Source organism: Bufo gargarizans, unplaced genomic scaffold (genome assembly GCF_014858855.1).
Source record: "Bufo gargarizans isolate SCDJY-AF-19 unplaced genomic scaffold, ASM1485885v1 original_scaffold_1290_pilon, whole genome shotgun sequence".
In the NCBI taxonomy this organism is placed as follows: domain Eukaryota; kingdom Metazoa; phylum Chordata; class Amphibia; order Anura; family Bufonidae; genus Bufo; species Bufo gargarizans.
In genome coordinates, this window is record NW_025334295.1 from 196,506 (window position 1) to 268,594 (window position 72,089).

Below are 72,089 nucleotides of genomic sequence, written 5' to 3' on the forward strand. Positions count from 1 at the left end.
CGATTACGATTTGAGCCTATGGGGGTTTATTAGGGGTGCGCCGCTCGGTCTTTGCCGGGGCTGTACGTCCTGAGCTGTACAGAAATACAGACACTGTCAATGCCAGAAATCATCACAATCCAAATACTATAAAATATTGGTGTCCAATGGGTAAATATTGCCTGGAAGGAAAATGATGTCACACAAATGGGTCTTTGAATTTTTAATGGAAGCCGGGGCTGAAAATAAAATATTTCTGAAAAAGCCGCAAGCTGGAAAATTCTGCTGCAAATATTAAAACACCTCCCAGGAAAGAGCGCAGGTAAACTGTGGAAAATGCGGGCGTCGGGCTGGAGCTCAGAAAGCTGCACTGATTGAGTTGTAGCCTATGTTCTTACTAGTCCACAGCTACACCTAGTGGCAGAAAGTGGTTATTACACTCCCAGTTGGAAAAGTTTTAATACTGCACATTTAAAAGCAGTGTTCCCTAAACTTCAACTCTCTAGTCTTCGCAAGACTAAAACTTGGAGCATGCCCTTCCAGACAGGGGCTCTCAGAGCATGCTGGGAGTTGTAGTTTTACAACAGCTGAGGAGCTAAAGTTTGAGGAACAATACATTTACACTATTGGTTCAATGTGTGATTCTTTATATGGGCCTGGTAAGCTTGTGCCTCAGGGGCGTAGCTATAGGGTAAGCAGGGGAGGCTGCTGCTTTGGGTGGTGGTTGCGAAGAAGTTGCTGGGAGGGGGAGAAGGGGGCTGTTAAAACATTTGCTGTGGGGCCCAGTCATTTCTTCTTATGCCACTATTGGGCATGCAACATGGATTTAGAGGGTATCATGCACTGCCCCCTTTTAGACCTTGCAAAAAAAAAAAAACAACTGTTGCATCTACTTCCCACCCAGTCACAGTCAATGGGCCATGCATTCTCTTTCTGGAAGGGTCCCACAGTGTATGGCCTAGACTTGTTCTGGTACCAGGTGCATACCTCCCAACTTCTTAAACATTCAAAGAGGGTCAACTATGGTTAAGGGCTCGAGCACACGGCCGTTGTGCGGCCCGCATACGGCGGGTCCGCAATACACGGGGCATCGGCCATATGCACCCCGCATCACGGATGCGGATCCAGTCACTTGAATGGTTCTGCAAAACCGGAGATGCGGTGCGGAAGCACGGACCGGAACCCCACGGAAGCACTACGGTGTGAGTTAAGTAGTGCATGCGCTTCTTTTTTTGCAGTGCGGACTGTCTGATGCGGATCGCAGACTCTATTCATACAGCTGCCCCACGGTCGATGCCTGTGCATTGCGAATGCAGCACGGGCACGGAGCCCTTACGTTCGTGAGCACAGGGGGATTTGGGGCAAAAAGAGGGACACTTGGGAGGTGGGCAGGTGCCTTCAGCAACCCTCCCTTCAGGTACAAGAGCCCATCCTGGATGTGCAGGACCTCAGAGCTGGGGGTATCTACAATTTATAGCGTTTTATTATGTATTGTAATGTTCGTTATATTTTGGCTGTTTATTTCAGCATAGGAGTTATGGTTGGCAGGTAGGAGTGGGTTTGTCCTACAGTAGACAATGAAGGGAGAGGAAGCACATGTCAGAGCTTCTACTTGTAGGAACCACATCCCATTCTCCTGTGAGACCATCACTCCAGAGAGAACATTGGAACCCAGAACACAGCTTCCAGAAAGCATCTGTGTGTCAAGACAGTAGAGTGATCAGCGAAAGTACAGCTTTACAGATACTGCTGCAGATGAGGGACTATGGCTCAGACACCCATGCAGATGCTGCGTTAGATACCCTATAGATAGATACTCTTAGATACTAATTATTACTCGAGGTACGCTATTGATAGGAAACATTGACCTGACCTGCAGCATTTTCCAGCGGTGACACCTAGGGGCGCTTTGGTGGCTGGGGGTGCAGGGTGACCTGGGGCAAGGCGATGATGTAGACAATCCATGTGACAGGAGCTCAGGAATATACAGTCTTCTCAGTACTGGAAGCAGAGAGGCATGAATACTGTGTTATTCGGTCGGCTGAGCTAGTGTATCTAAGCCTATCCTGTGTGATACTGTTTGCTGAGCTGGTGTATCTAAGCCTATCCTGTACGATACTGTCAACTGAGTCAGTGTAGCTAATCCATTCATGTGTGATATCGTCTTTGGAGGCATGCATCACGTCTTCTGCGCTGTTGTATTTACAATGGTAAATGTCTGATGCTGCTTTATAGTAGAACACTACGACCCCCATCATGTACTGTTACTGCATCTCATACATCAGGCCTCATGTCCCACCATCTTTATATTTGATGTTCTCACATTGTCACAGACTTTCCCGTTACAGGTGGCAGGAGATCGGTGAGACTGGCAACACGTGGTTTGATCTGACAGGTTTCCCTTGTGCATCAATGGGCGTCTGTGTTGTTTCTGGTAATGGCTACACCCCTTGCTAATGTGGTCATTTAACCTTCCTTATATATTGTGGCTTCTCCCACAATGCTGTGCGGTTTATAGCTTCAGTTGTGGATTGCTGGTGTGTGGATCTCGGTGGAGTTCCTGGTGCTTCCATAGCCCCTTGGAAGTTAAGTCTTTCCTTTCCCCTTTTGTATTTTGTTTGGGTTCTGTGTGTTGCATTTCCCTTTTGTTTTTATTAGGCCTGAAGGAGACTCCTGTTCATCCTTCCTTTTGGAGGAACAGGTAGTCTTATCCCTGCCATTAGTACCAGGGTCCTATAGGGATAGATATGACTAGGGATTCCTGCATATGAACTCATCTACCTCTGGGGTATGTTTATATTGGTAGTCAGTCAGGATTTTGGTTAGGGTTTTACTTGGAGGTGTCCATCTTCCTTCCCTCCCTCTTCCCTTTTATGCTCAGTGTGGTGTTTTCCTCCCACACCGAAGCATGACATACGTCTGGCGGTGGTCACTGGATAAGAACATTCCCAGTGTCTGGAGACAGCTGCAGGCTGGGCATCATCATCCTGCGCTCTCCTGGTTTCTGATGTGCTATAATTCTCCTGCTGTCCGCCTGTGGACTGTGAACTGAACAGCAACAATGTATCACTGACGATAGAAGAAATCAATATCTGATACATATCATCACATTAGATATACCTCTGCAGACCGTCCATTCTATACTGACACAGGATCGGCGATTATATTCGTGCAGGACAGCAGCTCCTGAAACACAACAGTCCATATAAGTTTACTGGAAAAGATGGCAGCACATGACTTGGGCTACTCTTACACCAGAGTTTTTGCAAAATCTGTCATGGATCAGCAAAAACGCATCCGTCACGATAATACAACCGTCTGCATCCGTTATGAACGGATCCGGTTGTATTATCTTTAACATAGCCAAGACCGATCCGTCATCAACACCATTCAAAGTCAAGGGAGGACGGATCCGTTTTCTATTGTGGTAGAGAAAACGGATCCGTCCCCATTGACTTACATTGTGTGTCAGGACGGATCCGTCTTGCTCCGCACCACATCGCGGACAGAAAAACGCTTTTGCTGTCCGTGATGGGGACGCAACCAAATGGAACGGAACGCATTCTGGTGCACGCCGTTTCGTTCAGTTTTGGCGGAAAAGGAAAGCGCAGATGTGAAAGTAGACTTAAACTGTTACTGGGTCCTAAAATATAACCCTTCCAGCTCTTCCTGGTGCTGTGATCCGCGCGGATGCAGTGGTGCAGCTGCAGGGATGGTAGGGGTAGCTGTTCCCCTGGACCCTGGGATCTAAGGAGACCTCAACCACCTGAGAAGACACCAGTATTATAAATAGTACATTGTAGGTGGAGGGACTCTGATCCCAAAATAATTCCCTGGAGATTTTTCTGAACAGTCGTTTCCCTCCTCCTGCTGCTCCTCCTCCCCTCTCACAGCATGCATCTCACAGAGAGAAACTGCAGCTGTATACTCCTCCCGCCTGCCCCGTATTCACCGTTTTACTTTCCATTTTATATGCAGATTTTTATTTTTATTTTTACTGTCTCAGAAGCTTTGTAAATATTAACAGAGATCCTGCATGGAGGGAAATGGTGAACTAAAGGCAGGTAAAAGGGAAGTTCTATTCATATACTTAGTAGGCAGTATTATAGTAGTTATATTCCTGTACATAGGAGCAGTATTATAGCAGTTATATTCATGTACATAGGAGGCAGTATTATAGTAGTTATATTCTTGTACATAGGGGCAGTATTATAGTAGTTATATTCTTGTACATAGGAGGCAGTATTATAGTAGTTATATTCTTGTACATACGAGGCAGTATTATAGTAGTTATATTCTTGTACATAGGAGCAGTATTATAGTAGTTATATTCTTGTACACGGGGGGCAGTATTTATAGTAGTAATATTCTTGTACACAGGAGCAGTATTATAGTAGTTATATTCCTGTACACAGGAGCAGCATTATAGTAGTTATATTCTTATACATAGGAGCAGTATTATAGTAGTTATATTCTTGTACATACGAGGCAGTATTATAGTAGTTATATTCTTATACATAGGAGCAGTATTATAGTAGTTATATTCTTGTACATAGGAGCAGTATTATAGTAGTTATATTCTTGTACATAGGAGCAGTATTATAGCAGTTATATTCTTGTACATACGAGGCAGTATTATAGTAGTTATACTCTTGTACATAGGAGCAGTATTATAGTAGTTATATTCTTGTACATAGGAGCAGCATTATAGTAGTTATATTCTTGTACATAGGAGCAGCATTATAGTAGTTATATTCTTGTACATAGGAGCAGCATTATAGTAGTTATATTCTTGTACATAGGAGCAGCATTATAGTAGTTATATTCTTGTACATAGGAGGCATTATTATAGTAGTTATATTCTTGTACATAGGAGCAGTATTATAGTAGTTATATTCTTGTACATAGGAGCAGTATTATAGTAGTTATATTCTTGTACATAGGAGGCAGTATTATAGTAGTTATATTCTTGTACATAGGAGCAGTATTATAGCAGTTATATTCTTGTACATAGGAGCAGTATTATAGTAGTTATATTCTTGTACATAGGAGGCAGTATTATAGTAGTTATATTCTTGTACATAGGAGCAGTATTATAGTAGTTATATTCTTGTACAAAGGAGCAGTATTATAGTAGTTATATTCTTGTACATAGGAGCAGTATTATAGTAGTTATATTCTTGTACATTAGAGGCAGTATTATAGTAGTTCTATTCTTGTACATAGGAGGCAGTATTATAGTAGTTATATACTTGTACATAGGAGCAGTATTATAGTAGTTATATTCTTGTACATAGGAGGCAGTATTATAGTCATTATATTCTTGTACATAGGAGGCAGTATTATAGTAGTTATATTCTTGTACATAGGAGCAGTATTATAGTCATTATATTCTTGTACATAGGAGCAGTATTATAGTAGTTTTAATACTACTGTATGTACAAGAATATAACAGTTATATTCCTGTAAATAGGGGGCAGTATTATAGTGGTCAGAGCAGTAGCCATTTCTCTCCCTTGGTCATACATAGTACATTATATAGTTATGGGAAACATAAGGTATTACTTTGGATTTGGGGTCGTAGACTTGGGGTGGGGAGATGTAATTCAGCATTTATGTTTGGATACAGTTGTAATCATTGTGTAAACCACTAGAAAGCTCTAAGACAAGCAGACGACTTGTGCAGTGACATAAGCCATGGAAAACAACCGCCCTGAAGATGATGGGAGAGCGCTGCCACTGGCTGTCTCGTTAATGACTGGTAATTACTTCAGTATATATCTATATATGTATCTACTGAGCGCATCTTCTGCTCGGCAGTGTAAACATCTCTTTATAGAATTACAGCATCAGGGAGATGTGAGCAGGAACAATGGAGAGAACATCAGCGAGATTAAATCTCCCTCCCACACACAGGTGCGCGCTCAGACACATTGACTGATTCATGGCCGCCATTAATGCTGCACCAGTCAAGGATCTGTATGTTTTCCACTAAGAAAAGTGACATAAAAATACGTACAATACAGAGGGAAAATCTGTCATTGCTGAATATCAATGATCCAGAAATCCGTTCACAGTGACAGGGTAATGATACTTTATTGTATCTTGAATGTCGCTCCCATGTATGTCTCCAGGTGGAGCACAGATGTCAAATTCCTGGGAGGACCTTATTCTTCTCCTCCTTTTACCCTATGCTGGGTAGTTTACGATGTATCAAAGTGGAGAAAGGGAGGCTACAAATACTCTGAACAAATTATTTGCCTTTGTTACTTTTAAAGGGAGTCTGTCACCTACATAACATGTTATAAACTGATTACATAGCTCTGTGGGAGTCAGATCCATAACCCTGATGGTACCTGGGTTTAGTCTTTCAGAGCAGACGCTGGATTTTGAATGGAGACGAGTATGACGCAGCAAGGACACAGGGCTGGCCGCGCGATACAGAGGGAAGGAGTCAGGTGCAAGTCAGGCGGGAGCCCTGGGCACTTGCGATATGCAAATTACCTATCTTTTAAAACTTCGTTTTTGGCACTTTGGAGGTTCTGAAAAACTAAACCCAGGTACCATCAGATGAATTATCTGATCACTCTTCATAACATTCTGGAGTATATGCAAATTGCTATTATAAAAACTTAAGCAGCAACTTATTCAATATTTATGTAATTATGAAAACCTTTGACCACAACTGTAGGTGACAGACTCCGTTTAAGGGCAATTGTTATGATGAGCCAAGTAGGATATCTTTACTTACACACAACACTCAATGGGGGTCATTTATAAAAAGAAAATAGTGGTTTATGCCAATCTTTGAAATCCCCTGCCAGAGGATGTGCAGTGTCATAAATTAGAAGTATCTTCCAGCAGTCCCAGTTCCTAGATTGCAGTCTACGCCAGTCTGTCACACGGGCATTCAAGTTGTATAACGACGAGTTTCCACTTTATCCACAAAACTTGCATAAACTTTCTTAGTAAATAACCCTAAATATCTACAAGACTATAAGTACTATAATACTGCCTCCTATGTACAAGAATATAACTGCTATATATATATATATATATATATATATATATATATATATAAATAATATACTATAACAACTATAATACTGTATATAAAAAAAAAATATATAATGCAATAGCTCTCTGCAAACTAAATAAGGGCTCTTTCACACTTGCGTTCTTTTCTTCCGGCATAGAGTTCCGTCGTCGGGGCTCTATGCCGGAAGAATCCTGATCAGTTTTATCCTAATGCATTCTGAATGGAGAGAAATCCGTTCAGGATGCATCAGGATTAGAGATGAGCGAACTTGTGTTTTAAGTTCGGCGTCTAAAGTTCGGGTTCGCGGAGAATCCCGATATGGATTCCGAATTCCGTTGTGGTCTGTGGTAGCGGAATCAATAATCGGCCATTATTGATTCCGCTACCAGGGACCACAACGGTATTCAGAATCCATATCGGGATTCTCCGCTAACCGGAAGCCGGACTTTAGACGCCGAACTTAAAACACAAGTTCGCTCATCTCTAATCAGGATGTCCTCAGTTCCGGACCGGAACGTTTTTTGGCCGGAGAAAATACCGCAGCATGCTGCGCTTTTTGCTCCGGCCAAAATTCCTGAACACTTGCCGCAAGGCCGGATCCGGAATTAATGCCCATTGAAAGGCATTGATACGGATCCGGCCTTAAGTTAAACGTCGTTTCGGCGCATTGCCGGATCCGACGTTTAGCTTTTTCTGAATGGTTACCATGGCTGCCGGGACGCTAAAGTCCTGGCAGCCATGGTAAAGTGTAGCGGGGAGCGGCATACTTACCGTCCGTGCGGCTCCCGGGCGCTCCACAGTGACGTCAGGGCGCCCCACGCGCATGGATCACGTGATCGCATGGCACGTCATCCATGCGCATGGGGCGCTCTGACGTCATTCTGGAGCGCCCCGGGAGCCGCACAGACTGTAAGTATACCGCTCCCCCGCTCCCCGCTCCTACTATGGCAACCAGGACTTTAATAGAGTCCTGGCTGCCATAGTAACACTGAACGCATTTTGAAGATGGATCAGTCGTCAAATGCTTACAGTTTACTTGCGTTTTTCCGGATCCGGCGTGTAATTCCGGCAAATGGAGTACACGCCGGATCCGGACAACGCAAGTGTGAAAGAGGCCTAAAGCACAAAAAGTATTCTGATGCTAATGCCATGCTTATTAAATACATTTTAGATTCTTGGCAAATACATTTTGTACAAAATTATTTGGGCCCGTCTGCCACGCGTCAAGGCGATCTCTCTAAGATGGGAACCTAACACTAAATTCTACCTGGTATGAAAATTATTTTGTCCTCTATACGTTAAAACCTTATACATTATATAGACTGAAGGCTGTGTCCTGAAGGGGTTAAGTACACCCTTTCATGTTCCAGTCATAACTTGTCCGGGTAAGTTACTGTCGCAGATTTGTGGTCGCTGAGGTGGCGTTCCTGTGTCACGGTGACAGTGCAGGGCGAGTTCTCTTATATAATCACCGCACGAGGCACAGTATGGGATCCATACTCCAGAGAACATTCTCTGCCCCTTGACCCCACCTGTTACATCACACTCGCCCAGAAGGTAAGAGATCACCAGGTTCAGCAGTTTTTTCCCTTCCCGTCAGCAGGGGGCGATCTGGATCCAGCTTCTACAATTCATAGATCTTACAAATATGTACAACCATTAGAAGGAGGACTTAAAGGGCCAGTACACCTGCAGCCTGTATTCTCTCCATTTGCTGTGCAATCGCTTGTTCTCTGTTATCAGCCACTTTAGCTATCAGGTTGACTGACTGTAGTTAGGGGGGGGGGGGTCACAGAAAGTATAGAAATGCCCGTTCACAAGACCAGCCATAACATTACAACTATCTTCCTCATATTGTGCAGCTCATCCTTGTGCCACCATGAGTTCCTACCCGTGGACCCCACCCGACCGGAGGTGTCCTAAGGCATCTTGCACACGAGCAGCAGATCCTGTAACTGTTTAGTGCGGCCTTTTTTTTTTTTCTAGCCCATACCACAGATAATTTAATTTGTCATGTTCTTGGACAGTGTTTGGAGTGTGGCAGGGGTGTTATTCTGCTGGAAGAGGCGCTGCTGCCATGAAGGGGGTACTTCTCTGTACAGTGGGTAGGTGCGTGTACCACATAATGCCAGGACATAATTTCCAGCAGATTGTCCAGATTTTCACACTGCCTCCCCCAGCTTGTCTTCTTCTTATAGTGCACCTGGTGCCATCTCTTCCCCAGGTAAGTGGTACACACCTGTCCACATGATGTAACCCGATTCATCAGACCAGGCCTCCTTCTTCCCATAGTGCACCTGGTGCCATCTCTTCTCCAGGTAAGTGATGCACCCGGCCGTCCACATGATGTAATGTGATTCATCAGACCAGGCCATCTCTTCCCCCAATTAAGTGACGCACACGGCCGTCCACAAAACGTAACGCGATTCCTCAGACTAGGACGCCTTCTTCCATTGCTCCGTTCTGGTGCTCACTGCAGGCACTTTGAGCAACGGACAGGTGTCACACAGGGTGACGACCGTCTGCAGGTACACACCAAGCTGCAATGTCCTGGCACCTTTCCATTGCCGTCTGCATTAACCCCGACACCAATTCTGCAGGATCGGGCCAGACGGTCTAGCCTCCATCCCACCACCCTCAATGAGCCTTAGGCACCCACAACCCCGTCACCAGTTGTCCACGTTTGGTAGGCATTAACCTCTACCTACCAGCAACACCCACAAGACTGGCCATTTCGCTCATATATCAGCTCCACCACATCACTGTGGGGGGGGGGGGGGGTTCTCATGGATTCAGGGCATCCAGCCGCCATCTCCTCCCCTGTAATGAACCCTCATCTATATCAGTAATGTCCCACATTGCATCAGGGTTACGGCCATTCTGTGTTTTTCCTGTTCAGAGCTTACAGATGCCACCGAGCCTGAGTGGCCCCTGCTCTATCCACGTGTTACATGATCGACCATTCATTTGATCAGTTATGTAATGCTATATGTCCCTGCAGTATAAATGAGCCCCCAATGGGCCTGGCCGTGGTACCACTGAGTATCAGGGCGCAGCTTGTACCATCACCCCAGAGATCCCTCTTTACCCTTATGAGGCAAGGGTTTAGTTTTGATAGGGAGACAGGAGAAGGAACGCAACGATATCACCCGAATGTGTCCCAGTAAAGGAGACGCCTCCGACACCAGATGTTGTATCTCACAGTTTAATGCACCATCATTGTGAACGGGCAAAACTACATGCAACATACACAAAAACCAACTACATGACAGATCAGAGGCCTGCAGCCTCAGTACAGGGGGTAAACACTGGATCAGTAGGGGTCAACTGCTGGGACGTCCACGACCAGGACTCGTATGTCCCCCATCTGCATGGGGCAGCAGACTATGGGACTGCAGGAGGTGATGAAGTGCTCTACTCCCTCCAGAAGCCCCCTAGATGAATGGAGAGGCCGTGCATGAGTGACCCTCACTCCATTCATATAAGGAGACACAGGACACCTTCTCTCATGGGGTCCCAGAGGTTAGACCCCCACCAATCTGATAACCATTTCATGTGTCAGCCCTCCCACCAATTGCATTACATTGTAACTCTAATTCATCTTTTGCCTGGAGCTAAGGTCTCGTAGCCCCCCCAACATACGACTCGCCTGAGAGGCACCCCTCTCCTCCATCATGCCCATGGAGTTTCTAATATTAAAGGCAATGTTCCAAAACAGCTTAGTGTTTCAATCCCTGCTTGCTGTCCATGAATACAAACCATTATTCCAGCATCCTTACGGTGAAACACCATCTGGTTCAGGGGCCGGTACAGTGTATCACACCCTTCTCTCATTGCGACCTGACACTCTGTCAAGCTGGATTTTTATCAGGATGCATTTTATTTTTTTAACCTCTGGTTGCAAACTGGAATGTTTTCATTTACCGACAACAAGCAGAGATCTTGGAAAAGGTAGAATTAAATTTTTACAAAGCAGAAGAGCATTTAATCACATGAAACTCCTTTAATAAAGCCTTTAGGGTGCAATGTTCCGGCACGGCCCCCCCCCCGCCCCCCCCCCCCCGGTCTGGGTAGGAACAGTGGGGACCCTCTGGACGAGCTCCTATCGGGTAAGTTGGGGGATGAGGACATAACTATTCGATTACAGCTCAAATAAATACAGATGGACAGAAAGGTTTGCATCAGACAGACGTGTCCTTAGAGGGATCAGACAGGACGTAGAAGGTAGGTGATGGGGGGCTGCAAGAAGTGGCGGCATAGAAAAATAACGAGAGGGGAAAGGGTTAACAAAAAATACTCCTAATCAAAAAAAATAAACTGCAGACAGAAGATGATGAAGTAGTAGTGATCCAGACCGTGTCTGGTCATCCGCCGCTGCTCTCCTCCAGGAGAGGTGATGAGCAGAGGCTTCATAACAAGCATTGCAGATCCAAACGCTAATCCAAACAGGTCCAGGCCTCTCGGAAACCCTGCTGTTCCACCGTTCACCCTTGACTCATCCTCGTGTCGACCGCCGGGAGTTGTGGGTAAACGCATTGATGACCGCACCTTTGGAGAGTCGCGGCCCCACACCGGACGTATCGCAGGAAGATCAGTCAAGGGGGCAGTCAACAGCAGGGCTTAACCTCAGCAACCCTTCTGGGTGATGTCTCCTCCGGATGATTTGGTGACCTCCATGGTTGTAAATATCTACAAGGGAAAGAAAAAAAAAAAATCCAAAGATGGACGTTTTACTGCGATGCGATACAAATCGGGAACTTTAGTACAAGGCAGGAGGGAAATAAAGGATTAGTCGCCCAGCTGGAGAGTAATAGCAGAGATTGTCGACTTTTATGATGTACAGGTGGTTACGCCTCAGCAGAGGAAACTGAACAGGCGGCCATTTAAAGGAGAGCGGCGCCAGCAGAGCTAATTATCATAATCAGACAAGCGTCCTGCTCACACAACAGGCCGATACACCCGAAACAAAGCTGCCTCCATTACAGGTTTACCTGGCTTTAGATCCAGGTAGTTGTGATAGGAGGCAGAAGTCCTCTTTTGTGGAGGTACTGATCCATTAGGACAACCCTTTCCCATACGCTCTATGAAAGTCATAGAAGAGGACCCTTCTATTCGAGACGCAGAAGTATCTCAGCTAAGGTTTACATGGTATTACCCTGCAATACCACTTTTCTCCTGCAGTGGCCGCTGCAGGAGAAATAAGCGTTTGCAAGCAGCAGACGGAGCCACAGCGATCGGCCGATTGCCTCCAGAGTCAGAATACAGAAAGGGGCTCTGTCTGGCAGGCGAGAAGCACGCAGCTCCGCTCTGGCCCCAAGTGTGGTGCGCTCCTGAAGAAAGCAGGTTAGGAGGCCGGGATTAACTCACCTCTGCACATGTCGGGTGGATTCCGATGGTCTCATCCAGCTTCTCTTTGGTCAGACCACATTTCATGGCAGCTGCAAACCCCTGAGTGATTTCACCAGCATTTGGCCCCAAGACATGGAACCCAATCACCCGCTCCTGACAACAGTAACAGACGAGGGCGATTAATGTGTAACGCAACACAAAACAAAGTGCAATTACTAAGGTTTAACCATTTGATGCCCGGACGGTCACAAAGATAAGTCATCTGTACTGCGGTGTTCTGGGGGGAGCCGTCCGGCCATGTGCAAACCTGATGGATTTGCAGGTCATAGTGAAGAAGGTGAATCAATCAGGTTCATCATAGGGTTGGGCGATATCAAAAATATTCAGACGATAACAATATTAAGAAATTTATCGCGATAAATAACCATTTAAAAAAGGGGAAAAACAAAACAAAACACAAGGAGATGTTCTACTGTATGGGGGCCACAAGGAGACATTACGGTATCAGGGGCAGCAGCGCAGCCACAAAGTAATTCCTTCTTGTTGGTCATGTCATGGGGGAGGGAGGGACTCATGATGGCTCATTCCCTGCCTGTCTGATATTTCAATGTGCAGTGCGGAGCATGCAGCCAGCTGCAGGCAGGCATGAAGGACTGAGTAGGCCAAGGTCGGACAGAAGACATAATTGGGGTAATGTGATAGGCAGAGACATTACATCTTTAATAGCTGCCCGTCCGGCAGCTGTGATATATAGGGTCTCTCTCCGCAGGCGAAGTGAATTCTGTGGGGGTCAGACGGAGTGGGACCAAGTTCTTACTGACTTTCCTGCTACTCGCTCCTGTACTTCGCTGCTCAGCCTGGGCGTCATCTGTTCCAGACATTAGACGTCAGTGGGCGGAGACTGCACCATGGGAGCAAGCGAGGAGCAGCCTGCAGGGGCGGGCGGCCTCAGATTTTAAAGTATGCTTCGATGACGTCACAAAATACAGCGGTAATTAGGAAACAGCGATATCGCCGTTTTTTAATACCGCGGTATAATCGCCCAACCCTAGTTCATCATGAACTGGAACATCTGTTAATATATATTGTCTGCATGCAGGGAATAAGACTCCTTTTATCACATACATCGAGAGCTGCTTTTTTTAACAGACATTTTTTAAACCCATCTACCCTCTATGACTATGACCTTCTGAAAATGTGGCTCTTGTGGGGTCCCATTTATGGCACATTAAAGAGGACCTTTCACCGTTCCTGACCGGCCTGTTTTAATAGCTTCATGCAATTGCCATTAGCCTTCAATAGGGGTACAGAGGGGAGGTAACCAGTCTCTGCACAGACTGACTATCTAATCAGCACTGCCATTTTCAGACTGTGCAGGTACACCCCCCCCCCCCCAACTGGTAACACCCCTCTGTACCCTTACTGAAGGCTAATAGCAATTCTTTCATAACTTCTAGTAGAAATAATAAAGCAGGGATGGCCAACCTGCGGCTCTCCAGCTGCTGTAAAACTACAACTCCCACCATGCCCTGCTGTAGGCTGATAGCTAGAGGCAGTGTAAGCTTGCTGGGAGTTGTAGTTTTAAAACAGCTGGAGAGCCTCAGGTTGGCCATCCCTGCAATAAAGGAACGGCACAACATACAGACATAAGAATAGATGCTCCGGAATCGTTATTACATGAGGGATGCATAAAGCTATTAAAACAGGCGTGTCAGGAGGGGTGAAAGGTCCTCTTTAAGGCCACCTGCACACTTACTGATTCCCGTGCTGAGAAGCTGCAGTGTACGACAGTACCAGGAACGTGTATGAGATTACACAGATCTCCTGTACACTTTGCTGATTTTTTTCAGTGTGGAAATTGACCTGCAATGCGGTTAGCATGTTAATTACGTTTGCGGTTTTAGCTGCGGATTTCACCCTTTTCAATGGAAGACAGATCTGCGGCAAAACCGCATCAAATCTGCAGATTTTGGTGCGGATATGCTGCAGAAACGCACAGAAAATTTATGTGGATCTTATGTGCATTCATGTGCAGAAAATCTGTATGAAATCTGAACCAAAACCACACAAATAAACAGAAATTGGTTTTGGTGCGTTTTTTTGTTGTTGCGTATTTTGCCCTCTATGTTAATGAGCCCTTGTCTATGGGGAAATCCTTCTACCGAAGTGCGAAATAGCACAGAATTGACATGCTGCGGATTTTAAAATCTGCACAACAGGTCGCTGTCTGCACCTAAGAAGCAAAGTCTACATGAGGTTTGTCCAATCTCATTCATTTGGTTGGTTCTGTATTACGCTGCATTTTTCCACACAAAATCTGCATCGTGTGCAGCCAGGGGACGTGGAAAGTGTGATGTCATCTTTCTGGATCCAGTTTTGAGTGTTCAATAAAATGTAAATGAATATAGAAGGTCACCCTCCCCTAATAGAAATAAAAAACCCTAAGTGTTCTGAACAGAATAGTGTCTAAGGGAAGGGGGAGAGGGTGTAATTTATATATTACATACACACACAGGGGCTGATCCATAGACTGACATTTCTATGCATGTCCTTATGGCCTCAAAAACAGGAACCAGTGTAAACAATGGCGCAAGCTCCGCTCTTCGTGAGCACACCGACCCTGAACCTTAGGCAAGAAAAACGCCAATGACACTTACATTATCATGTTTTTTGCAGATAACTTTGGCAAAACAAGTATTATTGTCTCGCCCGGGAACGGTCCACTCCAGAGGCCAAAATAAAGTGTGGTAAATCTAGAGAGAAACAGAACGGGATGTTTAGTGCTCTAGAGAAGTCGGCACAGGGACAGAAAACCTTTGCTACACCAGGAGCAGCAACACACCTGTCCGTGGGACATAACTGGTACGGCTCTATTCCAGTGAAGATTAACCTCCGGCACTCCAGCTGTGGTGAAACTACGACTCCCAGCATGCTCAATTCATTTCTACGGAGTTCTGAGAACAGCCAAGTGTACATCTTGGGAGTGGTAGTTTTACCACCGCAGCAGTGCCGGGGGTTAGCCATCACAGCTCTATTCAAATGAACCTTGTGAGAAGTGCGGCACTGGTCTGGAAGAAAGCAGCCATGTTATTGTAAGCCCGGACAATCCCCTTACCGTGGTTTCCACCAGCACACCGATACAGCCTTCTGTCACGTATAGGATCAAAGTAGTAGGGCACAGGACCTGGGTACTAACCTCTAGATTTTCCTCGCCAAATATTTCAATGGCTTTTTCCTCCGAGTATCCACAGCAGCCGTACTCCATTGGAGTAAACACTGTGGTTGGTACATTGATGTAATCACACTGCAAGAAAGAGGATTTCCGTTAGAATTTGGCAAGACACACAAACCGCACCTGACCCCAGGCAGCAGCAATAAAACCCAGACAAACATCTACACGGACGCAGCTTCTCACTTTGTGGTGTTGAAGACTATACAGAGTGCATTCGGAAAGTCTTCAGGCCTTTTTAATTTTCTCACATTTTATTATGTTGCTCCTTGTGATAAAAAAAAAAATAAAAATTTTTTTTTTCCAGTTTTCCCCCATCAATCGGCACTCGATATCCCAATAGGGGGAAAGTGAATACAGAATTTTAGAAATGTTAGCAAATTTATTAAAAAGGAAAAACTGAAATTTGTCTTGGACACGAGTATTCAGACCCTTTACTATGATACTTAAAGAGGACCTTTCACTACTGTACAAACTAAAAACTAACTAGATCTGTGGGCAGAGCGGCGCCCAGGGGTCCCCCTGCACTTACTAGTATGCCTGGGCGCCGCTCCGTTCGCCCGGTATAGGCTCTGGTGTCTGCGCTCCCTCTGACTGATTTTTTGTAGGAGGCGTGTCCCTTGCTGCACTGCTGGCCAATCGCAGCGCACAGCTCATAGCCTGGCTGCAGCAAGGGACACGCCTCCTACAAAAAAATCAGTCAGAGGGAGCGCAGACACCAGAGCCTATACCAGGCGAACGGAGCGGCGCCCAGGCATACTAGTAAGTGCAGGGGGACCCCTGGGCGCCGCTCTGCCCACTGATCTAGTTAGTTTTTAGTTTGTACAGTAGTGAAAGGTCCTCTTTAACATCAGCTCTGCTGCCTCCCATTTCTTTCATCTTCGAGATGTTTCTCCATCTTGATTGGAGTCACCTGTGGTGAATTCAGGTGATTTGCAAAGACACGGCCTTGTCTATATAAGATCTCGCAGCTGACAATGCATATCAGAGCAAGAACCAAGCCATGAGGAGGAAAGAACTGCCTGTAGAGATCAGAGACAGGATCGTGTGGAGGCTCAGGTCTGGAGGGGGGACAACAACATTCCTGCTGCACTGAAAGTTCACAAGAGCACAGCGGCCTCCATAATTCTTACATGGAAAAAGTCTGGGACAACCACCAAACGAAGTAATTGGGGGAGAAGGGTCGTGGTAAGAGGTGACCAAGAACCTAATGGTCACTGCGGCCGAGCTCCAAAGATCCTGTGTGCAGATGGGAGAAACTTCTAGAAGGTCGATCATCACTGCAGCCTCCACCAGTCTGGGCTTTAAGGCAGTGGCCATTAAAAAGACTACTCAGTAAAAGATATATGAAAGCCAGCCTGGAGTTCACAAAAAAGATTCTCTGACCTGATGAAACCAGGAATGAACTTTCTGGCCTCAATTCTAAGCATCACGTCTGGAGGAAACCAGGCCCTACTCAGCACCTGCCCAATACCATCCCTACAGTGAAGCATGGTGGTGGCAGCCTCATGCTGGGGGGGATGGGGAGATTGCTCCATTCAGCTTTCCCTCCACCCTGACCAAAGTATTGACATGTTTTTAATGAGAACTTGATCGAGAGCTCTGGACCTCAGACTGGGCCAAAGGATCTATTTCCAACAAGGCAATGACCCTAAGCACACAACCAAGACAACACAGGAGCGACTGAGGGACAACTCTGAGAATGTCCTTGAGTGGCCCAGTCAGAGTCCTAAACCCAATGGAACATCTCTGAAAATGGCTATCCACTGACGGCCCGCATCCAACCTGGAGAGGAGAATGGCCGAAAATCCCCAGATTCAGGTGTGCAAACCTTGTGGCATCATCCCCAAGAAGACTGGAATCACTGCAAAATACTTGTGTGACTGATGTGGCTGAATCCGTACGGCAGGATTTTAGTTTTTCCTTTTCTAACATTACGTTCTCACTTTCTCATTATGTGGGACCATGCGCAGATCAATGGGGAAAATATGATTTGTTATTTTTTTTAAATATTTTTAGCACAAGGGCGTAACAAAACAAAAAAAAAAAGTGAAAAAAAGAAGACTTCGAATGCATTGTAACCAAACCTAGTTCTGTATGTTTTTGAGAATGATAAGCATCTGTCTAATGTCAATAGTGGCAAGTGGATTCTCATTCTGTTTTATAGGCTACCATCTAGCAAATCTTCTTCGTTATGTGGCACCATGCACACAGTTTAGGGTGAGGCCACATGTGGTGCAGTTACTTCACTGCAGACCTCTGTGCAAAGGGTCTGCAACAAAACCCGCTTGCTGAATTTGCTGCAGATTGTCCATTTTCACTGCAGGTGCAGAGTATAGTTATAGTGATGCAGAAAAACCATTGTAAATCACCGTAAAGTCTTCTGCAACCCAGTGGTCAGGGCACGTTGGGAATTGTAGTAGGATCATACAGTACCTTGACTTTGGAGCCACCATACAGCCTCCTGGCCAGCAGCCGACCAGCTTGGATTGCCACTGGCGTCAGCTCTAACTTTCCATCCAGTATGTCCCCTATGGCATAGACATGAGGCACACTGGTCTGCTCCTCGTCACTGACCGGAATCTTTCCATTCCTACAAACCGTAATTAGGATATTCAGAACACAATAAAAACAGAAACGATAAATGGCAGAAGGAAAGTCGTCGGCTCTCACCTCTCATTGATTTTCACTCCAATCTTCTCAAGACCAATATTTCTAGTGCAAGAATCTCTTCCAACAGCAACTAGGACCTGGAAGAAAAGTAAAAGGACTAAACCTTTAGGGTGAAAATAATATTATGATTTGCATGTCTGGGTACTATAAAGGAGAACTGGTTAAATCTAACATTAAAGGGGTTGTCCAAGTTATATTTATTGATGACCTATCCTCAGGATAGGTCATCAATATCAGAGTGGCGGGGATCCGACACCCGGCAACCTCGCCGATCAGCTGCTTGAAGAGGCGCGCGCCGTGCCAGCGCTGCCTCCTCTTCATCGTTTTCCTGCCTGCCGTCGCATGCACAGCGGTGAGCAGCTGTAATTACACCCAAGCCCATTCATTTCAATGGGACGGCTCGTTCCTATACAAGTGTATACTCTTCTAGATCACTCACTGTATTATATTCATCTTCGATGACGGTATCGCTTTCAGTAGACTTGGAGATCACTTTCAGCCTCCCTGGAGTCCCGGCTTCCAGCTGCTCCACCTGTTCAGATGAATAAGCTTATTAATGCATCAATTAGGGCCCGAGGCAAACCACCATCAGTAGTGCGTCCCCAAATGAGCAGCACAATCCATAACTCTGGCGGCACTGCGTAAGCTTAGGCTCTGCCACCAATCCTCATGTCCTGGCTGAATGCTGGCAATACAGCTAAAATAAAACGGCGCCCCCACTGGTGGCCCTTTAAAAATACAACAAGACTGTTTCTTACTGAAGTCGGTACAAATTTCTTGATGAACTTCACTCCGTGGGTTTCCATGTAGGCTCCAGCTCTATCTGCCATCTCTTGGTCAAAGCCACGTAGGAAGATGGAGCGCACCATAACGGTGACATCCAAGCCGATCCCGGCAAGAAAACCAGCACATTCCAAAGCCACGTAGGAAGCTCCAACCACGAGCGTCTTCCCAGGACAGTGCGGCAACGAGAAGAGATCATCGCTATAAAGAAAAATAATGCAAATTGGGGTTATCTGAGGGTGGCCGCACCCAATATTAGACTTAAAAAAAATAATATTTTTTTAGGTCTTTTCACCGATGACGGATCCTCTGGATTGGTTAATCAGTATCTGATCGGTTCGACACCAGTTTGAGACTCCACCAGCACCACTGCAGCCTTCTTGCTGCAGCTCACCGGGCTGTGCTTGGTTAGCAGAGAGGAGGTCATGGTGCTACTGTACCAGTGCCAGGGCTGTGTGAGTTCTGCAGAAAATGTCCCCAGGGCTGAACAAGGGGTTTTCTAGGCTCCCGATATTGATGACCTAGCTTCAGAATAGATCAATATACAGTCGGTGAGGGTCCGACACCCCGCACCCCACTGATCAGCGCCTCCAGCGCTAGATCTGGCACTGTGAATGGAGCAGGAAGCACAGCGCCGTGTCGGGTTAACGCAGCTCATTGAAGTGAATAGAAGGATAAGTCATCAATATCAGGAGCCTGAAAAACCCCTTTAAGTTTTGAGGCAAAGTCATATGCAGGCGCCCATGACTGCAAAAAGCTGGGTAACTCCCCCCCTTTTTCTCTCCTCAATGTGTAATGCGTCTCCCCTGCCAGTGAAAGGGTTAATGTTCACACCATTTTCCCATGTATTCTTGTGGTTGGAGGCTATTAGGATTCTCCACGAAACAAGGTTTTCAGCTAATTAACAACCATAATCCCAGTAATTAAATATTACAGTCGCTATCTGTATATGCGGAAGAAGCGCAACAAGCGGCTTAAGAGGAGATTAACACAAACTGGGAGGAATTCACTTGCGGACGGCCATCCGATGCCAAGGTTCTGTCACCTCCGGACCCCATTATACTGAAGCACTCAGAACACGAGCTGCGTAAGAGGCGTTCGCTCAGAGAAACCATTAGTGCTCACCATCGGGCGATCCTTAGTGAAGCCAAGAGATGCTGGGAATTTAAGAAACTGAGACACGGCCCTAGGACGACGCAGAATAGATTGCCCGGTTCTTCCAGTCACTTGGGTTAATACAGGTCTGTTAGAGTAAATACGTTAATTCTCCATGAAAAAAAAATAATAAAAAATAAAACGGAAGCATCTTTTCTTAGAATTGTGTTCTACAGTTCCTCAGTTCTTCCTTCTGGAAGTGTGATGGGTGACACTCAGCCGTCAGTTACATATTTCCAGCATTGTATGGGGAATGCAAGTATTTACTAAAATAGACATGTCCAGTGAGGTCTTCCTTAAAGGGGGCTGTCCGGCTTTGGAGCAGATGACCACTGGGGTCCTCCACTTAACATACAAAAGCCCACAGTCCTGCCACGGCTCCGTCCCTGGACGCCTCCTCTCCCGGCAGGATCAGGAATGGTCCAGTGACCGCTGCAGCCAATCACAGCCATGACGTAGCGTTCAAGCTGCTGCGGCCTGCGATTGGTCATACCAGTCATGGAACCAAACAGCTTGCTGGTCTTGCAGGGAGCAGAAGCAGCTGGCAACGGAGCAGTGGCGGTACCGTGGATGAGTGAGTGGGCTCATGTTTAGGGGAACAGCAAAGGACCCCAGGGGGGTTGTTTACTCCAAGGCCAGACAACCCCCTTTTAAATCGTTTTACCGCAATTTTTCAGGTTCTACAGAAAAAAAAAAAAAAATAAAAAAAAAAAACGCTCCAAAATGCTGTGTGTGAATCTGGGTGTTGTATGGAATCCCAAAATTAAAACCCCTTTTAAAAGAACAGACGCCGTGAATTTTTGTAGACATTGATTCAGATGTCAGGAAGTCATTTGGTATCTGTAAATCATATTTCATGAGACATCCGAGCGGTGTGTACACAGGCAGGCGAGGGTTTACAGTTACGGAGGAAGTTTGCTTCATGACTGTAAATTGAGAAAGCCGTCAGGGATTTCAAAACCTTTAACGCCCGACACTCCCTTCCTTTGTAAACGCCTGCAAGTCTATGACTTACAGACTCAATACTACAAGCTCCGACGAGTACAAAGAAACATTACACGTGATGCGTTTCTAAAGAAATGATGCATATATCAATGAGGCCTGGGCGCCCATGATCCTACTAATCACTGCGTACCAGGAGACCGGCCATTCTGGAGATACTTAGGTCCTTACGCTTTTTTCCCCCCGCTTCCAACACATTAACTTCAGGAGCTGACCGTCCATGCAGCACACTGGGGGCGAGCAGAGCAGACAGGTTGATGAGAGCTAGACTCTCAGCTACTGATGGTGGTTTGGACAACCCCTGTCACATCCGAGTGCGGCTGTGACCAGGACTGAATGGCACTTGGGCTGGGAGGCTGAGCTGAAGAGGGGATCTCATCAGATGACGCACAAGTCACCACACTTGACCATGAACGACAATCTCCAGCTGATCCACTGGCACCATTTTTCGCTGTTGTGGGGACAAGTCCCCCCCCCCCCATTATTTCCTTTCATCATTGCTGTGGCTGTATAAGGGCTCATGCACACGGCCGTTGCAGTCTTAGCAGTCTGCAAATTGCGGATACCAGCTGTGTGCATTCCGCATTTTGAGGAACGGACAATAGGGCATGTTCTATTTTGCGGGCCATACCGATGCAGACAGCACACAGGTGTGCTCTCTGCATCTTTTGCGGCCCCGCTGAAGTGAATAGGTCTGCATCCGACCCTCCAAAAAACGGGGAGCGGATGTTTGTGTGCCTACTATTGTAAGGCCTTGTTTTATTCAGAGGAACAGCAGTAGTAGTAGGTTAAGTGGTGACCTGTACAGACAGTCCTAGGGTCTTTTCTAGGTCCCCAAGAACACCTGCACCCAGTAATTTTAAAGGGTGGGCTACGCTTATGGTGCAGTGACTCTTGGCCACGGCAATCAAAGAGTTAAATGACTGGGATCAAAAGGTTCTTCCATTTCTGGCACTTACAGTAGTTATTAGGCAGCTGAGCACCTGCTCCAGAGCATCACAGAACATCCATGCAGGCACATTGGCAGTTATTAAGGGGTTAAATACCAAAAGTAAAATTGGCTTTTAAAACCTCAAGCGCACAAATATGTACTTGGAATTCCTCCTCCACATCATAAAACTGCAAGAACGCGGCAGAGATAAGGAAACTGGTGCAATGTCCTCGTAAAGAGTTGCCAGACTGGTATGTGGTAAAGCCAAGTCGGGAGCAGACCGCTTTTACCTGTAAGTACACGACTTACCTGGTAATGCAGAATTCCTTATCACCCGGGATACTGAGATATCGGGGCCTCTCCCCTGTGGCGATGACAAACTTCTCTCCTGTGAAGAAGCTCTCTTTGCCTCGTTTGTTTGTTGCCTAATAGTCCAGAAGGGAACAAAATGCAATTTTAACGCCATTTAATAAAGCATCCTGGTAGAAGACCCCCACAACAGCTAAAACGAGGGGGCCATGAGGCTCTGCAGAGCAGCAGGCCGGACATGCACGGTAATACACATCTATCGTGCCTCTCAGGCTTCTTTCACACTGGCGTTTCTGGGTCCGCTTGCGAGAGCCGTTTTAGGGCTCTCACAAGCGGCCCCAAAACGGATCAGTTTAGCCCCAATGCATTCTGAATGGATAAGGATCCGCTCAGAATGCATCAGTTTGGCTGCGTTTTGTCAGCGTTGTGTTTTTTTTAGGCGTTCACTAAGACGCAGATTGCAGCATTTTGGTGACCGGCTGACGATGCGGAGCCAAACGGATCCGTCCTGATTTACAATGCAAGTCAATGGGGACGGATCCGTTTTCAATTGCACCATATTGTGTCAGTGAAAAACTGATCCGTCCCCATTGACTTACATTGTAAGTTAGGACGGATCCGTTTTGACTTTTTTTTTTTATGAATAATGCAAACTGATCCATTATGAACGGATACAAGTGTTTGCATTATCGGTGCGGATCTGTCTGTGCAGATACAAGACGGATCCGCACCGAACGCCAGTGTGAAAGTAGCCTTAGGCCCTCATCAGCTTCTGCATTTGGAAGGGGTAGAGGGTGCTCCTGTATAGTTACTGGTGAGGGTCTCTGCACTGGACCCACACAGATGAGAATCTATGACGTCTTCAGAGGGGTTGTCCACAGTATAGGGTAAGCCATTACATGGAACCTAATGGAATCACATAACGGGCATGAGGACGTAACTGGGGAAGGGGCATTCAGTCAGGAGCCACTTCAAGTCAAAGCAAAGTCATTAACAAGCAGCAGCTCTGAATCTGGGAGGTTCATGTAATACATAAGTGACTATTCAGCGTAATGGCGGCCATCTAAAACTTAAAGGGTTATTCCCCTTTCAGCCATTCATAGGACGGATATTTCTGATCTCTGCTACGTGGTGGACACGTGGAGAAAACCCTTAAGAGATTCTGCAGCAGCTGCAGCGACATGTAGAACTGCACTCGGATGTAGAGCTTTCCAGCATCTTCACTTCATACTGGAGGACAGCACCATACAGAACTCTGCCTTACATAAAATGTTCGCTATTCACCTTGATCTTGTGCGGTTCCACAAACTCTCCATAGGCGTTCTCGTAGCGGACGTTCTTGTCCCTCAGTGATACCCTGTAGCCCCAATTCAAAGAGCCAATGTAGTTCTGGATGTTCTCCTTCATGGTCTCCCAGTTGTGTTTTACTGGGAATAAAACATTATAAATGTGAATACAAAGCAATTACTGAAGTTACTGACACAAAGCCTCCGGTACAGGACGCTCTCCTCTTACCTTGTTCATCGTATTCCCAGCCAAACTTCCTGGAGTCTTTCAGCGATTGTCCCAGGAGAGCCGCTTGGTGCATTAACTTCTTGGGAATGCACCCGACATTGACACATGTGCCGCCAAGCCCTGTGTAAAAGCAGCCGCACATTAGTCCTAAAAGACGAGGCCTGAAGATTCCAGGAAAGACACTTTCATGCCTTGGAGCCGTTGCGGCTTCCATAATTCAAGGCCAAAGCAGCAACTGTCTGCCGTTACCAGTCAATCTCCGTAATCTGCAGGAAAGTCCATCTTGTAAAGCATTTGCTTCTTAGCGATCATCTTGCAGTGTAATACTGCAGCCGACTGCCCGACGCTCGGGCACCGGCAATCCAAATCTTGTGACAATTTTTTTTTTGTATCTATCGTTTGCAGGGGGTAGATTGTGATCAGACACCAAAAACCCCAATACAGTATCGCTGGCATAGCATTCGCTCCTCCCCAAATAGCAGCCGTCTCCTCCGCTAGTGAGCAGGCGACTGAGGCGATTGCCGGAGGGAATGCTTCCCTCCCGACAATCGTCTCCCACATTGGGCTGTGTAATACAATAAGACTGAAGGGACCCCTAGCGCTGCTGTACCTTTCATTGCACATCAGCACCCCAGCCACCCATTATGCAGGGAGCTGCATATGGCCGCTTCCACTGCAACATACTACAGCTCCCTGCACAGCGGATAGCCGGGCACTGCTGCGCAGGGATGAATAGTGAAGGGGGTGCAGCCTACACCAGAGCTGTGGGTCTCTTCAGTGTTAGGAGGGGTCCCTGAGGCCTGGCCTCCTGATGGCAGCTAGTCCTGCTGTCAATGCTGAGGGTTTGTACCCCCAGCACAGATCTTTTCCCTGTTCTGCACTCCTGGTCATTAAGCTTTCACATGTCGCCTGCACTGACACACTGTAACAAACTGCAGCTGTGTGAGAATACGTTGTCAGCTCCAGAAAGTTTACATTTAGGCCTCATGCACACGACTGTGCCGCTTTTTTTTGTGGTCCGCAAACCACGGATCCGCCCGTGTGCCTTCCGCAATTTGCGGAACGGAACAGGCGGCCCATTGTAGACATGCCTATTCTTGGCTGCAAGACGGACAAGAATAGGACATGCTATATTTTTTTTGCGGGGCCACAGAACGGAGCAACGGATGTGGATATTACACTGAGTGCTGTCCAGCATCTTATGCGGAAAAAATTGAAGTGAATGGGTCTGCACCCGAGCCGCAAAAACTGAAAGCTCGGATGCGGACCATAACTACGGCCGTGTGCAATAGGCCTTACTGTCAACAAGCAGAGATCTTGAACTACGTAACACAAAAAACTTACCCCAAGAAGCCCCTAGAGGTGTAGGAACAACGAAATCCAACACCATGACTTTCTTCCCCAGAGCTGCAGCTTCCTATAAAAAGAGAACATATTATAAATGACTACTGCAGGAAGGGTGGCTGCTTAATACAAAGGGGTCTTCCCGCCCGCCGAGCATCAAAAAGAGACTCTGGTAGGCTGCGGTCATACAGGTCAGGACGTGACACGCAAAGAGCCAGCACAGAACGGTAACCAGCATGGAGTGAGGGGAGGGACAGAACCCTTTATACAGATTTACCCAGGATAACCCCATCCTCATGTTTCTCTTGGCATCCCACCAACGTTATGTTATGGCGGTTTTCACGCCTTAAATGAGACAGACCCGACACCATTACAAAATCGCTAAAAGCATAGAAAATATAAGCTTCAGGATCCACTGTGCGCTTCAGATATGATGTAAGGAAACAGGAAGCACGTTCGATGCCACATGTGCGAAAATGAACCAGAGCAGCGAGCCGCACATGGATCCTGACAGCACAGGACGGTATTATTCATGTCATAAGGCAACACACATACAAAGGACTGCGCAGAGGACTTGGATGTGGAAACAGCGCAAAATCACACGCTTACACGGGGCCTGCAGCAATAAGTCTAAGTGATTGCAATGTGACAGCGTTACACTGCTTCCATGGGTGACGGGCAACATAAAAGACTCATCTTGGAGCCAACATATGGCACCTGGGCCACTGAAGGAGAATGACTATGACTGCACGCTACTATTGTCGTCAGCCCCACAGTGAATGCATGAACGTCTCTTCATACAAACAGGAGCATGAGAACCCCCTCACAGAACAATTTACTTTTGCTGTGGGACGACGATAGTGTAAGGGGTGCGGACACAGGATCCGGTTTTCTGCCAGTTTTTATGGTCAAAACCAGGAGTGGATTGAAAAAAGGTGGAAAAGTTGTATCTGCCCTTAAAGGGGTATTCTGGTTGGTTAGAGAGTTATCCCCTATCCACAAGAAAGGGCATGACTTTAATCAACTGCAATACCGCAACCGGAATACCCCTTTAATACTTTCTGTGATCCACACCTGATTATAGCTTCAAAATCTCCATCAAAAAGACAGAACATGTGGCAGCACCCTAAGGCTAGGGCTACACGGCCACATGTGTTGCACAACTTCTAGTCGCAGAAAAGTCAAGCAACTTTTTTTTTTTTTTTTGAACGACAGTCAGTGGTGTTGCACGGTTGGATTTTTGTGCGTGTCGCAGCGGGACACCACTATCATTATAAAAATTTTGCGCGACATGTCTCGATGTAGTTGTGCCCTTTTCGTCGCCGTGTGGCTCTAGCCCAAGTGGTAAAGGCGAGACAACCCTACATTGTCAGATGCATGTTATTAACGGCAATTAAACCCAATGTCTAAAGGGCGAGTCCGCACCCTCCTCCTCCTCCTCCCAGGAGAAAGGCTTGTGCACTCACCCTAACGCTGGGTTCAGACCTGAGCGTTCTGAAACGAGCGCTCTGTATGCGCGATTGTACGGGCGTTTACAATCGCGCATACAGAGACTGGCGTTCACACATTGTCGCGCGTTCCCGAATTTCTATGTGTGGGAACGCGCGACAAACGCCCAAAAAAAAGCTCAAGCACTTGTTTGAGCGTCGGGCGTTTTACAGCGCGATCGTACGCGCTGTAAAACGCCCAGGTGAGAACCATTCCCATAGGGAATCATTGGTTCTTGCCTGTTGTGCGTTTTACAGCGCGTAGGAACGCGCTGTAAAACGCTCAGGTGTGAACCCAGCCTAAATGAAAGCAGGGAGATAAAAGCTTAGCGTCAGTAACTTGATCAGGGAGCGCGCTCTACAAGCTGGAGATGCACGCGGCCGTAGATCAGAGCTGAATGACGTTGCAGAAAATGATTGCAATGAAGAGTCAACTGGGAACAGCGGGTGAATGCACCGCCATGCTTCACTGTCCGGGACACCACGCAACAAGCGCTGCCACGACTGAGATGGGCACAGCATTTTCCAGAAATTAAATATCGTGACCTATCCTGAGATCAAATACAGGCTGCCCCGGTGATCAACTGTTCGATAGGCCACAGCGCTCAGACGAGGCGCTCTTCCTCGTATACCAAGCACTGCCTGTTGTGGATATGCAAGTAAGGCCTCATGCACACGCCCGTGGTGTGTTTTGCAGTCCGCAAAACACGGATGGCGTCCTTGCGCGTCCCGCAATTTGCGGAACGGCACGGACAGCCTTCAATATAAATGCCTATTCTTGTCCGCAAAGCGCGGACAGGTTATATTTTTTTAGCGGGGCCATGGAACGGAACAACGGATGTGGACAGCACGCGGAGTGCTGTCCGCATCTTTTGCGGCCCCATTGAAGTGAATGGGTCCGCACCCGAGCCGCCAAGACGGTGGCTCGGATGCGGACCAAAACAACGGCCGTGTGCATGAGGCCCAAGGCTACTTTCACATTAGCATTTTTTGCAAATCCGTCATGGATCTGCAAAAACGCTTCCGTCACAATAATAAAGCCGCATGCGTCCGTCATGAACGGATCCGGTTTTATTATGTCTTCTATAGCCATGACGGATCCGCCATGAACACCATTAAAAGTCAATGGGGGACGGATCAGTTTTCAATTGCGTCACTGAAAACGGATCCGTCCCCATTGACTTACATTGTGTGTCGGGACGGATCCATCTTGCTCCACACCACATCGCGGACAGAAAAACACGTTATTCTGTCCGCGATGGGAGCGCAACGGAATGCATTTTAGTGCATTCCATTACGTTCAGTTTTGTCCCCATTGACAATGAATGTGGACAAAACTGAAGCGTTTTCTTCCGCTATTGAGATCCTGTGACGAATCTCAATAGCGGAATTGAAAAAGCTAATGTGAAATGTACAATAGAGAAAACCGTACAACAAGTGTTTACACCAACACCTGCTGTCACAACTTCTTCACATGCAAAACTGACTGCCGGAACCAGGATGGGGCGAGACAATACCTTAGAGCACGCCAGACCGCCGGAACCGCCTCCAATGACGATAAGGTCATAATCATAGGTGACAGCGTTCTTATCCAGCAGCTTCTGCAGAGTCCCGTCCCGATGAGCCTGCCATCGAGAACACAAACATTAGGGAAACAGCACAGACGTCACTTGTCCCCTCCTGCCGCACATTTACTCCTCTAATCTCCCATCGGCTGGATCCACACACACTGATTTTACTCCACCCCCACATCCCCCAAATCTACCATCAACAGGTAAAGATTAGTCCTGGATCAGACAAACATGGCTCCTTTCTTCCAGAAACAGGGAGACACCTGTCCATGGGTTGTGCCCGCTATTGCAGCTCCACTGAAGTGAATGGGGCTGACCTGCAATACCAGACACAACAAGCAGCCATGCTTTTCTCATTATGGACAACCCCAGTCACGCGATGGTCTGTGTGCATCCCGCACTTCACGGTCCCTCGTAAAACCGACAACAGGACATGATCTATCATTTGCAGACAGCACACAGACGACATCAGTGTGCTGTCCACATTTTTTGCAGCCCCATTAAAATGAAGGGGTCTGCAAAAAAACACGGATTGGACATGGATGGAAAATACATGTAAAGTTCTGTGAATGCACAAGTGTGCAGAGACTACATGGCAGGGGTGGGGGGTAGGTGGTCTGCAACCATGGAAACACATGGGCTTGCACAGGAGCTGCAGAGACAAAAGTCTGATTTTTAAAGGGATTTTCTGAGAGTTTTACACCTATCCTCTGGATAGGTCATCAGTATCTGATCAAAACCAGGACCGACATCGATTAGCTGTTTGAGGAGGCATCGACGCTCACAGTAGATCTGCACGGTGCGATGTCAAGTTCTTCGGTCACGTGGCCTAGGCGCAGCTCAGCCCCATAGAAGTGAATGGGGCCCGAGTGTGAGAGAGAAAGAAAGAGCTGACAGGGGCGCCGCTGCCTTCTCACCCCCACCGATCAGATACTGATGACCTGTCCAGAGGAGGTCATCGGTGAAGAACTCCCAGAAAACCCGCAATTTCACGTCCGCAATTTCGTTTTGCATTTTGTAGAATGGAATTGCAAACCCATTCATTTCTATGGGGCCGCACGATGTGCTGCCTGGATACGGAATTGCGGACCCGCACTTCCGTTCTCGAAAAACATAGAACATGTCCTATTCTTGTACGCAATGGCGTGAATGGACCCCAAGACCGTTTGCAAAGCAATTCTGAAGGCAGCTTCAGAACTGTACGTAGGGGGAACGTACCTGGAGAGTTTTATCGCAGCCGCCCACGTGGGTCTTATTCACAAACACGCTGGGGACCGTCCTCTGTCCGGTCATTTCATGCAGTGTGTCCTGGATACTGCCGCCGTCCTCTAGAATGGGGGGAAAAAGAAATGCAATCAATGACAACATAGCCACCTCTTCCTATGAGACGAACGGGCGCGGACCACTCAGAGTCTGCCTCCCGTGCGTCCTCGTGAATGGCGCCCATTTTCACCGCAGTCCGCCCATTAACGCTCAATACGGCCCAGAGGACGCGTGTCATGACAGATGATTACACGGCACACGCAGTCAGCGGGCATCGAGCTGTGCCTGAAACACGTCAAACATTAACAGCTACGAACCGAGCAAAAGCACAATTACGTGGGACGTGGTCGTCTAATGGTTCACTCACCGCACTGATCCAGCTCCAGCGCAAAATATTCCCTGCCCAGCTCGGTGAAGAGGGTCTTTACCTGGAGGAGAAATGACCACAAATCAGTATTAACGGCCGTTCCTACCCGGACCTCTGCACCGCATCTAGCGAAGCCTTCTCCGGTCTAAATGTGAATCTTTTCACTGGTAACTAAAGGATCTCGGATAGTGATGAGCGAACTTGTGTTTTAAAGGGAACCTGTCACCAGGATTTTGTGTATAGAGCTGAGGACATGGGTTGCTAGATGGCCGCTAGCACATCCACAATACCCAGTCCCCATAGCTCTGTGTGCTTTTATTGTGTAAAAAAACCGATTTGATCCATATGCAAATTAACCTGAGATGAGTCCTGTACGTGAGATGAGTCAGGGACAGGACTCATCTCAGGTTCATTTGCATATGTATCAAATCGTTTTTTTTACACAATAAAAGCACACAGAGCTATGGGGACTGGGTATTGCGGATGTGCTAGCGGCCATCTAGCAGCCCATGTCCTCAGCGCTATACACAAAATCCCGGTGACAGGTTCCCTTTAAGTTCGGCGTCTAAAGTTCGAGTTAAGGTTATCGAAGTAGCCCGTTATGGATTCTAAGGCTGGGTTCACACCTGAGCGTTTTAAAACGCCCGACGCCCCAAGAAGTACATGAGCTTCTTTGGGGCGTCTTGTCGCGCGTTCCCGCTGAAGTCTATGTACGGGAACGCGCGACAAGACGTTCCGTTATGGTCCATAGTAGCGAAATCCATAACGGGATACTTCGATAACCCGAACTTTAGACGCCGAACTTAAAACACAAGTTCGCTCATCACTAATCTCGGAACGTCTGCGCTCAGAACCGGCCGCGCTCTCTCCTGAATGGACAGATGGTCAGTGAAGAACCATGTTCATGGCCATAAACCCATTGAAACGGCCGCGTGAATAACCCCATAGACGGACACCTATAACAGACGGGTGACTGTTGTCACATGTTGTGTGAATGTAGCCTAAGGGCCGTTTCACACCACGAGCGAGTCCATTGTAGGAATCGGGCTCCGTGTGGGAGAGTGATCCTCCGTTCTGGACTCGCAGGGCGTTACACTGATGTGTGCCTCTGACCCTACAGATACAGGATCACACAGACAGCTTTATGTCACTATGATCCTGTAGAGGTAAGGTCAAGCAGAGACACACAGCATAACGCCCTGCGCTCCTGCAAGTCCAGAACAGAGGATCTCGCTCCCACACGGAGCCCAAATCCTACAATGGACTCGCTCGTGGTGTGAAACGGCCCTGACACTTATTTCCACCACTTATGCTGCCTGCAGATATCCACATGTGACCTGAACATAAACCTTCCTGCTTCCGTCCGTATCTGTAATTTGCATGTGACGGCAGAAATTACAGGAAAATTTGGATTTCCCAACAGGAAATAAAAAGATAAAAATCACATTACATTACTTACCCTGTACTGATCCTGAGCTACATCCTGTATTATACTCCAGAGCTGCACTCACTATTCTGCTGGTGCAGTCACTGTGTACATACATTACTTATCGTGTACTGATCCTGAGTTACATCCTGTATTATACTCCAGAGCTGCACTCACTATTCTGCTGGTGGAGTCACTGTGTACATACATTACTTATCCTGTACTGATCCTGAGTTACATCCTGTATTATACTCCAGAGCTGCACTCACTATTCTGCTGGTGCAGTCACTGTGTACATACATTACTTATCCTGTATTATACTCCAGAGCTGCGCTCACTTTTCTGCTGGTGCAGTCACTGTATACATACATTACTGATCCTGTATTATACTCCAGAGCTGCGCTCACTAGGTCTGCAGACACATCAGTGATGTATAACTACACGAGCAGCAGGATAATATTACACATTACCTTATGTAAACCCTCCTGACACGGACAGCTTTTTTGAGAGCATTAGTTTCTAGTGATGAGCGAACTTGTGTTTTAAGTTCGGCGTCTAAAGTTCGAGTTCAGGTTATCGAAGTATCCTGTTATGGATTCTAAGGCTGGGTTCACACCTGAGCATTTTACAGCGCATACGATCGCGCTGTAAAACGCCCGACGCCCCAAGAAATACATGAGCTTCTTTGGGGCATCTTGTCACGCGTTCCCGCTGAAGTCTATGTACGGGAACGCGCGACAAGACGTTCCGTTATGGTCCATAGTAGCGAAATCCATAACGGGATACTTCGATAACCCGACGCCGAACTTAAAACACAAGTTTGCTCATCACTATTAGTTTCCTTAAATCTCCACCAAGTTCAATATCTCTGCTTGCTGCCAGTAAAGGGGAACATTCCTGTTTAAATTCAGGGACTGAAAATAGTCCTAGTAATGCTTCTCACAGCTGAGGATTTGTTACAGTTGTACCCAGACTAGACAGTCCCAGGCTCTGCGCAGATACAGCTTTATCCCATTCACTTGAATGGCAAGTTCAGGGGCCCCACCTATCCGAGGACCCCAGGGGCCACAAGGGTGCAGCTCCCAGCCCCCCCATACTGCCGCCCGCCAGGAATTATGGGAGATTCCACACCTGGAGAGTCATGCAGACAGAGCGCAGCCCCAGCCCCCCGCCTCACCCTGTCGCAGTAGGGGCAGGAGCTCTTGCTGAAGACCATCACCGGGTTCTTCTCCACCAGCTCCTCCACCCGGCTCCGCAGCGCTTCTCTGCCGGTCGGCGGCATGGTGTTAGCGTCTCGGCCTGACCCTGCTCGGACACCGTCGTCGGTCTAATGTCACTGTGTAGTCTTCCCGCCTGGCAAGTGGCAACCTCATGACGTGACGTCACTCAGCTCCGCCCATCCAGCGCCTCGTCAAAGCTCCCGGCGTCCCACGTGACCGCGCAGAATGCCTAGTAATGATGAGCAGGCAGGACGTCCCGGGGTCACGTGAACTTGAAGCGGCAAGAACGTGTCCAGACTCCAGAAGACGGTGATGAGGAAGGGGCTGCGGAGCTCACTGACTGTTATGTGTATCTAGGCCAAGTCCAACCAGCTGTGTCACTCAGCCTTCCCACATCCCTGAGGGGCACAGATACCTGCCTAACCCTGTGCAGCAGGGTATTATAGTATTTGCTCTTATGAGAACCTGAACTCCTATAATTGCACAACACACCAGCGGTAAGGTTCATACAAAATCTTTATTTAACATATATGCATACTGACAAAATTGATAAATATTATAAAATACAAACTCAGTGGGGAAATGCAAGAGAGTGTGGACGAAAAGCCCCCCAAGACCAGTACATATATAAATAAATAATTTTGTATCAAATTGCCACTGCCCATGTGCTACACTGGACTCTGTGTGAGAGAAAAATGTAAAATGAAATGTGCTCCAAGTCAGTCAGCTCTTTAAATGCGCAACCTCGCCACAGGCTGCACCTGCCGCACCTGGGTGGATTGAGATGACCGGTGAGCATACCAATGTACCTGTGAAGCGGACGTCGGGCCGCCCCCCATTCACCAGGTTCAGTATTTCCATATGTTATGTGCTGCACATGCCACACTTGCTGCCTATCTGTGTCACTGGATCTACGCTGTGTCTTCCTGTACATTGGTATGCTCACTGGTCATCTCCATCCACCCAGGTGTGGCTGGTGCAGCCTGTGGCGAGGTTGCGCATTTATAGAGCTGACTGACTTGGAGCACATTTCATTTGTCATTTTTCTCTCACACAGAGTCCAGTGTAGCACATGGGCAGTGGCAATTTGATACAAACATTATTTATTTATATATGTACTGGTCTTGGGGGGCTTTTCATCCACACTCTCTTGCATTTCCCCACTGAGTTTGTATTTTATAATATTTATCAATTTTTGTCAGTATGCATATATGTTAAATAAAGATTTTGTATGAACCTTACCGCTGGTGTGTTGTGCAATTATAGGAGTTCATATTCTGCAGCCGTGCGGTTTATATGTTGGCTGTTTCAGCCTTTTTTGGGTTATAATATCTTATGAGGACCTCTTGCTAACTGCAAATATAACTTTGGCGCATACAGTTTTGGTTCCCAGTCTTCTTAAAGGGGGTGTCCAACACCTATAATGCCCCCCCCCCCCCAAAATGCCCAGGCCCCTCACGCAGGTTGTACTTTCCTGCAACTAGGGTTGCCACCCGGTCGGTGTCTAACAGTAAATTTTTTCTACTGGCGGTATTTTCCTACAAGGACTGCTACTAATGAGGCTTCCATTGTGGGGCGCTCATTAGTGCAGCCTTTACCTCCCCCCACTTGTGTTATGTGCCCTGTCTGCAGTATGTGGGTGCTCTCTGGCACTACGTGCCCTGTCTGCAGTATGTGGGTGCTCTCTGGCACTATGTGCCCTGTCTGCAGTATGTGGGTGCTCTCTGACACTGTCTGCAGTATGTGGGTGCTCTCTGGCACTACGTGCCCTGTCTGCAGTATGTGGGTGCTCTCTGGCACTATGTGCCCTGTCTGCAGTATGTGGGTGCTCTCTGGCACTATGTGCCCTGTCTGCAGTATGTGGGTGCTCTGTGGCACTATGTGCCCTGTCTGCAGTATGTGGGTGCTCTCTGGCACTATGTGCCCTGTCTGCAGTATGTGGGTGCTCTCTGGCACTATGTGCCCTGTCTGCAGTATGTGGGTGCTCTCTGGCACTATGTGCCCTGTCTGCAGTATGTGGGTGCTCTCTGGCACTATGTGCCCTGTCTGCAGTATGTGGGTGCTCTCTGGCACTATGTGCCCTGTCTGCAGTATGTGGGTGCTCTCTGGCACTATGTGCCCTGTCTGCAGTATGTGGGTGCTCTCTGGCACTATGTGCCCTGTCTGCAGTATGTGGGTGCTCTCTGGCACTATGTGCCCTGTCTGCAGTATGTGGGTGCTCTCTGGCACTATGTGCCCTGTCTGCAGTATGTGGGTGCTCTCTGGCACTATGTGCCCTGTCTGCAGTGTGGGTGCTCTCTGGCACTATGTGCCCTGTCTGCAGTATGTGGGTGCTCTGTGGCACTATGTGCACTGTCTGCAGTATGTGGGTGCTCTCTGGCACTATGTGCCCTGTCTGCAGTCTGTGGGTGCTCTCTGGCACTATGTGCCCTGTCTGCAGTATGTGGGTGCTCTCTGGCACTATGTGCCCTGTCTGCAGTATGTGGGTGCTCTCTGGCACTATGTGCCCTGTCTGCAGTATGTAGGTGCTCTCTCTCTGGCACTATGTGCCCTGTCTGCAGTATGTGGGTGCTCTCTGGCACTATGTGCCCTGTCTGCAGTGTGGGTGCTCTGTGGCCAGGGACCCGAGGGCAGAGGCATTAGGGCTTGCCTTCTACAGAAGCCTAGGAGATCCAGCCCCCAGACCAGTACACTGATCGATCAATGTAGTACAATACAGCATGTCTTGTACTGCATTGAAAGAGGGATCAAACTCTGAAAAGTTAAAGTCCCAAAATAAAAAAAATAAAAGTATCAAGTAAAAAAATAGAGATAGAGACGTATAAGGCCCCTTTCACACGAGCGAGAATTCCGCATGGGTGCAATGATTGAGGTGAACGCATTGCACCTGCACTGAATCCGGACCCATTCACTTCAATGGGGCTGTGCACATGAGCGGTGATTTTCAAGCATCGCAGCATGCTCTATATTGTGTGTTTTTCACGCAACGCAGGCCCCATAGAAGGGAATGTGGCTGCGTGAAAATCGCAAGCATCCGAAAGCAAGTGCGGATGCGGTGCGATTTTCACACATGGTTGCTAGGAGACGATCGGGATGGAGACCCGATCTTTATTATTTTCCGTTATAACATGGTTATAAGGGAAAATGATAGCATTCTTAATACAGAATGCTTAGTAAAATGTGGCTTGAGGGGTTGAAAAATTAACTCGCCATGGTGATGGACCATGTGATGAGCGCAGTGACGTTATCAAAGGTCCTTTAGCCAGGTCCTGAAGAAAAAAAGAAGAGGAGGTCCGCTGCGCGATCAAGTGGATGAGGTGAGTTAATTATTTTTATTTTTTAACCCCTCCATCCCTCATTTACTTAGCATCCTGTATTAAGAATGCTATTATTTTCCCTTAGAACCATTAAATTTACACAACACCGATCCCAAACCCGAACTTCTGTGAACAACCGGTCCGTAACAACCGGCCCTATAAAAATATAACATGATCCATCCCGTCAGGTGAACCTGTAAAAAATAAAAACTGTGCAAAACAGCCATTTTGTGTTCACCTTCCCCCACAAAAAATGAATACCAAGCAACCAAAAAGTCATATGTACCCCAAAATGTTACTAATCAAACCGTCACCTCATCCCACAAAAAACAAGCCCCTACACTAGATGATCAGCAGAAAAACATATATATATATGGCTTTTAGAAAATGGCAACACAAAAACAGGATCTTTTCTTTTCAGAAATGCTTTCAGTTTGTAAAACTTCACACCAAAAAATAAACATATTAGGTATTGTTGCATCCATAACGACCAGCTGTGTGAAATATCACATGATCTACCCCCTCAGATGAATTCCTGAAAAAAGGGACAAAACAGCAATTTTTTGGTCACCTTGCCCCAAAAAGTGTAATATTGAACAATCATAACATTATATGTACCCAAAGATGGTACCTATAAAAACATCAACTTTTCACGCAAAAAAACAAGCCCCTGCATAAGACAATCGCCCGAAAAATAAATAAAAAATATTGCTTTCAGAAAATGTAGACACATAAACATGATTTTTTTTTCCAAAAACGCTTTTATTGTGTAAAACTAAAATAAATGTAAAAAAGTTGACATATTAGGTATCACCGCATCCGTAATGATCTGCTCTATAAAAATATCACATGATCTACCCCTTCAGGTAAATTTAGTAAAAATTATTTAAAAAGTGCAATTTTTTGGTTACCTTCTCCCAAAAAAGTGTTATATTGAACGATCAAAAAATCATAGGTACCTAAATATAGTACCAATAAAAATGTCTACTCTTCCCGTGAAAAACGAGCCCCTACACAAGATGTTTGGCGGAAAAATAAAAAAAATGGCGTTCAGGATATAGAGACACAAGACATGGTTTCTTTTCAAAAATGTTTTATTATGTAAAACTGAAACGAACAAGATAAAAATACACATATCGTCGCTCCCATAACGACCTGCTCTCTAAAAATAACACATGACTAGAGTTGAGTGGACACCTGGATGTTCGGGTTCGACGGGTTCGGCCGAACTTCACAAAAAAGTTTGAGTTCGGGACTCGAACTTGACCCCAAACCCCATTGAAATCAATGGGGACCCGAACTTTGGAGCACTAAAATGGCTCTAAAAAAAAGTAATAGAAAGGGCTAGAGGGCTGCAAATGGCAGCAAAATGTGGTTACGAGCATGGCAAGTGCCCGGCAAACAAATGTGGATAGGGAAATGACTTCAAATAACAAAATACGTAAAAATAAAAAATAATAATCTTGATCTAGGAGGAGGAGGTCCATATGGAGTAGGAGGTTGAGGAGGCGGTGGATGTGGCGGTGAAGGTGGAAGCGGCGGTGGAGGAGGAGGAGGTAGCAAACACTGTTTTTTGTTTTTTATTTTATTTATTTTTTGTTTAAATTAGGGTACATTCCAAAACATTGGGAAATATAAAAAATAAAACAAAGAGATAGTGCGCTGGACTACAACAATGGCTGGGTGAGGCCGGTATAAATGTCTATTCTGCACAAGGTACGGACAAGTCCTGTGGGATCCAGGCCTGGTTCATTTTAATAAACGTGAGCTTGTCCACGTTGGCTGTGGACAGGCGGCTGCGCTTGTCTGTGATGACGCCCCTGTCGTGCTAAACACACTTTCGGACAGGGCAGGCCAGCACCTTCAAGGTGTAAAGGGCAAGCTCAGGCCATGTGCCCAATTTGGAGACCCAGAAGTTGAAGGGGGCAGACCCGTCATTCAGTAGGTGCACACTTACTGCCCCACATCCCCGTGATGTCCACGATCCAATTGGATATCTTCTCTATCAACTTTCGATGTTCTTTTCTGCACCTACCATGTTGATCACGGGTGGCGAGGAATTAGGGTTCCACGCCGGAGAGGAAGCGTGAGAAAGAGAGACCACATCCAAGGAAGGTCAATGGCTGAAATGTGATCGAGCGGAAATGTGGGACAAGTTATTAAAGCGGAAGGATCAAATGAAAGGAGGGGCGCACGTCAATTAAAGACGAATTTTAGAAATGTAAGTCCCTGTCACCTATGCAGAGCAGGGTTTTTTCATCTGCAAAAATGGGTAAATGTCACCCACCAATGGAACAGACGATTTTTGAAAATTTCGGGCCCTGTCAACTATGCAGAGCAGGGGTTTATTCACGGCAAAACTGGTAAAATGTCACCCACCATGTTTACGGCAAAAAATGGTAAAATGTCACCTGAGAATGCAACAGACGATTTTTTTAAATTTCGGTCCCTGTCACCTATGCAGAGCAGGGGTTTATTTATGGTAAAATGTTAAAATGTCACCCAAGAATGTAACAGACGCTTTTGCACCCTGCTCCCTCTTTTGCTGTGCTGGTGCCTCTGTGCGACCACCGCCTCTTCCTCACTCGCATGACCTTGATTCCACGTGGGGTCGAGGACCTCATCGTCCTCCACATCATCTTTCCACTCAGTCTTCACCCTTACCCTCCTTGTCGGTCTGCACACGGCAGAAAGACGCACCAGTTGGCACCTGTGTTTCGTCATCATCCGAGACGTGCTGCGATGGTCCTCCCATGTACTCATCTTGAAACATAAGTGGTTGGGCATCGGTGCACTCAATCTCTTCCACTTCTGGGGCAGGGCTAGGTGGATGGCCCTGGGAAACCCTGCTAACAGAGTCATCAAAAAGCAGAAGAGACTGCTGCATGACTTGGGTCTCAGACTGCTTGGCTGATTTGCAAGGGGCTGAGGTGAAAGACTGATGGACATCGGCTGCAGGTGCCAACTGTGGTCTTTCAGCAGGGGACTGGGTGGGAGACAATGTGAAGGAACTGGAGGCACTGTCAGCAACCCAATCTACTACCGCCTCTACTTGTTCAGGCCTCACCATTCGTAGAGCAGCATTAGGCCCGACCAAATACCGCTGCAGGTTCTGTCGCCTACTCGCTCCTGAGGAAGGGGTTCCACTTGGGCGTGTAGCTGGCACAGATCGACCACGTCCTCTCCCTGCAACAGGAGCTCCACCAGCAGCACCACGACCGGGGCCACGTCCCTTATTTGACGCTCTCCGTTCTTTGCGTTCACCCACCAAACTAACACATGGTTTATGTCAGGCGACAATGTAACCGCCAATAGTCAACAATTAAGTTCATTGAGAGTAAGGCAGTGCGGGTGTCATACAGAGGAAAATGTCTTGAGGTCACACAACAGTGAGACAGGCGAATTTTATAAAATTACTTCCCAGTCCCAAAAAATTTTAATTTGTCAACCAACAATGTAACTGCAGTATTGACTGGTTGTATTGGACTGGCAAAGGCTGCAAATGTAGTATCTTGCCCAAAATGGGTGTTTTTTTAATACCAGAATATAACAGCAGTATATAACGCTTGTAATGCGGTGCAGGGCGTAAATGTACTTTTTAGAAAAAAAAAAATATAATTTGTCCCCCCAGAATCTAACAGATGGATTTACTTAGATTGTACTTTACAGAAGAAAATGTGAATATGTCACCCTCTGGGTCCCTGAACTCACTGACGGATTCCCTATATTATATATTAGGCTACTTTCACACTAGCGTTCGGGCGGATCCGTTCTGAACGGATCCGCCCATAATAATGCAGATGGAGGCTCCGTTCAGAACGGATCCGTCTGCATTATATTAGCTAAAAAAAGCTAAGTGTGAAAATAGCCTGGGACGGATCCGTCCAGACTTTCAATGTAAAGTCAATGGGGGACGGATCCGCTTGAAGATTGAGCCACATTGTGGCATCTTCAAACGGATCCGTCCCCATTGACTTACATTGTAAGTCTGGACGGATCCGCACGCCTCCGCACGGCCAGGCGGACACCCGAACGCTGCAAGCAGCGTTCAGCTGTCCGCCTGTCCGTGCGGAGGCGAGCGGAGCGGAGGCTGAACTCGGCCAGACTGATGCAGTCTGAGCGGATCCGCCTCCATTCAGACTGCATCAGGGCTGGACGGCTGCGTTCGGGTCCGCTCGTGAGCTCCTTCAAACGGAGCTCACGAACGGAAACCCGAACGCTAGTGTGAAAGCAGCCTTATACATATGCAGCACAGGTGCACTTAAAAAATAGGTATATGTTGCCCACTGAACTAAAAGAACAGGGTTAAATTATTGTCCCTGGCACAGATGCTGTGCTGGTGCACTGAATTTGCACAAAATGGCCGCCGCCGCCCACCTAACTAACAGACGGATCAAAGTTCTTTTTCTGTGTCACTGCTCAGGGCAGGGTAAAAAAATGGTGCACTGCACCCAGAAAACAAAATCGCTGTAGATCGCAGAGTTAACAAGCACATAACAGATTCTGTCCTATTCTCTCCCTCACAGCAGCAGCATCCTCTCCCTACACTAGTAACAGCAAAATTTGGCCAAAGGAAGAAAAGGACGCTCATAGGGTGAGCAAGTTCAAAAAGCAAGCCTCCAAATACAGGAAAAAGTGGTTACACTCACCTGTTTATTGTTGCACCTGATGTTCAGTGCAACTGTAATGGAGGCGGATAGCAGTGATAGAGTTTGACTGGTTGGTGCTGCCGATTATGTCCGTGTTCATCTTTGGCGGGGGCCAAGCCGCTGTCTGGGTCAGTATATGTGGTATGTTTCCACTGGACTTGGAGGTCGAGTGGACATTAGGCGCAAAGACACAACCAGAATTTTGCAAACCAATAGGTTTTTATTGTTACTGTGACAACGCGTTTCGGGGTTCTGCCGACCCCTTTTTCAAGTCTAAAAAAACATATACATACAGTTATAAAAAAACACAATAATCAGAACACACTGGCGGGTGTAATAGTTCCGAAGCTCATGATAAGAGAAATAATAGTAGTATTAATAATGGGGATATGACCATCAGGAGGAGGGTCGTTCAAGCTTACATACAAATAGACATGAGTGGATGGTTGGGTACATATACAGGTCCTTCTAAAAAAATTAGCATATTGTGATAAAGTTCATTATTTTCTGTAATGTACTGATAAACATTAGACTTTCATATATTTTAGATTCATTACACACAACTGAAGTAGTTCAAGCCTTTTATTGTTTTAATATTGATGATTTTGGCAAACAGCTCATGAACCCCCAATTTCCTATCTCAAAAAATTAGCATATCATGAAAAGGTTCTCTAAACGAGCTATTAACCTAATCATCTGAATCAACTAATTAACTCTAAACACCTGCAAAAGATTCCTGAGGCTTTTAAAAACTCCCAGCCTGGTTCATTACTCCAAACCGCAATCATGGGTAAGACTGCCGACCTGACTGCTGTCCAGAAGGCCATCATTGACCCCTCAAGCAAGAGGGTAAGACACAGAAAGACATGTCTGAAGGAATAGGCTGTTCCCAGAGTGCTGTATCAAGGCCCCTCAGTGGGAAGTCTGTGGGAAGGAAAAAGTGTGGCAGAAAACGCTGCACAACGAGAAGAGGTGACCGGACCCGGAGGAAGATTGTGGAGAAGGACCGATTCCAGACCTTGGGGGACCTGCGGAAGCAGTGGACTGAGTCTGGAGTAGAAACATCCAGAGCCCCCGTGTACAGGCGTGTGCAGGAAATGGGCTACAGGTGCCGCATTCCCCAGAAACAGCGGCAGAAGCGCCTGACCTGGGCTACAGAGAAGCAGCACTGGACTGTTGCATGTCATTCGGAAATCAAGGTGCCAGAGTCTGGAGGAGACTGGGGAGAGGGAAATGCCAAAATGCCTGAAGTCCAGTGTCAAGTCCCCACAGTCAGTGATGGTCTGGGGGCCATGTCAGCTGCTGGTGTTGGTCCACTGTGTTTTATCAAGGGCAGGGGCAATGCAGCCGCTATCAGGAGATTTTGGAGCACTTCATGCTTCCATCTGCTGAAAAGCTTTATGGAGATGAAGATGTCATTTTTCAGCATGACCTGGCACCTGCTCACAGCGCCAACACCACTGGTAACTGGTTTACTGACCATGGTATTACTGGGCTCAATTGGCCTGCCAACTCTCCTGACCTGAACCCCATAGAGAATCTGTGGGATATTGGGAAGAGAAAGTTGAGAGACGCAAGACCCAACACTCTGGATGAGCCTAAGGCCGCTATCGAAGCCTCCTGGGCCTCCATAACACCTCAGCAGTGCCACAGGCTGATTGCCTCCATGCCACGCCGCATTGAAGCCTCCTGGGCCTCCATAACACCTCAGCAGTGCCACAGGCTGATTGCCTCCATGCCACGCCGCATTGAAGCCTCCTGGGCCTCCATAACACCTCAGCAGTGCCACAGGCTGATTGCCTCCATGCCACGCCGCATTGAAGCCTCCTGGGCCTCCATAACACCTCAGCAGTGCCACAGGCTGGATGCCTCCATGCCACGCCGCATTGAAGCCTCCTGGGCCTCCATAACACCTCAGCAGTGCCACAGGCTGATTGCCTCCATGCCACGCCGCATTGAAGCCTCCTGGGCCTCCATAACACCTCAGCAGTGCCACAGGCTGATGGCCTCCATGCCACGCCGCATTGAAGCCTCCTGGGCCTCCATAACACCTCAGCAGTGCCACAGGCTGATGGCCTCCATGCCACGCCGCATTGAAGCCTCCTGGGCCTCCATAACACCTCAGCAGTGCCACAGGCTGATTGCCTCCATGCCACGCCGCATTGAAGCCTCCTGGGCCTCCATAACACCTCAGCAGTGCCACAGGCTGATTGCCTCCATGCCACGCCGCATTGAAGCAGTGATTTCTGCAAAAGGATTCCCGACCAAGTATTGAGTGCAGAACTGAACATAATTATTTGAAGGTTGACTTTTTTGTATTAAAAACACTTTTCTTTTATTGGTCGGATGAAATATGCTAATTTTTTGTATGCCAAAATCATCAATATTTAAACAATAAAAGGCTTGAACTACTTCAGTTGTGTGTAATGAATCTAAAATATATGAAAGTCTAATGTTTATCAGCACATTACAGAAAATAATGAACTTTATCACAATATGCTAATTTTTTTAGAAGGACCTGTATATATAAGACATAAATGATGACTGGATGATAAGACGGTAATAAAATAAATATATATGTATGTATATAGATGACGCCAGTTAAAGTAAAAAGAGTTTATAATACAATAATTAGTTAATAATTGAATAATTTATTAAATAGCTGCTGGTAAAAAACCTGGGATATAGGTATCTGTTATGGGGTGCGTGTAAGATAAATATAGAAGAATTGAGTAGTGAAAAGAGTATGGTGGCTCTCTGTCGCCTGTGACTATGAATGGGTGCTACTAGGCCTAATGACTCACCCAGTCAAAAGAAATTATAATGTGTACAGAAAGGCTGAGCACTCTCCCAATGGACCACACAAAGACTATTCAAAAATGATTATATTTATTGCACCAATATATAGATAAAAAATGTAGAATATAAAATAAACAAAATGCACAATTAAAATATATTCTGTTAAAAATATACATAAAAGTAAATATAAATAAAACTGTTCAGATTCAGAGTATGATTAAGTTGCGGTGGCATACAAAAGATTGCTATATGCAACTTGGAAGAAAAAAAGTATGTCCTGATTAGAGGAGAAGGAGATCAATAACACCTCAGTACTTTTATCTTCGACAATATGCAGGAAAATTTATGGAGATAAATTTTCGGATGATTGTCCAGGCTTAAATTCGATATTTAATTTTGATTTTTTTTTCCGATTTTTTAAATCGATTATCTTCAGTCAGTATTCCCTGTATAGTAAAACACACACTGTTGTAAAGATGCTGTCTGACTATAGCACACAGTGGCGTCCCACGTGGCTAATGGAGTCAGGTGCAGCAGTACCTGTTAGTAGCGGTTCAGCAGAAATAGTGTGAGCGAAGTGGCCCTCCGTGTAGAGATTCTCAGTTTTATTTACCGTATTTATCGGCGTATAACACGCACTTTTTCCCCCTGAAAATAGGGGGCAAATGATGTATGCGTGTTATACGCCGATTAGGAGGCCAGAGAGGCAGGACTGAGCCGGCCGGCACAGCGGAGGGAGGAGGAAGGAGGATGGAGTCCCTCCCTCCCCACTGTGCGCGGCTGCCGCTGAACACCAATGAGGACAGAGTAGGAGGGGAGGGACTGTGGCCACTGCGCCACCAATGAATGGCACATGTTCCTTCTCAGGGCGGCCACGGCTTTAAGCTACGGCTCCACAATCAAAATTAGTGGGAAGGAGAAAGGACGCAGCCGCTGGTGAGTTTTCGGCAAAATTTCAACTTCGCTCCGAAATTCTGAGGGAAAACCTGCCATGTGAACTGCTCCGATCGGTTACCATGGCAGCCAGGAGTCACGTTACTGAAGTCCTGGCTGCCATGGTATGTTAGTGAGCAGAGAGCAGCGCATTATACTCACGTGCACTGTGGCCGCCGGTCGCTCCTTCTGTCTGTGCGGCGGATTGCTAATGCTTACAGCATTAGCAATGCGCCGCACAGACCTATGAGAAGGAGCGACCGGCGGCCACAGCGCACGTGAGTATAATGCGCTGCTCGCTGCTCACTAACATACCATGGCAGCCAGGACTTCAGTAGCGCGACTCCTGGCTGCCATGGTAACCGATCGGAGCCCCAGCATTACACTGCTGGGGCTCCGATCGGAACGGCAAACTGCCACCAATGATGGGGGGGAGGAGGGGGACCCTGTGGCCACTGCCACCAATGATTAATACTGGGGAGGGAGGGGGGGGGGGGGGTTTGCGTTACCAGAGGGGGCAGATCAGAGGCTTTATTTGAAATTAAATTTTTTTCCTGAAATTTCCCTCTTAAAATGAAGGTGCGTGTTATACGCCTGTGCGTGTTATACGCCGATAAATACGGTATATTTACTTTTATGTATATTTTTAACCGAATATATTTTAATTGTGCATTTTGTTTATTTTATATTCTACATTTTTTATCTATATATTGGTGCAATAAATATAATCATTTTTGAATAGTCTTTGTGTGGTCCATTGGGAGAGTGCTCAGCCTTTCTGTACAAATTATAGAAGAATTAGCAGTATAAATTCATATGCAATAAAAGTATTTATGCAGTAAAAAACATACAGTAAAATATATATATATATTATTCCCCTTTCTGCAATAAAAGAGTACTTGGTGGTAATTCATAAGACTGTACACTGGAGTGTCACTTGAACCCAGGTAAATGGATAAAAGGAGGGGGGCAGTGGTTAAAAGGTAAAACACTGACCTTGCATGAGAGCTGTATGTGAAGCTATTGCAAGTGAGGGAGAGAGAAGTTGGGGACAAGCAGGAGGGACCATACCTGGTGGAGAAGCGCGCTGCTCCCAGCTTCTGGCACGTGCGGCGTCCAGGTGCTGGGAGCGCGCGCTGGGCCGGCAAAGGCGAGGTGGGCGGGGCCAGAACAGTGTGTTCTGATTATTGTGTTTTTTTATAACTGTATGTATATGTTTTTTTAGACTTGAAAAAGGGGTCCGCAGAACCCCGAAACGCGTTGTCACAGTAACAATAAAAACCTATTGGTTTGCAAAATTCTGGTTGTGTCTCTGCGCCTAATGTCCACCCCTCCACTCGACCTCCAAGTCCAGTGGAAATAAACCACATACACTAGTAAGAGCAGAGTGACGTGCGGCGCTATATAGAGCCCGGGTCACATGATGCACCGGCCAATCACAGCCATGCCATTAGTAGGCGTGGCTGTGAGGGCTTCTAAGGACACACAGTTAAACGCTTGTTGATTGGCTGCTCTGCAGCCTTTCAAAAAGCGCCATTAAATCGCTGAACACCAAACTCGAATCCGAACTTTTACTGAAAAGTTCGGGTCCCGGGTCCAAAAATCCTAAAGTTCGGTACGAACCTGAACTTTACAGTTTGGGTTCGCTCAACCCTACACATGACCTAACCTGTCAGGTGAACCCTGTAAAAAAACAAAAACTAAAAACTGTGCCAGAACAGCCATTTTTGCTTATCTTGTCTCACAAAAAGCATAATATTGTAATATTGAGCGATCAAAAATCATATGGACCCCGAAATTGTACCAATAAAACGGTCACCTCATCCCGTAGTTTCCAAAACGGGGTTACATTTTGGGAGTTTCTACTCTAGGGGTGCATCAGGGGGGCTTCAAATGGGACATGGCAACTTAAAATTATCCCAACGACATCTCTTCAAAATCCATATGTTGCTCCTTCCGTTCTGAGCCCTGCCATGCGCCCACACAGCAGTATAGGACCACATATGGGGTGTTTCTGTAACACTGTGTAATAGATAGTGAGTTTTGTTTGGCTGTTAACCCTTTATGTGCTCCAGGAAAATAGATTAAAATGGAAAATCTGCAAAAAAAAAAGGAAATTTTGAAATTTCACCTCCATTTTTCTTTCATTCTTGTGGAACACCTATAGGGTTAACAAAGTTTGTAAAATCAGTTTTGAATAACTTGAAGGGTGTCGTTTCTAAAATGGGGTCATTTATGGGTGGTTTCTACTATGTAAGGCCTCTTTCACACGGGCGTTCGAGGAATCCGGCAGGCAGTTCTGTTGCCGGAACTGCCTGCCGGATCTGGAAATCCGTGTGCGGATCCGTCTAACAAATGCATTGAAATACCGGATCCGTCTCTCAGATGTCATCCGGAAAAACGGATCCGGTATTAATTTTTTTCACATTTTTAAAGGTCTGCTCATGCGCAGACTGGGAAACTGGATCCGTTTTTCCGCAACACTTGGTACCGGATCCGGCATTAAAACATTTCAATGGAAATTAATGCCGGATCCGGCATTCTGGCAAGTGTTCCATGATTTTGGCCGGAGAAAAAAAACGCATCATGCTGCGGTATTTTCTCTGGCCAAATACTGTAAAGGTGACTGAACTGAAGACGTCCTGATGCATCCTGTACGGATCGCTCTCCATTCAGAATGCATTAGGACAAAACTGAAGCGTTTTTGTTTTTTTCCGGTATTGAGCCCCTAGGACGGAACTCAATACCGGAAAACTTTCACGCTAGTGTGAAAGTACCCTAAGGCCCACAAAGTGACATTATAAGGCCTCTTTCACACGAGCGAGTTTTCCGCGTGGGTGCAATGCGTGCGGTGAACGTATTGCATCCGCACTGAATCCGGACCCATTCATTTCAATGGCTCTGTGTACAGGAGCGTTTCTTTTTTACACATCATGTTCTATATTCTGCGATTTTCACGCAGCCCTGGCCCCATAGAAGTTAGGCCTCTTTCACACGAGCGCGATGGATTAGGTCCGGATGCGTTCAGTGAAACTCGCACTATTTTGCAAGCAAGTTCACTCAGTTTTGTCTGCGATTGCGTTCAGTTGTTCAGTTTTTTCCACGCGGGTGCAATGCGTTTTGATGTGTTTTTCACATGCGTGATAAAAAACTGAATGTTTACAAACAACATCTCCTAGCAACCATCAGTGAAAAACGCATCGCACCCGCAATGCGTTTTTCACGCAGAATATAGAACATGCTGCGACTTTCACGCAACGGAGAACTGATGCGTAAAAAAACAACGCTCATGTACACGGACCCATTGAAATGAATGGGTCCGGATTCAGTGCGGGTGCAATGCGTTCACGTCACGCATTGCACCCGCGCGGAAAACTCGCTCGTGTGAAAGGGGCCTAACTGAACGGTTTTTATGAGGTATCACTATGGCCCCTTTCACACGGGCGAAACGTGGCTTGGTACTGAAGGGGTTAAGGCAGAAAGACCCTCAAACAAGCAACAACTGAAGAAATTTGCAGGAAAGGCCGATCAAAGCGTCGCAAAACGGGAACCCAGAGGGCGGTGATGTCCACGGAATCCAGACTTCAGGGAGTAAAAGTGAACATTTTTTATTTCTGGTAATATTAATTTGTCCAATTATGCTGCCATATAGCGGCATATTGTGCCCAGCGTCCACACAGAGCCACACAGTGCCCACAAGGTGCCACACAGTGCCCAGAGAATGGCATACTGCACAGAACCACAATGTGCCCACACGACGCCAAACAGCGCCTAGAAAGTGCCATAGGTTGTCCACTTAATCATACAGGGTAAAAAAGACTAAACAGTGCCCACATATAGTGTCCACAGAGCGCCTGGAGTGCCCGGAGGGTGCTATAGTTTGCCACATTATGTCCACATAATATCAAACTGTGACCAGAGAGTTCCCTGATGTGCCAATATCGTCATACCGTGCCCATATAGGGCTAATAGTGCCAGACTGTGCCCAAAGAGTGCCATGGTTTACCCAGATGACCAGTGCGTGTTCTGCTGCCCATTTAGTCCCACATGGTCCTCACAACGCCACAGCCTCAGTGCAGGAGATTTATGTTGCCCTCTGCTGGCAGCAGCAAGTATCACCGTTAACTCTTCATGTACAGCACCAGTTTTACTATATAGCAGGATGGGGCGAGGGAGACGCCTTTAGTATTTTTATTTTTTATTTTTTGGTCTTACCACAGCTTTAAAACCATTTAGATGTCCTTTTTGGACTGAGACCCATCATCACAGCCCGGCAATTTGCGAATGTCGTAAACGGCGCCGATTCCATCGCATTTTTATTTTTTTTTACGATTTCCGATAAAGCAGATTACAACGACGTAACATGTTAATAAAACAAGTCTAAATATTTTAATTATAGAGCATAAGCCTTCTGTGTTCCCATGGAAACCGCCACGTTTCTACGTCTTTGATCTCTCGGGGGATAAAACTGTTTGCAGATATTAGAATCAACAAGCGCGGATACATTTTACATTCTGAAATGTCGGTTGGCGACATAGTAAATAAGTCGTCAGGCGGTGCTTTTAGCGGCCCGTGGTCCTCCAGGCTGCACCAGGAGCTCTGATCGCCCCTGATGCTTTACTTATCCTCCAGTATCATCATTATGTGTTCACTGCTGCTGTGCAGAATGCCTGTGGTCCTGACGAGCAGAGCAATGTCTCCCTCTGGTGGACACACAGGATACCACAATTACTTCAGAAAATCAGGACTATCATTTTACTTGAGAAGTTTTTGCAGTATGCACTTTTCCGACTGAATGCTTGTTCAGCTGACCCCCCACCATGCACATGGACTCTGAGCTCGGCCAAGCATGCATGTGTTTTTAATGGAAGGAGGGGAATAAACCACCTCTGGGCACCAATATACACCCTAGACCAGTGGTTCTATCTCTGCACTTGGGGGTTCACTCAGAAAACAATATCTAAGACTGCCCTCGGGTCCAGCGGTGTTTCATTAGGGCACTGATAAGGGGCAAAGCTCTTAAAGGGTTTTCCTGGATATTACTATTGATGGCCCATCCATATCAGATCAGCCTAGCAATGTGACGAGGATGATAATGGTGGCAGAGGGATACTTACAGCGGAGGGGCAGGCAGATCGTGGAGGAGAGCTGGGAGGGCTTTAAAGGGGTTGTCCAGGATTTTACTACTCAGGATAGACCATCCGTATCTGAGTAGTAGGGGGTCCGACACCCCCGCCGATCAGCTGATTGGAGGTGGCTTCGGTGCTGGAACTACACAGTTCTATTGTGTTGTGGACAGAACTAGTTGCCATTCACTTCAGTTCCCCAAATCAGCTGATCAGCGGGGGTGCGGAGTATCGGACCCCCAACTAATCAGACATGGATGGCCTATGCAGATAATTAAAATTGTGGACAGCCCCTTTAAATCCTTCCCAGCTCTGGAAGCGCACTCTCCTCCGCAATCTGCTGGGGTCACATAACTGATCACCGTCAAGATCTCTACTTGCCGTCAGTGAATGGAAATGACTTAGGTCCGCATTAAAGGGTTTTCAACTTTTATGTATCTAAAGCTTAATTGGATTTTGTGTTTTAATTTCTTACCAGCTTCAAGATCTCTGCTTGCTGTGAGTAAACAGGTAGCTGGAGCTCACAGTACTTTTTTTTTGTTTTTTGTCCCCCCCCCCCCCCCCCCCCTCGGTTGTCTTGGAGGTTTATGTAGAAGAAATTTCATATCGGGGATTTCAGCCGTCCTTCACTCGTTTGTTTATTAATTCTGCATTTTATACTTGTCCTTCCTTACTCCTTTTTCCCCCCCTCGTTCTTCCTATTCATTTGTATTCCCTATTCATTTTGTCCTGCAGGCATCTTCGTATCTCTGCACCCTATCACATAGGTTCTTCCACTCTTCAATATTTGGTGGTCCGTCCGCCCCCCACCTTCTAGCCACTACACCCCGCACCATCATCAGTCCTTTTCCCCATTTCCTTTCACCTTCTCTGTCAAGGCGAATTTTTCTAATATATCCAAGCACCGCTGTAGCAATCCGCAGTGGCACAGTGCACCCGAGTGTTCTGGTGAGTTCCTGAAATACCTGGGTCCAATAGACCCGCATAGAAGGACAATACCCGATCAAGTGGATAAAATCCGCGTTGTTCATTCTGCACTTCCAACATCTAGAATCCTTTGTTTTATAAATCCTGCTCAACGCCCAGGGAGTTATAGAGGTTCGATGGAGAATAAAAAACTGCGTCAACCGGAAATTGCTCGATAAGGTGCTCCTTTTGATACTTTTATAAATACATCTCCAATCTAAGTTATTAAACTCCACTTCTAGTGCCCATTTACTTTCACTTTTAAATTTGATCACGTCCCCTAACCCCCTTTTAATTTTTTTGTATCTCTGTGAGATTGATATTTTAGTCCCGTTGCTGTGATAACAGAATTCTGCGAATTCTGAATGTTTAGTGGCTAAATATTCTTTATTCTTAGTTGAATCAAATGCATGCTTTAATCGGAAGTATCTAAACCATGTGAGGGTGTCTAATTCTATACTAAGCCCCATTTCCTCTAGTGTCCTAAGCTTTCCTTCCACCTCAATCTGTGAGATAAACTTAATACCATTTTTTTCCCAAAATACATAATCATCTAACCTCTGAAACTCACCTAAGTTTATGTTTCCCCAAATAGGGCTAATCTTTAGTGAATAGTTTATACCCAGTAATTTTTTTACATTAACCCATATCAAGTGCATCATATTACTAATTGGGCACTTCCTGCCCTTTATTTTTATGATCCCAGTTTCTAGGACACTGACACTGTTATATTGGAGACCTTCAAACTCGCCCACCAGAAATCGACGCAGTCTGTCATCCTCTGTCATTAGCCACTGAAGCTGAGAGGCATAATAGTAGCCTCGAAAACAGGGAACAGACAGGCCACCATCTTCTTCATCTAACCATAAGTATTTTTGTTTCAACCTAACCCTTTTTCTCCCCCATATGAGATCATTTATCAATCCTTCCAATACATTAAAAAAGTGATCCCCTATCCATACGGGGCAGGAGGAGATGACATAAAGGATCTGCGGTAACAGGACCATCTTAATAATGGTAATTCGATCAGCCTGTCGAATCAGTAGTTTTTGCCAGGTACTTATTTTATTTTTAACCCTTTTGAGCAGAGGGGAAATATTAAGTTCTATATACTCCTGGATCCTTGAGCTAATTTTTATTCCGAGATATTCAAATGATTCCGTAGGTTTCAGTATTTTGACATTTAAATCCGTTCGCGTAATTTCACAGTACTTAGCACGTCCTCTAGGTTACAGAGGTTTTACCACTAGGAACATTTTATACACCAGGCATGCTCAACCTGAGCTCCCTCTAGTGGTGGCTGTATAATCTGTATGTAGTGAGCTCCCTCTAGTGGTGGCTGTATAATCTGTATGTCAAGAGCTCCCTCTAGTGATGGCTGTATAATCTGTATGTAGTGAGCTCCCTCTGGTGGTGGCTGTATAATCTGTATGTCAAGAGCTCCCTCTAGTGATGGCTTTATAATCTGTATGTAGTGAGCTCCCTCTAGTGGTGGCTGTATAATCTGTATGCAGTGAGCTCCCTCTAATGGTGGCTGTATAATCTGTATGTAATGAGCTCCCTCTAGCGGTGGCTGTATAATCTGTATGTAGTGAGCTCGCTCTAGCGGTGGTTGTATAATCTGTATGTAGTCAGCTCCCTCTAGCGGTGGCTGTATAATCTGTATGTAGTGAGCTCCCTCTAGCGGTGGCTGTATAATCTGTATGTAGTGAGATGCCTCTGGTGGTGGCTGTATAATCTGTATCTAGTGAGCTCCCTCTAGCGGTGGCTGTATAATCTGTATGTAGTGAGCTCCCTCTAGCGGTGGCTGTATAATCTGTATGTAGTGAGCTCCCTCTAGTGGTGGCTGTATAATCTGTATGTAGTGAGCTCCGTCTAGTGGTGGCTGTATAATCTGTATGTAGTGAGCTCCCTCTAGTGGTGGCTGTATAATCTGTATGTAGTGAGCTCCCTCTGGTGGTGGCTGTATAATCTGTATGTAGTGAGCTCCCTCTAGCGGTGGTTGTATAATCTGTATGTAGTGAGCTCCCTCTAGTGGTGGCTGTATAATCTGTATGTCAAGAGCTCCCTCTAGTGATGACTGTATAATCTGTATGTAGTGAGCTCCCTCTGGTGGTGGCTGTATAATCTGTATGTAGTGAGCTCCCTCTAGCGGTGGTTGTATAATCTGTATGTAGTGAGCTCCCTCTAGTGGTGGCTGTATAATCTGTATGTCAAGAGCTCCCTCTAGTGATGGCTGTATAATCTGTATGTAGTGAGCTCCCTCTGGTGGTGGCTGTATAATCTGTATGTAGTGAGCTCCCTCTAGTGGTGGCTGTATAATCTGTATGCAGTGAGCTCCCTCTAATGGTGGCTGTATAATCTGTATGTAATGAGCTCCCTCTAGCGGTGGCTGTATAATCTGTATGTAGTGAGCTCCCTCTAGTGGTGGCTGTATAATCTCTATGTAGTGAGCTCCCTCTAGCGGTGGCTGTATAATCTGTATGTAATGAGCTCCCTCTATTGGTGGCTGTATAATCTGTATGTAGGGAGCTCCCTCTAGTGGTGGCTGTATAATCTGTATGTAGTAAGCTCCCTCTTGCGGTGGCTGTATAATCTGTATGCAGTGAGCTCCCTCTAGTGGTGGCTGTATAATCTGTATGCAGTGAGCTCCCTCTAGTGGTGGCTGTATAATCTGTATGCAGTGAGCTCCCTCTAGCGGTGGTTGTATAATCTGTATGTAGTCAGCTCCCTCTAGCGGTGGCTGTATAATCTGTATGTAGTGAGCTCCCTCTAGCGGTGGCTGTATAATCTGTATGTAGTGAGATGCCTCTGGTGGTGGCTGTATAATCTGTATGTAGTGAGCTCCCTCTAGCGGTGGCTGTATAATCTGTATGTAGTGAGCTCCCTCTAGCGGTGGCTGTATAATCTGTATGTAGTGAGATGCCTCTGGTGGTGGCTGTATAATCTGTATGTAGTGAGCTCCCTCTAGTGGTGGCTGTATAATCTGTATGTAGTGAGCTCCCTCTAGAGGTGGCTGTATAATCTGTATGTAGTGAGCTCCCTCTAGTGGTGGCTGTATAATCTGTATGTAGTGAGCTCCCTCTAGTGGTGGCTGTATAATCTGTATGTAGTGAGCTCCCTCTAGTGGTGGCTGTATAATCTGTATGTAGTGAGCTCCCTCTAGGGTGGCTGTATAATCTGTATGTAGTGAGATGCCTCTAGGGGTGGCTGTATAATCTGTATGTAGTGAGCTCCCTCTAGTGGTGGCTGTATAATCTGTATGTAGTGAGCTCCCTCTAGTGGTGGCTGTATAATCTGTATGTAGTGAGCTCCCTCTAGTGGTGGCTGTATAATCTGTATGTAGTGAGCTCCCTCTAGTGGTGGCTGTATAATCTGTATGTAGTGAGCTCCCTCTAGTGTGGCTGTATAATCTGTATGTAGTGAGCTCCCTCTAGTGGTGGCTGTATAATCTGTATGTAGTGAGCTCCCTCTAGTGGTGGCTGTATAATCTGTATGTAGTGAGCGCCCTCTAGTGGTGACTGTATAGCTGTATGAGTGAGCTCCCTCTAGTGGTGGCTGTATAATCTGTATGTAGTGAGCTCCCTCTAGTGGTGACTGTATAATCTGTATGTAGTGAGCTCCCTCTAGTGGTGGCTGTATAATCTGTATGTAGTGAGCTCCCTCTAGTGGTGGCTGTATAATCAGGTGATTTTCCTATTTCATGACGTAAAGTCATGATTTTATTAAAGACACGGAGGCGAGTATTGCTATTCTCCTTCTTTACTCTGACCAATAGCAGCAAAGAACAAATAAAAATATTGAAACATGTCATCAGCCCCTCCCCATAGTCTCTCTATAACAGGCCACACCGCCTGCAAATCCTCCTCTTTCTTTGTAAATCCGAACCGAACAGTCCAACCGAACCGCCAACCAGGAACCGGAACAGCCTGGGAACAAAAGCGCCATCCATCCGGAAGCGAACAGGAACACCAGGAACAACCTTGAAGAACCTCCTGAAGCTGTCCACGTCACATGACCGGCTGGAACCGAACTGCCGACCCTCCGAACCAGGACGTAGAACAAAGGACACCACGGAACTGACCAATCTCAACCTGAAAAAAGGCGAAAACAGAGCCATGATAGAAGCAAATTGGTGCATTGTATTCCCAAACAAATGGTTGCGACAAACCTACTCAGGAAAAAACTCATAGAGTTAAATCAATATGCAAATGACACACAATCAAAATCATTCCAATTTTAAAACTCACATAGGGAGGGAAAACGTAGGGTGGGCAATACTCGCCTCCGTGTCTTTAATAAAATCATGACTTTACGTCATGAAATAGGAAAATCACCTGATTTTATTACAAGACCCGGAGGCTCCTATTGCAAGTTCAAAGTTAAGATAAATTCCCAATAATTGACGAAAAAACGTGAGGACCTGGACGGAAGTAAAATTCCCTGAACGTGGACACTCTGGACCAGTCCGCCAGTTTCAAAATGTCCTCCAGTCTGGCGCCAGAAACCGCCAAAGAGGTAGCAGACGCCCCCCTAGCAGAATGCGCCGAAAAAACAGAAGTATCTACGCCCGCAAGCTCCATGATCCACTTCATCCACCTAGCCAGCGTGGGAGTGGTCACTGGGGCAAAAGGACGAATGGTCGAAAGGAAAAGATGTGGGAACTCACGTGACCGATGCGGAGAAGTGCGAGCCTCATACTCCCTGAGGCAGGCCACTGGGCAAAGTGAAGGTGAAGCCGGGAAAGCAGGATAAGCCACCGACCGGATGTGGGTCTTAGTCCTCCTAGAGATGTCAAAAGAGACCCCCTCCGGGGTGTACGAGCGTGCGTCAAAGTCCAAAGCCCGGACGTCTGAAACCCGCTTGCAGGAAATCAGACAAAAGAGAGTGACGAGCTTCGCCGACAGTTGCCGAAGGGAAAGGTCCGTATTCTGAGGCCAAGAAGACAAAAAAGAAAGGACACAAGACACATCCCACGTGGCAGAAAATCTAGGTCTAGGAGGACGAGACATCCGAGAACCGCGCAGGAGACGACATACTAAAGGATGTTGCCCCGCAGGGGTACCATCAAAACCTTGGTGAGAGGCACAAATAGCCGATCTGAACAGGCTGATTGTGCGATAAGCCTTGCCCTGGTCAAATAAAGAAGAAAGGAAATGCAAGATCTCCGTCACAGGTGCCGATACGGGATCCAAGTCCCTAGCCACGCACCAGCGAGCCCAAGATCCCCAGGCCGATCTGTAAGATCTTCTGGTGCCAGGGGCCCACGCATTTTCTAAGAGGACTCTAGCTGTTCCCGAAACTCCTGGGACCTCCCAGGGTCCCCTGAAATCCGACATGCCAGCAGGCGCAGGGATCCGTCTAGGAGAAGAGGATGTAGTTGGTGATTCGGACCTCGGAGGAGAGTCTGAGACGTCGGGAGCAGGTACGGGATACCTATCATCATCTCCAGAAGGTGCGGAAACCACGACTGGGAGCTCCAAAAAGGGACCAGCAGCACCAGATCCGCTGAATAACGTCGCACCTGAATCAGGGTCCTGGGGATCAGCTGAAATGGAGGAAACGCGTAAAGCCGATCTCTGGACCAATCCTGCAGAAAAGCGTCCACCGCTTCGGCTTCCGGGTCCGGGCGCCAACTGTAAAAACGTCGTAGTTGCGAGTTGAGACGGGAAGCAAACAGGTCGATGCAGCAAGGACCCCAAATTGACATTAAGGAACGGAACACCGCGGGATCCAACTGCCAGTCGCTGGAATCGGAAAGATACCGAGAGCTCCAATCCGCATGAATGTTCTGGACGCCAGGGAGATATTCCGCCAAAACAACCAACTCCTTGTCTAGACAGTAGTCCCAGAAATCCTTCGCCAGACGAGACAAAATGGTGGAGCGGGTTCCGCCCATGCCGTTGATGTACCTCACCGCTGACACGTTGTCCATGCGAAGTTGGATGCAGGATCTGGCCGTGTCTTTCGTGAAGCTCTTGATCGCAAATGATCCAGCCAACAGTTCCAGCGCATTGATATGGAATCCCGCCTCGGCCTCTGACCAACCGCCTCCGGTCGTGATCCCCTCGCAGTGAGCTCCCCAGCCCGACAGGCTGGCATCCGAATCCACCACGAAATCCGGACGATGGCCGAAGATCGCCTTGCCGTTCCAAGCCCGTAGATTGTGGATCCACCAGGATAGTTCCTCCTTGGTCTCCTCGTCCAGCGAGATCCAATCCGCATAGGAAGCCCCCGCCCGAAGGTGGGAGATCTTCAGGCGCTGTAGAGCCCGGTAGTGAAGAGGGGCTGGGAAAACCGCCTGGATAGACGAGGCCAGTAGCCCTATGATCCTGGCTAGATGGCGCAGAGGGATCTGGGAAGACGACCTGGCTTTGCACAACTCCTTCCGTATGGACCGAACCTTGGCCGGAGGTAGGCTGAGCGTCCCTGCCGTGGCATCCACCAGAAACCCCAAGAACTCCATCACGCGAGACGGGGTGAGGCAAGATTTCTCCTGATTGAGGAGGAAACCCAGATCTGACAGAAGATCCATGGTCCAGCGAAGATGATCCAGTAATACTGACCGATTCTGGGCCATGATCAGAATGTCGTCCAGATATACGATGAGACGAACTCCACGACTGCATAGCCACGCCATAGCCGGACGCATCAGCTTGGTGAAACACCATGGAGCTGAAGAGAGGCCGAATGGGAGGCACGTGAACCGCCAAATCCTGTCCTGCCAAGAGAAACAGAGAAGGTTCCTGGACGCGTCCTCTACTGGGACAGTAAGATAAGCGTCCTTCAAGTCCAGCTTGACCATCCAATCGCCCATCTGAAGGAGGTCCCGAAGGAGATGGATGCCCTCCATTTTGAAATGGCGGTATCTGACGAACGCGTTGAGGGCGCGTAAATTGATAACAGGCCGAAGTTGGCCCCCCTTTTTTGCCACCAGAAAAATATTGCTGATTATCAGGCCAGGGGACATCGGAGCCGGTTCTATGGCTCCTTTGCGGACAAGGTCCGACAGTTCTGAGTCGACCAGTATGCGGTTCTCCGCTGAGAGTATTGCCGGGTGCGGAGGTGGGAGGGATAGTGGAGAGGACGTCAGCTCGATATGGAAACCCCTGACCGTGGACAGGACCCAACGGTCCGAGGTGATGTGGGACCAAGCTGGAGAAAAAAGACGTAGTCTGCCCCCTACACAAGCCTTTAAAGAATTGAAATGAGTTGGTAGACTCACCGTAGGGACGTCTAGAAGACGGATTTCCTCGATATCCTCTTGGACGCCAGGAGCTTCCTCGTGAAGGGAAGAACGAAGACTGTTCTCGTCTGTGCTCCTGGAATGAAGACCTCTGGGAGTAGGAGCCTCGGCCCGAACCACGGGACTGAAATTGGGCACGGCCGGACAGGTGGCCCCTGAAGCTGCCGGCCCTGGTAGAGACCCTACCGTGAAAAACTCGCTTCATGGAGGACTGGGCCTTGTCTAAGGCCGTGAAAGCCCCCACAAACCTCCCTAGGTCCTTAATGAACGGTTCTCCAAATAAAAGGCCCTGGGCCTCCTTTCCAGCCTCCGTCAGAGCTAGGTTTGACAGCTTTGGCTCAATTTTGAAGAGGATGGCCTTTCGCCTCTCTATAGCCAAGGACGTATTCACGTTCCCTGCTATGCAAATGGCCCTCTGTACCCATTTGCGCAATTCCAGCGGGTCAACTTGCTTGTCCTCGGCTTTAGCTGTCTCTGCCAGGTCAAAAAGCTTAGCTAGCGGGCCAAATATGTCCAGGAGTTTATCCTGGCAGGATCGTAGCGCCGACTCCAGACCCCTACGCGGGTTCCAACCAGATTTGGCGAGGAACTGCGTCATCTTGGGGTCGACCGCTGGAGTCTCGCACACCCTGTTAGGGATGACGGGTCTGGGGCACTCCGCCCTAAGCTTATTGCGAGCCTCTTTGGAAAGAGGACATCGCACTCTAGCCTCCAAATATTTGGAGACGTGCTCCAATGGTAACCACTCAGCCGAGCGGGGGTGGTGGAGCGAATCTGGGTCGAACAAAGGTTCCTCAGAGGGATCCGTCAATGGTGCAGGCATACCTTCTGCAGCAGACATTAGGGAGCTACACCCGGGTAGGGAGTTATCCTCCATGACCCCTGATGGGTCCTCCTCTGCCTCCTCAAAGGCGTCATCTAAAGCCTCCTCCTCGGATCCGATATCAGAGTCGGAATCCATCTCCTGCAGTGCTCTAGCACTTTTCCAGTTGCGCGTGCGTTCTGCCCGACGCGTACGGGCTCTCTTGCGCGGACCAGGCGCGCCAACATTGGTGGAAACATCATCACCTTTCTGAATTCTTTTTCTGGAGGCAGACGGCCCTGGCCCGGTGGGTGAGGACACCATGACGGGCTGCGGGGTCTGAGAGGTAGTCGGATGGGCAGCCAGGGCCTGAGCGATAGTCTGGGAAATGACCGAAGTCATTGAACCCATGGCTGCAGCTATGGCGCTGGACAGCGACGCTTGAAAATCAATGGTCTGATCCCCAGGGATCGGGATATGGCCATCCTCCCCCGAAGGGGTTAAATCCACCAGAGGGACGTCCTCTGCTGCAGGGCCCTGGCCAGTATGCACATTCTTAGGCATGATGGCCTGTGCAAGTGTGTACTGATAATGGTACTGCTTTAGTATAATATAATAGGCGATCTAGCAAGTTATGGTATGAGGGAAGACACAGGGTTAAAACCCCAGTCTCAACCACACAGCAAACGCTAACAATGGCCGCTCAATAGAACGAGCAACAGCCACAGGAGCGTCTGGGGAGAAGGAACTGGTGATGGGGATTTGCCCCAGGCCAGTAACAAGAGAAACGCTGCGAAAAGAAACCTAACCGGACACCCAGGGACGGACCGAGGCAGCCGAGCTCCAGGCCGAGAAGACGCACAAAGCGGAAGCGGAAGCGCCCGAGATCTCGCGAGATCTCGGGCGCGCCTGCCGGGAAGGAAGAGAGCGCAGCCGCGGCCGAGCTGGGTAAGCGGCGGCGGGAAAAAGAGCCGCCCGATTAGGAGGGGGGAACAGAAGAGGGCACAGTGAGGGAGAACCAGAGGGAGAACAAGATGTCCGTCCTGGGATCCGAACCACCAATAGGAGAAACCCCAAAAGAGACCAATAAGATAGGGGGAAAAAGGATAAATCTAACAGGCACAGTATAAAAATCACCTATATGCACCCCCAAATAGCCCCACAAGGGGAAAAAACAAAACAAGACAAATTTCCAAAGAATATAAAATCATCAGTAAGTCATAATGAGAAAAACAGTAACAAAGCACTACTTATCTCTGCGGTCAGCAGCAAAGAAAGAGGGGGATTTGCAGGCGGTGTGGCCTGTTATAGAGAGACTATGGGGAGGGGCTGATGACATGTTTCAATATTTTTATTTGTTCTTTGCTGCTATTGGTCAGAGTAAAGAAGGAGTATAGCAATAGGAGCCTCCGGGTCTTGTAATAAAATCTGTATGTAGTGAGCTCCCTCTAGTGGTGGCTGTATAATCTGTATGCAGTGAGCTCCCTCTAGTGGTGGCTGTATAATCTGTATGTAGTGAGCTCCTTCTAGTGGTGGCTGTATAATCTGTATGCAGTGAGCTCCCTCTAATGGTGGCTGTATAATCTGTATGTAGTGAGCTCCCTCTAGTGGTGGCTGTATAATCTGTATGTAGTGAGCTCCCTCTAGGTGGCTGTATAATCTGTATGTAGTGAGCTCCCTCTAGTGGTGGCTGTATAATCTGTATGTAGTGAGCTCCCTCTAGTGGTGGCTGTAATCTGTATGTAGTGAGCTCCCTCTAGTGGTGGCTGTATAATCTGTATGTATGAGCTCCCTCTAGTGGTGGCTGTATAATCTGTATGTAGTGAGCTCCCTCTAGGTGGCTGTTAATCTGTATGTAGTGAGCTCCCTCTAGTGATGGTATAATCTGTATGTAGTGAGCTCCCTCTAGTGGTGGCTGTATAATCTGTATGTAGTGAGCTCCCTCTAGTGGTGGCTGTATAATCTGTATGTAGTGAGCTCCCTCTAGTGGTGGCTGTATATCTGTATGTAGTGAGCTCCCTCTAGTGGGGCTGTATAATCTGTATGTAGTGAGCTCCCTCTAGTGGTGGCTGTATAATCTGTATATAGTGAGCTCCCTCTAGTGGTGGCTGTATAATCTGTATGTAGTGAGCTCCCTCTAGTGGTGGCTGTATAATCTGTATGTAGTGAGCTCCCTCTAGTGGTGGCTGTATAATCTGTATGTAGTGAGATGCCTCTGGTGGTGGCTGTATAATCTGTATTTTGAGAGCTCCTTCTGTGACAAGTCACTAATTAGGGTTTTTGGCCTAATTCCCTGCATACAGGAATACCGTAAGGAGTTTGTTGCTTCCCGTCGTCTCCCATTTATACCTTCAAGCTCTCTTCTGTCTGCAAATTATTTTACAAAGCGGGGAAAAAATATGTTTGCACTGATTTTCAAGTTATCCAAATTGATGGAGGATTCTCATCATCCGGAGCCTTCGCCAGCACAGGTGCTCCTTATATCATCTGCACCACTCCGAGCAGAAGGAAAATTGGCAAGACACGCTTCCCGAATAGTCAGCCCCATTTAGCAAATTGTAAATATGAAAGCTGTTACCATCGTGTTTAACAAACATCCTCTCATCGTTCTCATGGAAACCCATCGTTCCCAGTCACGGAGGCCCCCACCTTCCCTCCTCACCCTCCCCTCGCTCTGGAATTCATACAGGTGTTCCGAGATCATATTGGGATCTTACATGATGGCACTTAATAGCAGCGAGTACATGCTATCCAAGAGCCTGCCAAGTGATAAACCATCAGCAGAACAGTGAGTGCAGCTCTGGAGTATAATACAGGATTTAACACAGGATAAGTAATGTATGTAAACAGTGACTCCACCAGCAGAATAGTGAGTGCAGCTCTGGAGTATAATACAGGATGTAACGCAGGATCAGTACAGGATAAGTAATGTATGTACACAGTGACTGCACCAGCAGAATAGTGAGTGCAGCTCTGGAGTATAATACAGGATATAACTTAGGATCAGTATAGAATAAGTAATGTATGTACACAGTGACTGCACCAGCAGAATAATGAGTGCAGCTCTGGAGTGTAATACAGGATATAACTCAGGATCAGTACAGGATACGTAATGTAATGTATGTACACACTGACTGCACCAGCAGAATAGTGAGTGCAGCTCTGGAGTATAATACAGGATGTAACTCGGGATCAGTACAGGATAAGTAATGTATGTACACAGTGACTGCACCAGCAGAATAGTGAGTGCAGCTCTGGAGTGTAATACAGGATGTAACTCAGGATCAGTACAGGATAAGTAATATATGTAAACAGTGACTGCACCAGCAGAATAGTGAGTGCAGCTCTGGAGTATAATACAGTCCTCATACAGTGGAGGGGATTGCTACCTTTAAATGCACAGTCTCCTTTACTGAACAAGCAGTCGACTGTCCGGCAGGAACGCTTTCTTTCTGACAATCAGCTGCAGAATTGTCCCGTGTAAGTCCACTATAAGGCCTCTTTCACACGGGCGTGTGCGGGTGCGTTGCAGCAACACACTCGATTTTTCCACGTGAGTGCAAAACATTGTAATGCGTTTTGCACTCACGTGAGAAAAATCGCGCATGTTTGGTACCCAAACCCGAACTTCTTCACAGAAGTTCAGGCTTGGGATCGGTGTTCTGTAGATTGTATTATTTTCCCTTATAACATGGTTATAAGGAAAAATAATAGCATTCTGAATACAGAATGCATAGTAAAATAGCGCTGGAGGGGTTAAAAAAAAAATAATAATAATAATTTAACTCACCTTAGTCCACTTGCTCGCGTAGCCGGCATCTCCTTCTGTCTTCATCTTAGCTCTGTGTAGCAACAGGACCTGTGGTGACGTCACTCCGGTCATCACATGATCCATCACCATGGTAAAAGATCATGTGATGGATCATGTGATGACTGGAGTGACGTCACCACAGGTCCTGTTGCTACACAGAGCTAAGATGAAGACAGAAGGAGATGCCGGCTACGCGAGCAAGTGGACTAAGGTGAGTTAAATTATTATTATTATTTTTTTAACCCCTCCAGCGCTATTTTACTATGCATTCTGTATTCAGAATGCTATTAGTTTCCCCTATAACCATGTTATAAGGGAAAATAATAATGATCGGGTCTCCATCCCGATCGTCTCCTAGCAACCGTGTGTGAAAATCGCACCACATCCGCACTTGCTTGCGGATGCTTGAGATTTTCACGCAACCCCATTAATTTCTATGGGGCCTGCGTTACGTGAAAAACACACAAAGAGGAGCATGCTGCGATTTTCACGCAACGCACAAGTGATGCGTGAAAATCACCGCTCATGTGAACAGCCCCTTAGAAATGAATGGGTCGGGATTCAGTGCGGGTGCAATGCGTTCAACTCACGCATCGCATCCGCGCGGAATACTCGCCCGTGTGAAAGGGGCCTTAGGGTTTGTGTTCTACCCGTTTGGTTATCAGATCTAATGTACACAACAGTCAGGGAGGGGCCAGTGGTAATCCCCTCCCTTGTTTGGCTGTGTCCCCCCCAACTAACTGACTTTGGTTTAGGGAGAAGTTAATCTTGCTGACTCCCGACTATACTGTCAGGAGCTGTTCTTTATTCCTCGCAGGATGTCTTCTCCTGGGGCAGGAGCTTTGGGCCCAGTAAACAGGGAGGAATGGATCAGCAGGTAAGTGACAACTCGTGAGCTCAACGTCCCAGAGGAGTTCAGTTGACAAAAAATGTAACTTTATTGTGTCAGAATCACTGGAAATGCAGACAACTCTCATCCACATATTAAACCCTTGATGAAGCTTTCATCCAAGAGCCATGGAGAGGTGTCTAAAATGTAATTTTCCTAATTATCTTGCAGTTCTCTGTTGAAATCAGTGAACTATCAGATGCTGGATTAAAGGAATTTTAGTATGGCAATTATGATTAGAATATTGGCTGACCAGTAGAGGACTGACTTTTAGCACAAATTGTTCTGAGGATTAGAGCTTGAAATCCAATGCATATAAAAGTACTATATATATATATATATATATATATATATATATATATATATATATATATATAGAAACAGAAAAATCCGGAATGCACTCCAAGATAAATGTGAAACAAGTGATTTATTCACCCATAAAAGGCGCAACTCGCGACGTTTCGGCTCACAGAGCCCTTCTCAAGCTTGAGAAAGGCTCTGTGAGCCGAAACGTCGCGAGTTGCGCCTTTTATGGGTGAATAAATCACTTGTTTCACATTTATCTTGGAGTGCATTCCGGATTTTTCTGTTTCTATAATACTTGAGGTATTGCCGCTGCCTTGTACTGGATAGTGCACCCACATTCAGGTTGATGCTCCCGCTGGACTTCTTCGTTTTTCTATATATATATATATATATATATATATATATATATATATATACAGTACAGACCAAAAGTTTGGACACACCTTCTCATTCAAAGAGTTTTCTTTATTTTCATGACTATGAAAATTGTAGATTCACACTGAAGGCATCAAAACTATGAATTAACACATGTGGAATTATATACATAACAAAAAAGTGTGAAACAACTGAAAATATGTCATATTCTAGGTTCTTCAAAGTAGCCACCTTTTGCTTTGATTACTGCTTTGCACACTCTTGGCATTCTCTTGATGAGCTTCAAGAGGTAGTCACCTGAAATGGTCTTCCAACAGTCTTGAAGGAGTTCCCAGAGATGCTTAGCACTTGTTGGCCCTTTTGCCTTCACTCTGCGGTCCAGCTCACCCCAAACCATCTCGATTGGGTTCAGGTCCGGTGACTGTGGAGGCCAGGTCATCTGGCGCAGCACCCCATCACTCTCCTTCATGGTCAAATAGCCCTTACACAGCCTGGAGGTGTGTTTGGGGTTATTGTCCTGTTGAAAAATAAATGATGGTCCAACTAAACGCAAACCGGATGGAATAGCATGCCGCTGCAAGATGCTGTGGTAGCCATGCTGGTTCAGTATGCCTTCAATTTTGAATAAATCCCCAACAGTGTCACCAGCAAAGCCCCCCCACACCATCACACCTCCTCCTCCATGCTTCACGGTGGGAACCAGGCATGTAGAGTCCATCCGTTCACCTTTTCTGCGTCGCACAAAGACACGGTGGTTGGAACCAAAGATCTCAAATTTGGACTCATCAGACCAAAGCACAGATTTCCACTGGTCTAATGTCCATTCCTTGTGTTCTTTAGCCCAGACAAGTCTCTTCTGCTTGTTGCCTGTCCTTAGCAGTGGTTTCCTAGCAGATATTCTACCATGAAGGCCTGATTCACACAGTCTCCTCTTAGCAGTTGTTCTAGAGATGTGTCTGCTGCTAGGACTCTGGGTGGCATTGACCTGGTCTCTAATCTGAGCTGCTGTTAACCTGCGATTTCTGAGGCTGGTGACTCGGATGAACTTATCCTCCGCAGCAGAGGTGACTCTTGGTCTTCCTCTCCTGGGGCGGTCCGCATGTGAGCCAGTTTCTTTGTAGCCCTTGATGGTTTTTGTGACTGCACTTGGGGACACTTTCGAAGTTTTCCCAATTTTTCGGACTGACTGACCTTCATTTCTTAAAGTAATGATGGCCACTTGTTTTTCTTAGCTGCTTTTTTCTTGCCATAATACAAATTCTAACAGTCTATTCAGTAGGACTATCAGCTGTGTATCCACCTGACTTCTCCACAACGCAACTGATGGTCCCAACCCCATTTATAAGGCAAGAATTTCCACTTATTAAACCTGACAGGGCACACCTGTGAAGTGCAAACCATTTGAGGTGACTACCTCTTGAAGCTCATCAAGAGAATGCCAAGAGTGTGCAAAGCAGTAATCAAAGCAAAAGGTGGCTACTTTGAAGAACCTAGAATATGACATATTTTCAGTTGTTTCACACTTTTTTGTTATGTATATAATTCCACATGTGTTAATTCATAGTTTTGATGCCTTCAGTGTGAATCTACAATTTTCATAGTCATGAAAATAAAGAAAACTCTTTCAATGAGAAGGTGTGTCCAAACTTTTGGTCTGTTCTGTATATATATACAATCACCACTAGGGGAGCTCACTACATACAAATTATACAACCACCCAGTGTCAGACTGGGGTGACTAGGGCCCCCCAGTAAAATTTATTTTGGGGGCCCACCAAACGGATACATTCAAATAATACCTGCTCACACAGCAGCAAGATGCTACCAGATGATTGGATGTAGGGGTCCCTGCTGCAACTTTGAGAAGGTAGGTCCTGGGGAAAAAAGTAATCTCAGCTCTGATCGAATCTATAATAATATAGATACATACAGATTATACAGCCACCACCAGAGGGAACTCACTACATACCGATTATACAGCCACCACTAGAGGGAGCTCACTATATACAGATTATACAGCTACCACTAGAGGGAGCTCACTACATACAGATTATACAGCCACCGCTAGAGGGAGCTCTCTACATACATATTATACATCCACTACTAGAAGGAGCTCACTATATACAGATTATACATCCACCACTAAGACGAGCTCACAACATACAGATTATACAATCACCACTAGGGGGAGCTCACTACATACAAATTATGCATCCACTACTAGAGGGAGCTCACTACATACATATTATACAGTCACCACTAGAGGGAGCTCACTACATACAGATTATACAGCCACCACTAGAGGGATCTTACTACATATTCTGTATGTAGTGAGCGCCCCTAGTGGTGGTTGTATAATCTGTATGTAGTAAGATCCCTCTAGTGGTGGCTGTATAACCTTTATGTAGTGAGCTCCCTCTAGTGGTGGCTGTATAATCTGTATGTAGTGAGCTCCCTCTAGTGGTAGCTGTATAATTTGTATATAGTGAGCTTCCCCTATGGGTGGCTGTATAATCTGCATGCAGTGAGAGACCTCTAGTGGTGGCTGTCAAATCTTTATGTAGTGAGCTCCCTCTGGTGGTGGCTGTATAATCTGTATGTAGTAAGATCCCTCTAGTGGTAGCTGTATAATCTGTATGTAGTGAGCTCCCCCTAGTGGTGGCTGTATAATCTGTATGTAGTGAGATCCCTCTAGTGGTGGCTGTATAATCTGTATGTAGTGAGCTCCGCCCTAGCACGCCAACTGACAAAGGGAGAAAAAGACGCCGGGGACACAGTAAACTTTCACCAACAAGCTACAGGACAAGGTGAAATTTACTACATACAGATTATACAGCCACCACTACGAGGAGCTCACTACATGTAGATTATACAGCCATCATTAGAGGGATCTCACTACATACAGATTGTACAGCCACCAGTAGGAGGAGCTCACTACATACAGATTATACAGCCACCACTAGAGGGAGCTCACTACATACAGATTATGCAGCCACCAGTAGGAGGAGCTCCCTACATACAGATTATACAGCCACCACTAGAGGGAGCTAACTACATACTAATTATACACCCACCTGTAGGAGGAGCTCACTACATGCAGATTATAAAGCCACCACTAGAGGGAGTACATTACATACTGAATATACAGCCAACACTGGAGGGAGCTCACTACACTATATATACATCCATCCACCACTAGGGGGAGCTCACTACATACAAATTATACAGCCACCCAGTGTCAGACCAGTAAAATTTATTTCGGGGGCCCACCAAACGGATACATTCAAATAATACCTGCTCACACAGCAGCAAGATGCTACCAGATGATTGGATGTTGGGGTCCCTGCAGCAACTTTGAGAAGGTAGATCCTAGGGAAAAAATGATACTGGCAGCTTTCCTCTATACCTAGAAGTCATCTCAGCTCTGATCGAATCTATAATAATATAGATACATACAGATTATACAGCCACCACTAGAGGGATCTCGATACATACAGATTATACAGCCACCAATAGAGGGAGCTCACTACATACAGATTTAACAGCCACCACTAGAGGGAGCTCACTACATACAGATTATACAGCCACCACTTGAGGGATCTCACTACATACAGATTATACAGCCACTATTAGAGAGAGCTCACTGCATACAGATTATACAGCCACCACTAGAGGCTGCTCACTACATACAGATTATACAGCCACCACTAGAGGGATCTCACTACATACAGATTATACAGCCACCACTAGAGGGAGCTCACTATATACAGATTATACAGTTACTACTAGAGGGAGCTCACTACATACAGATTATACAGCCACCACTAGAGGGAGCTCACTATATACAGATTATACAGTTACTACTAGAGGGAGCTCACTACATACAGATTATACAGCCACCACTAGAGGGAGCTCACTACATACAGATTATACAGCCACCACTAGAGGGAGCTCACTATATACAGATTATACAGCCACCACTAGAGGGAGCTCACTATATACAGATTGTACAGCCACCACTAGGGGGAGCTCACTATATACAGATTATACAGCCACCACTAGAGGGAGCTCACTACATACAGATTATACAGCCACCACTAGAGGGAGCTCACTACATACAGATTATACAGCCACCACTAGAGGGAGCTCACTACATACAGATTATACAGTCACTACTAGAGGGAGGTTACTGCACAAAGGTTAAAGTGTTTTCACAGGGGAATACATAAAAAAATGTGTTATGGGTTAAAAAATAATAATACCTAACTCTTAGTTTCCTCTCGGCTGATGTTTTGACACTGCTCCAGTCCACTTTTTGCTTGGCTGATTGCTTGGTGATTGGCTGAGCAGATATTTCCTGCACACCCTCTGCATAGAGTTTAATGATGCAATTTTGTCTGCCTGCAGTCACCACCAGGTGGAGCTACTGCAATGCTGGTTACACACGGAACTACATTAGAGGGCTTTTTCACATGGATTTTTCAGCTGGAGAAATCTGCAGCAGAATTCCAAGGCTGACCCTCACATTTCACCATAGGTTTAGCCGTGGATCCAGCTACATACAGTGAGGGGCTAATCAGTATGCGGACACCCAGTGTGCTTTCCATGTGTTTTCCTGAACATGGCCCTTTCATATGAAATCTGCACAAAAAAGCCACAGATTCCCATGGGATGCGCATTTGTATTCGTAAAATGCGTCAAAATCTGTGTGAATGAGCCCTTATACAACAGAGGATTGTCTAGGCAGGATATAAATGCAGCAAACCCACAGTTGCCAGATCAGGAAGGGAATGTTGCCATTCACTGACAGCAAACAGAGTTCTGAAGAATTGATATAGAACAGGTATGGCCAACAGGCGGCTCTCCAGCTGTTGTAAAACTACAAATCCCACCATGCCCTGCTGTAGACTGATAGCTGTAAGCAGTCTGGGCCTGCTGGGAGTTGTAGTTCTCCAACAGCTGGAGAAGGTATGTAGGAAAGTTGCAAAGGTGTATTAACCCCTTCAAAGAGGCAGCTTCGGGAAATCATTCTAGAAATGTTTGTCTTGAGGCGGTTTTAAGGGGCATCGCTGTGGAAAGCACTCCATGGCAGAAGCTATAGGGGGCATCATGGATGTACCCACATTTTTGCCCTGGACTGGATTGTATAGACAATGTTACAATGTAACCAAAACAGACTGTGACAAGTGTATTCCTAAGGCTACTTTCACGCTTGCGGCAGAGAGATCCAGCAAGCAGTTCTGTCGCCGGAACTGCCTGCCGAATCCGGCAAAATGTATGCCAACTAATGGCATTAGTAAGACTGATCAGGATCCTGATCAGTCAGAAAAATGCATTGAAATGCCAGATCCGTCTTTCCGGTGTCATCCGGAAAAACGGATCCGGCATTAATTTTTTCCCCTTTTTTTCCCCTATTAGTGCCGGATTTTGAATTCCGGATCCGGCACTAATACATTCCTATGGAAAAAAAAATGCTGCATCCGGCATTCAGGCAAGTGTTCATTTTTTCGCCGGAGAAAAAACCGTAGGATACTGCGGTTTTATCTTTTGCCTGATCAGTCAAAATGACTGAACTGAAGACGTCCTGATGCATCCTGAACGGATTGCTCTCCATTCAGAATGCATGGGGATATGCCTGATCAGTTCTTTTCCGGTATTGAGCCCCTGTAACGGAACTCTATGCCGAAAAAGAAAAACGCTAGTGTGAAAGTAGCCTTAGTTACAGATGTAGCAGAGCTGGCTGAGATGGGATACATTTGCACATGGAAATATCTTCCCTGCAGTCTATTTCCAGTGTGTATAACATGAGGGTAGTTTATTTCTATAGCATATACCCTCTTACCTCTGTAACCCGCACCTGTGAAGTGTCCTTATGTAACCCGCACCTGTGAAGCCCCCTATGAGTATCTGCGGCTCTGTACGATGCTGAGGATGGTGCCTCGTACTGAGCCGCGTGGAGTGCCTGCATTCATATGCTCCTCTGCAGGTTGTTTGTGTGCCAGGTGCGGGAACAAACCCTCCGCCACTTTATGTTCATTAAAACCAGCGCCATCAAACACAGATGTGTGCTGTCAAAGGGACTGCATGTAATACAAAGAAGGGATTCACTCCGAAATTTAAAGGGCACCTATCTTTTATTGAAATTGTCGTCATACTGTACAGATCAACTTTAAATAAAGACTGTATTATTATTATTATTATTATTTTATTTTTATGGTCCCCATTGCTGAGAAAAATGATGTTTTAATATATGCAAATGAGTCTCTAGGAGCAACGGGGGCGTCACCATTACACCTAGAGGCTCTGCTTTCTCTGCGACTGCTGCCCTCTCTGCACTTTGACAGGACCAGGCAGTGAAAACATCATCACACCTGGACCTGTCAATCAACGTGCAGAGGGTGTGGCAGTTACAGAGAGACCAGAGTCTCTAGGTGTAACGGTAACGCCCCCATTGCTCCTAGAGGTTCATTTGCATATATTAAAACATCATTTTTCTCAGGAATGCGGGCACATAGGAACATGGGACCAACACAGATGCCTTCAGCTGCCAAGCGCACATGTAACAGGTCAGCCGATGTCATAGGGACAAAACTGCTGACAGATGCCACAAGTCCACTATGTGTTTTCCTTTGCTGAAAGAAATGTAGGTATCTTGTTGCAAAAACCTAATGTTTTTTGCCGCACCTAAAATACAGCACTGTCGCAACATGTGGAAGCGGCCTTGGCCAAGTGGCTGTATCTGTTTTATGGTCTGAAAATCATGAATCCTCAAAATACGGATGGTCCCATTGAAAAATGACTATTCATGTCCGCAAAACAGACAAGAATAGGACATGTTGTTTAATTTGCAGCTCGGATACATGGATAAGTACAGCACACAGATTGCATCCGTGAACTGTCCGCATTTTTTGCGGTCCCGTAGAAATGGGGAACATGGGCAACGATTCATCCGTAAAGATGTCCAAGAAGGATCTGTGTTTGGTCCGTGTGTCATCCTTATGCCACGGACACTGCTTGGCTGAAGATTATTTTCCAGTGCATCTCCTACCAATGGACAGGACACGAACCCATAGACTATAATATATGTGGGGGATGTGGACAACAATAAGGCATGACCCACGATGTGACCACTGACCGCTGATCTGTAAATACACACATTAAAGTCGATGGAGAACACGGACAGCGCACGTCCGTGTGAAAGAGACCTTTGGGCATTTTTTTCCCCTTGTCCGTTCCGTTCTTTTTAGGAGCCCGTATGCGAAACCATTCACTTTAATTGGGCCGCAAAAAACGGATGTCCACGTGGCTGTTCCACAAAAAAATAGAACATGACCTATTATCGTCCACATTACCGACAAGCATAGGACTGTTCTATTAAGGGCTGGCTGTTCTGTTGCGCAAAATGCGGAATGTACACGACCGGTTTCTGTATTTTGCGAAACAGCCAACGGTCGTGTGCATGAGCCCTAAGGGAAAGTCCTGCACCTGTTCTGTGTTTCTGACCCACATCTGGTTTTGGCTCACAATCACTGATGGAAATAACTGACCAAACACTGACTGTGTGAATAAAGCCTTACTTTATTAGCAGCTGCTAAGCAGTCATCATTAGTCACTGCTGGGCATTGTGGTGCTACCTCCTTGTAATAGAGTTGTGTCAGCTATATTTCTGCAGGTTGTCGTATAAACTCTCTGGTGGATAAATCTATTTGTAATATGTGCAAACTATTTTGTAAACATGGCTTCGTTAGGTGACAATTATCTCCTTTATTTGGTTTTATTATGGATACTTTGTTTCCTTCCTCATACTTGTCCCTGATACTTTGTATACTTTCTATCATCTCATTTCGCTTTTATTTCTTACTCCTCATGGTACGGAGGATAACCTCAGCCGCCAGTAACCAGTGAGCAGCCCTACGTGTTCATATGTTCTAGATCGTGGTTAGGCACCAGGAACCCAGGAGGAGGAGGAGGTCTCAGCTGTTTCTTCAAGAGTTCTTGTTCAAGCACTGACATATGTTTTGTGATTACTCATTTACGAAGATGTCCAGGAATTTGTTCTTCCTAAGGTCTCATTCACACAGACGTATGTTTTTTTTCCATTCCCATGTGTTTTTTATTTTTTATGCAGACCCATTGAAGTGAATGGATTTGCTTAAAAAAAGGAATTGATTCCGTGCGCATTCTGTTTCCATATGTCTGCATGGCCATTCCACAAAAAAAATAGAATAC

General features: G+C 46.6%; 1 protein-coding gene across 1 annotated transcript; it reads right to left on the reverse strand.

The window, feature by feature from the left end:
- Positions 1–10,217: 10,217 nt before the first annotated feature.
- Positions 10,218–32,809, reverse strand: LOC122923158 (thioredoxin reductase 1, cytoplasmic-like). Its single transcript, XM_044273890.1, has 16 exons — positions 32,600–32,809; positions 29,997–30,057; positions 29,585–29,694; positions 28,313–28,420; positions 25,309–25,381; positions 23,965–24,084; positions 23,734–23,876; positions 22,450–22,565; positions 19,028–19,253; positions 18,709–18,801; positions 18,270–18,346; positions 18,033–18,189; positions 15,564–15,671; positions 15,025–15,120; positions 12,386–12,520; positions 10,218–11,707 (listed from the first exon to the last, which is right to left on the reverse strand). Exons 1-16 carry the CDS (start codon positions 32,702–32,704, stop codon positions 11,645–11,647), a joined length of 1,791 nt encoding a protein of 596 aa, XP_044129825.1. The 5' UTR covers positions 32,705–32,809; the 3' UTR covers positions 10,218–11,644.
- Positions 32,810–72,089: the final 39,280 nt, after the last annotated feature.

Coding starts and splice junctions, on each gene's coding strand:
- LOC122923158 (XM_044273890.1), bottom strand. CDS start 32,704: ATGCCGCCGACCGGCAGAGAAGCGCTGCGGAGCCGGGTGGAGGAGCTG. Junction 19,254..22,449: donor AAGGAATTCTGCATTACCAG/GTAAGTCGTGTA, acceptor TTTTCTTTATAG/CGATGATCTCTTCTCGTTGC. Junction 18,802..19,027: donor AGAAATTTGTACCGACTTCA/GTAAGAAACAGT, acceptor TCATCTGAACAG/GTGGAGCAGCTGGAAGCCGG.